General features: G+C 31.6%; 5 protein-coding genes and 1 long non-coding RNA gene across 8 annotated transcripts; 1 reads left to right on the plus strand and 5 right to left on the minus strand.

The window, feature by feature from the left end:
• Positions 1-15,105: 15,105 nt before the first annotated feature.
• Positions 15,106-18,959, minus strand: LOC107928188 (uncharacterized). 3 transcript variants are annotated; one of them, XR_005909620.1, is made up of 4 exons: positions 18,593-18,926; positions 18,385-18,483; positions 16,043-16,128; positions 15,106-15,416 (listed from the first exon to the last, which is right to left on the minus strand). It is a non-coding gene; the product is annotated as an uncharacterized lncRNA (long non-coding RNA). The 3 variants fall into 3 exon arrangements; XR_001692568.2 differs by lacking the exon at positions 16,043-16,128 and having other exon boundaries at positions 15,154-15,416; positions 18,593-18,959; XR_005909619.1 differs by having other exon boundaries at positions 15,154-16,128; positions 18,593-18,914.
• A 1,177-nt stretch (positions 18,960-20,136) lies between these two features.
• On the plus strand, positions 20,137-21,522 carry LOC107928186 (dof zinc finger protein DOF3.5). Its single transcript, XM_016859367.2, has one exon. The coding sequence runs from the start codon at positions 20,669-20,671 to the stop codon at positions 21,404-21,406; it is 738 nt and encodes a 245-aa protein (XP_016714856.1). The 5' UTR covers positions 20,137-20,668; the 3' UTR covers positions 21,407-21,522.
• On the minus strand, positions 21,514-22,792 carry LOC107928185 (E3 ubiquitin-protein ligase PUB23). Its single transcript, XM_016859366.2, has one exon. It carries the CDS (start codon positions 22,790-22,792, stop codon positions 21,584-21,586), a length of 1,209 nt encoding a protein of 402 aa, XP_016714855.2. The 3' UTR covers positions 21,514-21,583.
• A 4,430-nt stretch (positions 22,793-27,222) lies between these two features.
• Positions 27,223-30,731, minus strand: LOC107928182 (BEL1-like homeodomain protein 1). The gene is made up of 5 exons (XM_016859364.2): positions 30,077-30,731; positions 29,873-29,993; positions 28,984-29,768; positions 28,456-28,832; positions 27,223-28,376 (listed from the first exon to the last, which is right to left on the minus strand). Exons 3-5 carry the CDS (start codon positions 29,716-29,718, stop codon positions 27,584-27,586), a joined length of 1,905 nt encoding a protein of 634 aa, XP_016714853.1. The 5' UTR covers positions 29,719-29,768; positions 29,873-29,993; positions 30,077-30,731; the 3' UTR covers positions 27,223-27,583.
• Positions 30,732-53,742: 23,011 nt separating this feature from the next.
• Positions 53,743-60,777, minus strand: LOC107928180 (digalactosyldiacylglycerol synthase 1, chloroplastic). Its single transcript, XM_016859362.2, has 7 exons — positions 59,966-60,777; positions 57,947-57,979; positions 56,751-56,838; positions 55,558-56,042; positions 55,204-55,470; positions 54,672-55,021; positions 53,743-54,561 (listed from the first exon to the last, which is right to left on the minus strand). Exons 1-7 carry the CDS (start codon positions 60,596-60,598, stop codon positions 54,036-54,038), a joined length of 2,382 nt encoding a protein of 793 aa, XP_016714851.2. The 5' UTR covers positions 60,599-60,777; the 3' UTR covers positions 53,743-54,035.
• Positions 60,778-61,277: 500 nt separating this feature from the next.
• LOC107928187 (ribosome biogenesis protein NSA2 homolog) lies at positions 61,278-64,091 on the minus strand. The gene is made up of 9 exons (XM_016859368.2): positions 63,881-64,091; positions 63,656-63,775; positions 63,483-63,550; positions 62,667-62,775; positions 62,520-62,588; positions 62,332-62,389; positions 61,983-62,218; positions 61,841-61,892; positions 61,278-61,759 (listed from the first exon to the last, which is right to left on the minus strand). The coding sequence occupies exons 1-9, from the start codon at positions 63,881-63,883 to the stop codon at positions 61,692-61,694; spliced, it is 783 nt and encodes a 260-aa protein (XP_016714857.1). The 5' UTR covers positions 63,884-64,091; the 3' UTR covers positions 61,278-61,691.
• Between the last annotated feature and the right edge of the window lie 7,998 nt (positions 64,092-72,089).

Below are 72,089 nucleotides of genomic sequence, written 5' to 3' on the forward strand. Positions count from 1 at the left end.
AGTGCAACCCGAATCAGGCAAAGAGTTTGTCATTTATAGTGACGCATCCCTACTCGGGTTGGGTTGCGTATTGATGCAAGAAGGCCGAGTTGTGGCCTATGCGTCGAGACAATTGAAGCCACACGAGAGAAATTATCCAACCCATGATCTCGAACTAGCCGCCATCGTATTCGCTTTGAAAATATGGTGACATTACTTGTTTGGCGAAAAGTGCCATGTATTTTCGGATCACAAAAGTCTCAAATATTTGATGACTCAAAGAGACTTAAATCTGCGACAAAGACGTTGGCTTGAGTTGTTGAAAGATTACGAGCTTGTCATTGATTACCACCCGGGAAAGGCTAATGTGGTTGCGGACGCCTTAAGCCGGAAATCGTTGTTTGCTTTACGAGCGATGAATGTGCACTTGTCTATTCTACCCGACAATGTGTTAGTAGCTGAATTAAAGGCCAAACCATCATTGATTCATCAAATTCGTGAAGCTCAGAAAGTCGACGATGAATTGGTTGCAAAACGGGCTGAATGTATTCCGAATATGGAATCCAAATTTCAAATTGATGATGACGATTGTTTGAGGTTCAGAAGTCGGTTGTGTGTTCCAAGAAATTCAGAACTCATTTCGATGATTCTGAACGAAGCTCATTGTAGCCGAATGTCAATTCACCCGGGGAGTACGAAAATGTACAACGATTTGAAACGACGGTTTTGGTGGCATGGTATGAAACGGGACATCTCCGACTTTGTTTCGAGATGTTTAATATGTCAACAAGTGAAAGCGGAACATCAAGTGCATTCAGGATTACTTCAGCCGATCATGATACCCGAGTGGAAATGGGATCGAGTCACAATGGACTTTGTGTCCGGACTACCATTGTCAACAAGTAAGAAGGATGCGATTTGGGTTGTTGTTGATAGACTGACTAAGTCGGCTCACTTTATCCCCGTGCGTACGGATTTTTCATTGGATAAACTAGCCGAATTGTATGTTTCTCAGATTGTGAGATTACATGGAGTACCTATTTCTACCGTGTCGGATAGAGATCCGAGATTCACCTCGCGATTTTGGAAGAAATTGCAAGAAGCTTTGGGTACCAAGCTGCATTTTAGCACCGCTTTTCATCCCCAAACCGATGGTCAATCCGAGCGGATAATTCAGATACTCGAGGATATGCTGAGATGCTGCATCCTTGAGTTTAGTGGTTCATGGGAACGGTATGTACCTTTGATCGAATTCGCTTACAACAATAGTTTTCAATCAAGTATTAAGATGGCACCTTACGAGGCTTTGTACGGTCGTAAATGCCGTACACCATTGTTTTGGACCGAGCTCGGTGAAAGTAAAATTTTCAGAGTTGATTTGATTAAAGATGCCGAACAGAAAGTAAATGTAATCCGTGAAAGTCTGAAGGCAGCCACAGATCGTCAGAAATCGTATGCGGACTTGAAACGAAAGGACATTGAATATCAGGTGGGAGATAAAGTGTTCCTTAAAGTTTCGCCTTGGAAAAAGGTACTCAGGTTTGGCCGTAAGGGCAAGTTGAGCCCGAGATTCATTGGGTCGTACGAAATCTCCGAACGAGTTGGTCCGGTTGCGTATAGATTGATTTTGCCCCCTGAGCTTGAAAAGATTCACGACGTCTTTCATGTTTCGATGCTTCGACGCTATCGATCTGATCCATCGCATATAATTAGCCCATCAGAGGTTGAAATTCAAGCCGATATGAGTTATGAAGAAAAACCGATACGTATCCTAGCTCGTGAAGTGAAGGAGTTGCGAAACAAAAGGGTTCCGTTAGTGAAGGTGTTATGGCTCAAACATGGGATCGAGGAAGCTACTTGGGAAATCGAGAGCTCGATGAAAGAATGATACCCAAACCTATTTACCGGTAAGATTTTCGGGGACGAAAATTTCTTAAGTGGGGGAGAGTTGTAACAGCCCAAAATTGACCCTAGTCGGGAAGTGGTTTCGGGACCACAAAACCGAGTCATAAAAATAATTAATTTCCATATTCTATGCTTATTATGTGTGTACATGAGTATGTGGAAGTTTCATTCTCCAATTTTGCCAATTGCATGAGAAATTATTAAATAGGGATCGATATGAGACATGGTGAAAATATGATAGGCTAATTTAAAATGGTCTATTAATGCATGTTGTGAAAATGATGGGTTTGCATGTCAAATTACCCAAAATTTGAGCTAGTGGTTGGCCATGCTATGAGTGGAAACATGTTGGGAACATGTTGGCCTAGTGAGGTATGTAGGAAAAAAATAAAATAAGGAGTATGGGTAATAAAGAAAGGAAAAACAAAAAAATGAGTGGTTGTTCCCCCCCCCATTGCCGTGAGCTAAAGAAAGGAAAAGAAAAACTTGTTCATCCTTTTTCATCCTCTTTTGACCGAAAATTCTAAGGGAGGAGGAAGGAGTTCTTGCTTCATGTTTGGTTTGGAAGAGAATTAGGAGGAAGTTTGGCCATGCATGTAACTAGATTGAGGTATGTTTGATATTATTCTTTGAGATTCATGTATATTTTAAGTTGTAAGTTTGAAATCTACCTAGCCATGGTTCAAACTTTGTTAAATGATGGAGATGATATTCGGCCATGCATGTTACATTCTTGGTTGGTATTTTGATGTTTGATGTTGTGGTGATGAGGCATGAAGATGAGTTAAGATTCGGCCTAGGTGGAGTTTGTGTTAATGCCATTGCATGCTAAATATGAAGCTTGTTAATGATGCATGTGATGGTGGATTGATGATTCTTGAATCTTTTTTTTAGCATTTTTGAGTGAGCACATATGTGCATTGGTTGCTAGATGGGGAAGAATCGGCTAGCAAGTTGTGTGCTAAGGCCGAATATAATTTTTGTAGGTTAATGAGTAATGCATGTGCTAAATTGATGGAAAGGGAGAGGATGCTTTACTAGTGTATAAATGATATAAAGATTTTAGAAATTATTTTTGGTTAGGTGTATGAATGATTAGGTATATTCGGCCATATGAGTAAATATATAGATGATGTTAAATTTGATTATGTATAATGGGCCATATAGGGTACACATTGTGATATTAACTTTGATTCTCCATAATTGATCAAGTGGGTGATTAGTAAGGGTGATTGCCGAATATACTAACATACATATGCATGTGTAATTGGATTGTAAATATTTAGCAAGGCGGTTAAACTAGTTGATTTATTGATTAAGCTCAAGGAGTTAAAGGAGGAGAATCGAGCAAAGGCAAAGAAAAGATCATCGAGTAGCCGAGTTGGAACCATCTTACCCAACACAAGTAAGTCATTAAGCATATCTTTGGTATTGATTTAAAGGATCGTAATACCTATACCATTGTGTTTAATGAGATGAAATGTATACAAATGTATATGTAAGTAGAGATGAAATTTGTCGAATGTAAAAAGGAAGTGAAGCCTATTGAGTGGCTGGTTTTCGGCACTAAGTGTGCGGGCAATAAGTGTTCACGGTCATGAGATTGGCACTAAGTGTGCGGGTTTAAATTGTACAGCACTAAGTGTGCGAGTTTAAAGTACATGGCACTAAGTGTGCGTGGTTGATTATTAAGCACTATGTGTGCGAACCCAATATATATTTTCTATAAATTATTTACATTAAGGGTGCGACCTTATCGAGTCGATTTTGGACAACGGAAAAGGTAAGTGTGCGAACTTGAAATGCATGGCACTAAGTGTGTGAGTTTAAAGTACATGGCACTAAGTGTGCGTGGTTGATTATTAAGCACTATGTGTGCGAACCCAATATATATTTTCTATAAATTATTTACATTAAGGGTGCGACCTTATCGAGTCGATTTTGGACAGCGGAAAAGGTAAGTGTGCGAACTTGAAATGCATGGCACTAAGTGTGCGCGGTTGATTATTAAGCACTATGTGTGCGAACCCAATATATATTTTCTATAAATTATTTACATGAAGGGTGCGACTTTACCGAGTCAATTTTGGACAGCGGAAAAGGTAAGTACCTTGAGTTCATGGCTAATAGGCGCTATGTTTATATTTGGAGTTGAGCTTGGTAAGTTTTGAACCTATGTGACGATTATAGTTGAAGTCACGTACATAAGGTTCATTGTGGAATAGGTGAAAGTTCGTTTAATTGTATGATTATAACGAAAATAAAATGATGTATGAAAGGCCAATGTAGGACTTGGTATGAGATTGAACCATAGGGTTTAAGGAACTATGGTATAGTTTGGTATGGATGGAGTACTTAACCTCATTTCATTGTTTCCTGTTGTGATAATTTTATTAATGGATGGTTGTGGAATGCTTATGGCTTACTGAGTTATATACTCATTCGGTGTTTGCTTGTCACCTGTTCTAGGTTTCTTGGACTCGTCTCTTTTTGCGTGATCGTGCCGTCGTCGAAGTCATCACATCGGCTAGCAAGTTTTGGTACTTTCTTCTTAGTCGGCTTAGGAGAACATTTCGGCATGTATAGGCTATTATGTTGTGTTTGAACTTTGGTATGTAAACTTTTAGCCATGCGAAAATGGCATAAATGTTCGGTTGGGTTTGGTTTCATAACGTTAGGTCGTAAATCTTGATAATTCGACCTTTTTATGCCATATGTCATGGTTGATTATTTTGGTGTTAAAATTCATGATATGGCAATAGTGTAGTAGGGGGATGTTTGACAATGATTAGCCTTTGGCATGGCTAGTCATGATCATAATTTGTGACATGTATGACGAATTACTAGTTAGATCAAGGAGAAATCACGAAATGGGCATAGTTGCTTTCGTAACAGATGCTGGCAGCAGCAGTGACGTGAGATTGAAAAATCACTAAAAATAGTAGGAGTGGAATTAATTGATGAATAAATTATTTTTCGAAGCTTGATGAGTCTATTTTCATATAGAAGCAACGAAAGGATCATATGGACAGTATGTTAAGAGATATTCAGGTTCTCGTGAGACAGGGCCAGAACGGTTTCTGGATTCCCTGTTCCGACTTTGGAAATTCATTATAAATTAACCAGAGACAATTAGAAGTCATACCATATATGGATAGATTCCTCTCTGAGTCTAGTTTCTATAGAAACAAACGGCATCAGTATTGAAGCTCTGTGCAGGGAGATATCCAGGTCGTAATGCGCAAAGGTCAGTGTAGTCGATCCCTGTAACATGGGAGACTTTGACTAATAAACTGTACTAATTGGCCCGATCAAAAATTCTAGAAAAAAATATGTAGATGGGCATATGAGTCTAGTTTCAGGGAAAAATCACGAAACTTATTTTCGAGTTGTGAAACTCAAGATATGATTTTTAAAGCGACTAGTACGCAGATTGGCAGTGTCTGAGAAATATTTTTATAAAGGGTTTAAAGTCTGTTAACATCTCGTGTTCGACTCCGGTGTCGGTCTCGGGTTCGGGGTGTTACACCAAAACTGTGGACAAGTCACCAGATAGTGCAGACAAGCTGCCAAAACAGACATATACATGAACAAGCTACCAAAATTGCGGACATACTACTAGAACAGATGTGTAGATATACCACCAGAAAGTGCAAATCATTAAACTGTCATAATCTTCCTCCTTTCAATATCATCCTGATGCGTTTTCACGTAACTAACTAAAAGTACGACAAAGGCAAGTGCACCTATTGATAAATAGTATAACTACGGTGAGTGAAGATATCGTATCCACGAGGACTAAAAGTACTAGTAATTATCATTTTCCTATTATTTAGCTGAAAAATTAGAGTGATTAGTTTAAACTAAAACTGTTAAATTAATTTAACTAAAGAAATCAACAGAGAATAAATCAGGAAATAATTGGACAATAACCAATGAGAGAAACAATACCCAGAAAAAATTCGCCTAGACTTCATCTATAATTATGAATCAAAATTAAACAATTTATTCACTTGATATCTTGATCTGTAGAAATCCCTAAATTATACTAATATAGCTTTCAAGAGTAAGAGCAACTGACTCTAGGTTGATTAATTAAATTTTTTTTCTAATTAAAACCCCTATTGTCGCATTAACTCAATCTATGGATTCCCCTATTAGATTTGACTCTAATCTGGTAGATTTCTGTCGTCCTATTTCTAGGATTGCATGCAACTCCACTCAATTAAGCTAGATCTACTCTTAAACAGGGACTTTTCCTCCTCTGATTTATGCACATTGAACATGAATTAATACCCCAGAAATATTAAAACAAGAGATAAGCACACATAACTAAGAACAAGAATCAAGTATTTACAGCGTAAAATAGAAATCAAATAATAGAATTCATCATATGGTTCATCTTCCCTAGGTATCTAGGGAAGTAGTTCATAATTGTGATAAAGACAGAATAACCACAAGAAATAAAGAAACTCATAAAAACTTCAAGAGAAATTAAAAGGAGGTCTTAAATCTTGATGGAAATCTACTTCAAAGTTGTCTCCAATGGTGTTCTTCGAGTTGTTTTCTTCAATATTCTCTGATGGCTCCCTTCTCTCTTCTTTTATTTGGTATTTATAGATTTTAGAATGCTTAGAAAGCCTAAAAATCGCGTTTTTTCGCGTATTTGAGATGTAAGTCCCGTGTGGCTCCTGAAATCTACTCTATTTGTCTGATTTTCACTCTATTTTACTCCTTTTGCTCCCAAATGCTTCCTAAGTATGGAAACATGAATTCAAAGGATTAGGAGCGTAAAATTCACCAATTTACATAAATAATAATCCAAAAGCGCATTAAGAACATGATTAATTTTTTTTTACTTTTATCACTTATCACATCTCAAACTCATGTTATGTGATATGGCATAAAAAAACAGAATTAGAACAATGGGCATGCTTAACATGCAATCAAATATGGCAATTTTAGAAATTTATCTTGTATTAAGATATTAGATTAACAGAAACAAACTTGTGCTATAATATCACAAAACATGATTGTCAGAACATAACATATTTCATTATCATACAACAAATCAAACATCATAGAATTCGAATTAGAGCATTTACCTTAGGTTCAGAATCAGTAAGCATTTTAGTACTTTCCAATCGTTACTTAATCATGTTTTGGAATATATATTATTCATATATTAAGCATAATTGATTAACATTAAAACAAAAATACTTCATGCACAGATTTTATTTGTTAAAACCCACACCTTATCTCGCAACTCGTACCACTACACTGTAAAAATCCGCACTTTCACACCTTAAACCTTAAATGATTGTTGATCCAAAAACAACATTAAAACATTAATTTAGCACCTAAAACCAACCTTGAAACAACTCCAAGAGTTTGGCCAAAATGACATTACAATTATGAATTTTCATATTTGCTAAAACAAGCAAACTCACATTATTATGACGTCTAACAAGTGTGCGAATGAAACCCAATTTCACTGCTACTTTGGGGTGCTATGATCAGCACCTATGATCGATTCTATACCAAAATGTAGTAATTGAACAATGTTAAAAACCCTAAGAAAAACTCAACGAAAATAACAACTATAAGCAAAAACAATTTGTAACTAGCTTTCCCCAATTTTGACACTTGCACTACCCACTTACTACTTCCGGATTGACGAACGTAGGAAAATCGAACACACCTAAAAAAATCATTTAACACTAATTAGAATAGTTAAATAACAGTATTTAAAAGCTGGAAAAGGGTTGCAAATGCGATATTGATGCAATCGTAAACCAACTAAAAATTTGACTAAGGCAAGTGCACTTACCAATTAATAGTATAGCTACGGTGAGCAAAGATATCATTCCTATAACACCCCTAACCTGTATCCGTCGCTGGATTAGGGTTATGAGGCATTATCGAACAAAACATTGTTAATCACAATCATTTATTACATTTCATGCACAAAGTTATATCCACTTCTTTACAAAATTTTCTAAACTCAATTAGCCTCAATTCTCCTATTCACATAAACCAAATTCGCATATTAGATTCTCATAGCCAACCAAAAATCAATTATGCCTTACTAATCATTTCACATAATCGAAATTTATTTCAATATTTAACCATATCAATAAAACACTTAATTAAAACACATAGCTAATTTAAACAAACATGCTTAACTAATTAAATCACATTTTCAAATCATGCTTCGAAACTCAACCATTTCATTACCATCAAATTCATGTCATTTGAATACTTAAAATATATTCAATCATATATCATTAGATTTCATATACTGAGCATATGCCAAAATATCCATTTGCATACATTTATTTCATTAACAAATTACTAATCATTCTATTTTTAAACCTATGCATATTCGCATACCAAACCATACTAACCCAGCGACACATTATAATCAAAAGATAAATGTTGAAATTTTAACATTCGGACTGTAATGGCCCAATATTGCCCAGCCCGATAATAAAAAAATATAAAAAATAGTCCAAAAAACCATAGTGTCCAGATTACAAAACTAATACCCAAAATACAAAGGCCCGAAATACAAACTAAATATATTAAGCCCAATTTCTAATTACAAGGGCCCAGGTCTGATAGCCCTTGGAACCCTAGCCGCACGCCTTAGCGCCGCAGCAGCTCTCCTCATTCGCGCATGCCATGTAATAGCCCGATTTTAGGCCTAGTCGGAACAGTGGTTTCGGGACCACAAATCCGACGAGAATAAAAAATGTAATGGCTTGAATTTTCAGAGGTATCGGAACGGTGATTTGAGATCACTAAATTCGACAAATGGGTAGAAAATATTATTAATTTAGTAAGTATAAGTTAAATGTGAAGTTAGGAAAATTTTTGAAATAGTGAATAGTGCACTAGAAATAAATATTAAAATAATTAGAATCGAAATGAGGTATCAAGACCTCGGGGATTTTAAACCGAGCCATAAATATTTTTATAAATATTTATGGAGTGTTAAAAAGTTAGTATTAAAGTTTCATTAAGAAATTTTAAAGTTTCAATAATTAATTGAACAAAAAGGACTAAATTGGAACAAATGCAAAATTTTGGGAAATGATTAAATAGCTTAAATGATAAAAGGAAGAGGGCTTAAAAGGAAAATAGACCCAAGGTCTATTTGGGCTGGACGCAAAGGCATGAAATCAGCAAGAAAGTAAGAAGAATTAAGGGCAAAATTGGAATATTGCAAAATTTGCTTAATAAAGTTAGGACCAAAGTGGAATTATCTAGATTTCTCTTCATTTTTCTGAATTCTCATCAGCTAAAACATCATGGAAGGGCTTCTTCAAGCTGTTTCTTCATATTTTTATTACAAGTAAGTTCAATTCTTGACTATTTCTTGAAATTTTTGTATTTTTATGACCTTTACAACTAGGCCCACTTGTTAAATTCATTAGTTTTTGATTTTATGAAAGAAGTTGAAAGTTGATATGAATATGTGCTGGAATTATATGATGATTTATCATGAAATTAGAGCTTTAAATTGTTCATATGCTGATTTTATTGAAAGAATTGAATAGAAAGTGAATGTTTGGGACCTAATAGTAAAAGAGTTTGAAGATAGAGTTATATGTGGAAATTCTGAATTTCAATAGTTGTGTAACAACTTATAATGTCTAGGTAAAGTATTAATTGAGAAAATTAGATTAATTGAGGGGTTAATTGAGAAAGGACCGAATTGTATAAACTGTGAAATTTGGGGCAAAATAGAAATCAACATTTTGCACTAAAGCAGTTTTGGATGGCAGCAGTAGTGTAACTTTGAAAAATCACCAAAAATTGTATAGATTGAATTAGAGAATGAATAAAATATGAAACTAAATCTTATTGAGTCTAGTTTCTTATAAAAGAAACGGTGTGAGCAATGGAATTGTAAATCATGAGATATAATAGATTTTGTGAGACATGGTCAGAATGAATTCGGGTTCCCCTGTTCTGACTTTATAAAATCATTAAAAATTGTACAAAAATTATTATAAGTTATAATTTATATGGTTAGAATCCTTAATGAGACTATTTTTAGAAGAAACAAACGAAAATATCATCCGAATTCTGTACAATGAGATAAGTAATTTTTAGTCAAGAGTGGTCGGAACTGTCAGACAGCGAAACAGGGGAAAATTTAAAGAATAAACTGTACTATTTGACTGAACCAAAAATTCTGAAAATTTTATTGTATGAATATATGTGAGTCTAGTTTCAGGAAAAATTAACGGATCTTAATTTGGAGCTCTGTAGCTCCGGATAAAAATAATTTAGTGACTCTGACTCGGATAAACAATTTTGAATATACATGTGAGTGAATAGTGAAATTATAGCTAATGTTGTTTAAGTGTGTTATACACATTAAGGATGTGGAATGGAGAGGAGGAGGAGGAAAATTGGGAAATATATGAATGATTTGTGTATAATTGGTCATATGCTTGATTTTAATTGATAAACGATGAAATAGAAATGATGCTTATATTTGTGCATTATTGGTCATGGTTTAAGCTCATGTGTGAAAATAAAAGTTTCATAGTATGTGTGTATGGTATATTCGGTATATGATTTGGCATGAAATAATATCATGAATGGTCTATGAATTAACACATGTTGGTAAGCCTGATACATGAATAAATGTTGTGCTCATCCATGCTTATAATGCTTATGCTATACGTGTATTTGGCTAACATATTTGGTGTATATGCTTAGACTTTGGCCAAGTAGTGGCTAGATTATGCCACGTTAAATTTATAAGTTATGCATTGAAAATGGTTTATCGTGTGGTTAGTTCCAAAAAGAGTCATGTTTAAATACACTAGCTTGCAACTATGGTTGAATGATATGCTTATATCTTGTGTGATGTGCATAGAAACAAGTGTGGAAAGATAATGAAATAATAAGTTCATATGGCTGAAATTTAATGATTAAATGTTAATTTCATGAATTATACAATGTATGATGAAATGTATTCATTTTTGAAATGAGAATAAAATAAAAATGTGAAAAAAAATCGAATAAATGATCAAATTAAGCGGAACGCCGGATTTGAGTACTTCTGATCAAGAGATAAAGTGATAAGTGGTAGCTTTAGCTACACTTATCTGATCAAGTGAAAAAGTGATAAATGCTACACTTATCTGATCAATAGACAAAGTGATAAGTGGTAGCTTTAGCTACACTTATCTGATCAAGTGAAAAAGTGATAAGTGCTACACTTATCTGATCAAGAGACAAAGTGATAAGTGGTTGCTTTAGCTACACTTATCTGATCGAGTGAAAAAGTGATAAGTGATATACTTATCTGATCAAGTGAAAAAGTGATAAGTGCTACACTTATCTGATCAAGAGACAAAGTGATAAGTGGTAGCTTTAGCTACACTTATCTGATCAAGTGAAAAAGTGATAAGTGCTATACTTATCTGATCAAGTGAAAAAGTGATAAGTGCTACACTTATCTAATCAAGAGACAAAGTGATAAGTGGTAGCTTTAGCTACACTTATCTGATCAAGAGACAAAGTGATAAGTGGTAGCTTTAGCTACACTTATCTGATCAAGTGAAAAAGTGATAAGTGCTATACTTATCTGATCAAGTGACAAAGTGATAAGTGTTAGCCTTAGCTACACTTATCTGATCAAGTGAGAAAGTGATAAGTGGTAGCCTTAGCTACACTTATCTGATCAAGTGACAAAGTGATAAGTGGTAGCCTAGCTACACTTATCTAATCAGGGACAAGTGATAAGTGATCATACGTAAGACCATAGTTATACTATGACAAAGTGAAAGTGAAGTACTCAATTTTCCGTAACCGTTCCCTAATTTGATTAAGGATGGTAAGTGACAAATGGACCCAAAAAAAAATTAAAGTAAATGGATAAGTGGTAGTGTATTTATATCAGGACGATGTTGTTATTCAAGCTAAAGTGATATTTTCATTGCAAAATTGATAATTTCATAAATGTGTTATTGAATGGTATAATCAATAAACATTGAGTTAAATGGTAAATACGTATTAGTGTTGAACTTGATGTCATTGAATTGTACGTGAATTAAATGGAAATTGCTAGTGATATGATCTAAATCGTGAGAATGAGAAATTGCGAATTGAAGGAAATGGAAATGAAGCATTGAATTGCATGAGTATGTGTCGGGTCTCGTAAGCCCTAATTATTATGATTATAACATTTTGAGGATATATTGTGAAAAGTTATAGAAGCATGTTAATTATTTTGAAAGTTTTAATTTAGATGAAATTTTATAACTCGGTTAAATACGTTTACAAGTGCATGTGTTTCGGTAATGCCTCGTACCCTATTCTGGTATTGAATACGGGTAAGGGGTGTTACATGCCAAGCCTCAACCGCCTTCGAGCCGAGCCGCGCCACCCGCCTCCATATGCACCTGACTCTGCACTCTGTACCTGCAAAAGACGCGCACAAAAGCAGCAAAAACAGACGCAAAACAGAGAAGAGAGAGAAGGAAGAAATACGATTGCGGGGGAAGGATTTTATTTTTTTCTTTTCGTTTTTCTTTTCATTTTTCTGTAAAAGGGCATTATAAAAGCCCAAGAAGGTTGTAAAAGCGGGGACGATTGATAATACAAAAAAAAGCAAAAAAAAGGCGATTTTCCAGACTCATCTTCTTCCTTGTTTTCTCTTCTACATAGTTTTATTTTCTTTTCTTTTTTTCTTCTGTGTGTCTACTAGAAGGAATTAAAAAAAACAGTAAAAGGGAGGACGTACCTCGCGACTGAACCGATCGCCCTTTCTCCGTTGTTATTGGAGTTAGGGGCATGGTTTGAAGAGGCTCTAAATGAGGCGATGAACCGTCGTGTGGCGCCGAGAGAGAGGGAGCTTCAGTTTCTTAAAAAAGAGAAAATGGTTGTTAGGGTTTTTAGGCTTGTTTTAGTTTTATTCGCAGGACCCGAAACGTCGTCGTTTTTTGTTGGTGTGATAGCTTCAAAACGGCGTCGTCTGATCCTCCTGACCCGCGCGGTGACCCGACCCAGGGGAAGGATCCGCGCGTTTTGGGTCTGAGGGGATTTTTGCGCATTTAGTCCCTATATTTTCATGAAGCATTCAAATAAGCTTTTACATTTCGTCTAATCTTGGCCGTGCATTTTGTTTTCGTTCCATTTGGGTCCGCGCAAGGGCGCTGCGTTTTGGGGAGGGGAAATATTTCCCTTTTGGTCCCCATGTCATCTACGTGTCGCGTTTTGGCCCACCATTTTGCTCCATTTTTTATTTAGATTTTGTTTAATTTCTAATCTAATCCCCTTTAATTTGTGTTAACATTTTATAAATAGCCTTCCTGGGATTCATTCCTTAATAATATAAATATTTTATGATCTTATCTTAATTTAATTTATACACCTTCTTGTTGTTTTCACGCATGTTCGTATATATGTATATATAATCAATTCCAAAATTTCTAACAATAATGCTTTATATTCTTATACATATACATATAGTATTTTAATAGTATACTTACACATATAATAGTATATTGTTATTAACTTCAAGTGATAATTTTTATTTTTTACGCAAAAGCTTTGTTCTTTTAAGTTTGTTATTTCATTTTATTTCACTTTTATATATATTATTGTTGGGTATATACTATTAATTCTACTAGGTTTTATTCACATAAATTAAAACGTATACATTAATTTCAAGTTGTTTTGCTTTTATTTTACTGCGTTTTATTTCTTTGGGTTTTTAAAATCCTTCATTATATTTTATATATCCTTACTAAATATCAAATATTTGTGTTATTTGTTGTTATCGTTTTTTTGTTGTCTCATTTTTATCGATTATGAATGCATGAGCTGCTTAAATGTTTATGAATGTTTGTATAATATGATCAAAGTTGATACTGATATTTGCTTTATTAGTTTAATTGTCACTAGCTTAAGTTTAAATTTTTATCATCTTTTACATTACGTATGTCATTGATTAATCATATCCTTTTTGTGAAAGTTTATTTTTTTTAAGCTTTTTAGTCGTTTTATTTTACGATCCTAAAAAAGGGGCTTGGTGTTTATTTTCCCGAGAGAAACGTGCCCTAACTTACTGGGCTTCGATTCTTCTCGATAATATTAGACAACCTAGTGCCTATTTTTATTAAAGCCGTTCAATTATTTAAATAAAATTCATAAGATTTCAGAATGTTAAATCCTAACTTATTAGATATGACATTCTGGTATCTCGATTTCAAAAACAAAGGCAATATTTGATGTTTAAGGGTTTCGAGAAATTGAACCCTAACTTACTGGGTTTAGGTTTCCCAATTGACTTGAAAAATCAACTATCCTTTTTAAAACACATGATTTTTTTTAAAAGAGGACAAACCTAATTTCGAAGAGTGAACTGTCGCGCTCTAACTTACTGAGCGTGGCAATCTATCTCTTTGAAATAGGTGAGTCTTATCACCCAATTCACTTTATTTGAATTTTCTTTTTAAATGATAGTATTTTAAAATATTTACAAAATTTCGATATTAAGACATTAAAACAATCAATTTGGTACCAATTTTGGGCGTTACGAGGGTGCTAACCCTTCCTCGTGCGTAACCGACTCCCGGACCTGTTTTCTTTAAATTCGTAGACCCTAAAAAATTATTTTTTAAGGTGACCCGATCACACCCTAATAAAGGATCGGTGGCGACTCCCCTTTTTTTTTAAAAGAGTCGATCCTTGTTTTTTTTAAATTTAAAAATGGTTTTGACACGGACAATCCCTATTTTTTTTCGAGCGGCACTTAACATTTCACAGTTAATTCAATAAACAACAGCAACAAATAGCATTTAAGTCAATAAGTTTTCCTCCATTTGGATAGCAACTAAATTACACAATATAGCAGCATAACAGCATCACAACTGGTCAGTGAAAATCAACACATTTTAACAGCTTAGTTAGTTAAATAAAACCACATAAATGACAACACATTTGGACAATAAGCATGTACAATAAGACAAAACATAGGTAACCTACCCTGTTTTGGACAGCATTTATACTCCAATTAAACAAGCATTTACACTAGGTAATCATAGGAAACATGTCCTGTTTTGGACAGCTTTGATTTGCAACATTCATATATCATTAATTCACAAATATTTGGACAGCAATAACAACATTCGGACAGTATTAATTTGTACAAAAATGGACAGCATTTAAGCACCAATTTAGACAGCATTAATATACTCAAAAATAGACAGCAATTAATCATCAATTTGGACAGCATTAATATGCTCAAAAATGGATAGCATTTAAGCACTAATTTGGACAGCATCTTATCATCACACAAACCAAATTGCCACCATCCATCACACAAGATATACCATTTCCAAGCCAACTCACATGGCTAGAATTACAATTCAAAACATACCAAAAGTTCATTAGCCTATACATGCCATATGCCATATATACAAAGCTTCAAAAGTACCAACAAAATGATCGATAGTGTGATGACGTTTCCCGACGATCCCCGAGTCTGAACTAGCTTCGATAATCTATAAAATAGTGAAAAATAAACATAGTAAACTTTAAAAGCTTAGTAAGCCATATACAAATAAACTTATAATACATGAAGTAAATATAACCAACTCATCAATGAAAAACCATGGCTAATCACATGTATAAATATCACATTCCTCATCTAACTCACTTGTTAATGATTCATAAGCATCACTTGCCTTAACCTTTCAATTTTCATATAACATCATACATACCTGAATTGATTACTCATTCTCATATTCATCCACTTCTCAACATTGCCCGTTGAACCGTTCGAAATTGATAAGGATACACAGATAGTACATAAAGCTCGTACAATGTCATATCCCAGATATGGTCTTACATGTTATAATATATCGATGCCACTATCCCAGGCAGGGTCTTACACGAAATCATATACGATGCCAATGTCTCAGACATGTTCTTACACGAAATCACACCTCGGAATCCTAATGTCATGACATACATATCCTATACTATTCCTATGGTTTGTACGCGGCTTTCAGACGTCGTAATTCGATTGATACCTTCTCGTATTCAAATATTCAGCATCCAAAGCAATTAAATAACAAATAAAAATATATAAATCAAGTTAAAGGTATTTATTTGCATATGAACTTACCTCGTATATACAATGAACAGATCGGATCGACTACTCGTCGACTTTCGATTTTCCCCGATCTAAATTCGATTTCTTTCTTTCTTGATCTATATGAATTCAAATTTATCTCATTTAATCACCTATTCATTCAATTTCATTCAAAAATATCTATTTTGATAGTTTTCCACTTTAGCCCCTAAAGTTTCGCATTTATTCAATTTAGTCCATATTTCACATGCTTAGTCAGATTTATTAAAGGTCCCTAGCGGCCCAAAATTTGCATTTATTTCACATTTCAACCACTCAATTTACACATTTCTCAATTTAATCCCTATTTGACATTTTTGTCAAAAATTACTTAGTAAAACATGATAATCTAACATCAAATATTTATTTTTCATCATCAAACAACAAAAACATCAAGATATCATCAATGGAAACTTACAAATTCATCAACCAATCCAAAAATTAAGGCATGGGCTAGCTAGAATACGAAGTAACGATCTCAAAAATGTAAAAATTATCAAAAATCGAGCTCAAACCATACCTTAATCAAATTATATGAGTGCCAAACCCTAAAGAGAAAAAATGACTTCTTTTTCTTAACTATTCGGTTGAAGAAGATGGAAAAAGATTATACATTTACTTAATTTTACTTAATTTATCATTTATTTACTAATTTACTTATTTAACCATTAAAAACATTAGTAATTACACAAAATGTCACTCCACTATCATCCACTAACTTAAAAATGGCCTATTTACTACTTAAGGGCCTTTACTTTAATGTTCTATAGCTATTAGACACCTTTAGCTTATAGAACTCAACTTTTAAACTTTATGCGATTTAGTCTTTTTTACCGAATTAAGCATCCAAACAATAAAATTTCTTTACGAAACTTTCACACATATATATTAACATGTTATAAATACCAAAAATAATATTAAAATAATTTTCTAACCTCGAATTTGTGGTTCCGAAACTACTGTTCCAATTTAACGAAAATTGGGTTGTTACAGTTCCCACGAAGACTAAAAGTATTAGTAATTACTATCTTTCTATTATTTAACCGATAAATTTGAGTGATTGATTAAAACTAAAATTAACTAAATTAATAAACTACAAACACGACAAAGAACAAAACAGGAAAATAATCGATTAATAACCAATAAGCTAAACAATACCCAGGAAAGAATTCACCTAGACTTCATTTGTTACTATCAATCTAAATTACGCAGTTTCTTCACTTGGTATCTTGATCGTTAGAAATCTCTAAATTATCCTAATATCTCTCTTCAAGAATAAGAGCAACTGACTCTAGGTTTATTAATTGAAATTTATTTCTAATTAAAACTTCTATTATCGCATTAACTCGATTTATGGATTCCCCATTAGATTTGACTCTAATCCGATAGATTTATGTCTTTCTATTTCTAGTATTGCATGCAACTCCACTCAATTACGCGAGATCTACTCTTAAACAGGCCTATTCCTCCTCTGATTTAAGCACATCAAATATAGATCAATAGTCTAGAAATATTAAACCAAGAATAAAACACACGTAATTGAGAATAAGATTTAAGTATTTATTGCGTAAAATAGAAATCAAACGACAAAATTTATCATAGAGTTCATCTCCCCTAAGCATTTAAAAAAATTAGTTTATACTTGCAAATAAGAACATCTAAAATATAGTATAACCACAAGAAACAAAAAAACTCATAATAATCTCCAAAGAAATTAAAAGGAATATTCAATCTTGATGAAAATCTGCTTCAGAATCTGCTTCAATGGTATTTTTCAAGTTGTTTCCTTGAATATTTTTTGACAGCTCATATATAGGTCTTAAAATATTCGAAAAACCTAAAAATTACATTTTTTTGCATGTTTAGAGTGCAAATCGCGAAATCAACACGGTCTGCCACATGGCCATGTGGCAACCCGTATGGCTTACACGATTGTGTGGTTAAGCCGTGTGGAATGATCCAGCCCATGTGGCCCTTGTACGTTGCTCCAATTTTCTGATTTTCACTCGTTTTTCACTCTTTTTGCTCTCAAATGCTCTCTTAAGTATAGAAACATGAATTTAAAGGATTAGGAGCATAAAATTCACAATTTATATCGAATAATCACCCAAAAATGCATTAAGAACAAGATTAAAACATGTTACTTTTAGCACTTATTATATACAAATAGCAGCCCCTAAATGGTGTTAGATGAGGTGGTGCACCACCAAGGATGGCTCAAAGAGGGGCTATTTGTATCGGCATAGCGAAAGGGGTTTAGGAGCTAACTAGAAATTATTTAGGGCTTGAAAAATAAGGAAAATAAGAGCAGCAAAAAATAGTGTTTTAAAGTTTACCAATCAGCAGCCACAACAGAGACTTTAAGGGCAGCAACACACCCCTACGACGGTGGTTAAAAAGGCTGACTTAGGCGGCTTTTAGAGAACGTTCAAGGGCTGAAAAAATTTGTTTTGATCAACAATTTAATCATCAAAACTCCAGATCCGAATCTGAAATAAATCAGTAGCAAAAAGGAAGGGAAAAAGATAAGAAAACGACACTTACACAAGACAGATGAAGGGGCGGCAATGGTGTTTTCCATTGCAGCAATGGAGGTTATTTTTAAGTGATAAAAATGACAGATTTGAGGCTGGAAAATCAGTGAAAACGGCAGCAAAATGATGGAGAAAACGAACAGTAAATCACTTCCAAAAGATAAGAAGTGAATGTCAAAAAGGGTGTTAGAAAGGGAGGGAGGCAGTTCCAGTGAGGAGAAGAGAAAAGAGAAAAAAAACTATGAACAAAGTGGGAAAGAAGAATGTTGGACGACAGCAACAAAGGAGAGTAATTAGACTCAATAAAATAAAATAAAATAAATGATAATTAACCCTAGGTTAATAAGAGGAGGCGACATAAAGCTTAAACGAGAACAAAGCCTCTAAGTCAATTACATTGTCTTCTTATTTATTACTAAGTCAATTTCTCAATGTTGTTTTAATTTTACAAACTTTTAATTAAAAATTATAGTGCGACAATTCTTGGTTCACAAACTCAATTTCTTCTAACCCTAATTTAAGGATGTGACAATAATCATATAATAATAAGCTTAAAAAGAAAAAGATTCAAACAAAATAAACCTGAGAATTAAAAAAATCCAAAGTTATTGAGGACTTCAATTTGTCACCTTTATCATAGCAAGCAAAATTGAGGACTTCAAACTTTTTCTACACAATTATCTCTTCACCACACCAAAACCCTTTTAACTTGACATGTTCATCAATGATTGAGAATCGCATTCTGTTGATTAGGCCTGATTCTAAATCTTCTACATTAGTATCATGAAAATAATGAACACAATATCTAGATCATAAAGTTCATTTGTGTTTGAATCAAAGCTTGCATCAGAGCATGCATTATTTCTTTCTTCTTCGTTAATTAGAGAATCTAAACAAATTATTTGAACTTTTCCTGACATCAATGTTTTGATTTTGGTTGTAATTTCCTGTTTCTTCAATCTAGGAATGAGCTTTTTCTCCATTAACTCTGGAAATTTCGACTTTCATTTGGATTTTCCATTTGTTGAGCAATAATTTTTCTTCTAAGCTATTCAATCTTGATAGCTTTGGAGGGGAAAACTAAATTGATATAAAATAAGGGAAAGTTTGAATTCTGCAAATTTGAGGCTGTTCATAAATAAAAATTAACGATTACCTTTTGGGAACTTTTCTTTTTTCATTTTTTTATGCAACTTTCAAAGTTAATGATGTATTTTGTTAGTGGAACTTAATTAATTATGAACAGCTACAATAATTGCATTTTGCGAGAGAAATTAGGGACGAAAAAAACTAATATGATAATATGTAATTGTACACATTGTGTACACTTTCTAGCATGATTTTCTAGACGGTTAGCAATGCACTAAATTACCAGATGTCTCGTCTCTTAATAATGTGATTAGAGATTTAATTTTTCTTATTAAATTGAGCATATTTTATAGTTAATTATTTAATTTAACTGCGACGAAAAATTGATTGTGGATATTGTGATTAGGAAAAAAAAGAAAATAATATGTATGTATATATATAAAGCCACATGATCCAAGAAGCGCATGATCCCAGAAATCCTCTCTCAAAGTTAACCAATCTACCGACTAAAGAGACATTCCTTCTTTAAGGAACACACCAGCCATGTGCATCTGTTTTTCTTTTAGTCCTTCTCTCCAGGGCAGGTTTTAACTGAAATGGTGGACATTAAACTCTTTGGGTTTGGAATGAATAAACGGGTTCTTTGTTTTTTTTTATATTAATTTTCATATCTAGGTTGTCGGCTCCTGAACGAAAACCAGATTGTGCCTCTCGAGGCATTTGCTTCCTAAACCTCCTTCATTGCACCGACACAATGGATTAGCCTATGAGACTAATTCCACACCAGCCGTCGCCCTTAACGGCACCCCAACCCCAACCCCTCCCCCTCCCAATCTCATGCACCTTTCCAAGGCCCCATAAACCATACATGTGCCCTTATAACTCTATTGACTTTCTTTGGTTTTCTTCACTTGAAAGTTGAAAGTTGAAACCCTTCTCTCTTTTCTGCGAATTAGCTTTCTTTGATGAAAGCTAATGCAGCTCAAGGTAATTGGTTATGGAGAGAGGATGGAAGCCTAGAATGGAGATATCACCAAATTGTCCAAGATGTGGTTCTTCCAATACCAAATTCTGTTATTACAACAATTATAGCTTAACACAACCGAGGTACTTCTGTAAAGGTTGTAGAAGATATTGGACTAAAGGAGGGTCACTTCGGAACGTGCCGGTCGGTGGTGGTTGCCGGAAAAACAGAAGAGGTAAGTCCTTAAGGTTACCAACCGATGGTGCCCAAACAAAGAGTTTGTCATGTGATTCATTTAGGCATTCTTATGCCTCTACTGAATCTAATAGCTCCTCATCCATGTCTGATGGCTCTCATATTGATCTTGCACTTGTTTATGCAAACTTCTTGAGTAATCAACAACCGGAAAACAAGTCCGGTTTCGAGGTCCCGGAGTTGCGAACAGAGTTCGATCCTTCTCTAGAGTTTTCAAGAATATTGAACACAAACATGGCATCAAGTATTCAGCTGCCAGAAGAAAATGGTCTCGATTTGTCCACGGAAAACCATTTGAGCAACAATGGACAAATATACTGCTCTGGTGGTAACCATGGGTTGCCGCCATTGCCTGGTGATGATTTACCATGGCCGAATTCTCAATCCACCATGAGTCCATCCTTGCAAGCAACACAAGAGCCAGTCCTAGAACCCGAAACTCATGATCCCAATCAACTGTTTGGTAATTGGAATCCATTTGATTTGTATAGTGATGATACTTTCTCCAGGACTTGATCATGGAAAATTTAATGCATGTGCACTAGCCTCAGCTATATATCACTGTTTCTTTCTTATATTTATGTATAGAATCAAAAATATTTGTGATGAAATAATATCATATATTTTATGTTGCTTTTCGTTTCTGATTTATCAATGAACAATTATGTACAAAAATACAATTGGTGATTGAAATCAAGCTGGGTAAGAAGAGAGCAAATAGGTAGGTAAGCAAGGGGAATTCTTCCATACTCTAGCATGCAATTTCAGCACCTCTCTTGCCTTCTCTTTTGTTTTATATCCACAATCCAGTTGAAGTACCAAGCATAGTTTAGTCACAACACCTAATTGCAGCATCTCTTGTAGCACATTAATGGTAGCACAGAACTTTGAAATTGATAGCAAAATCCTCACTGCCCTTTCACTTGCAACCTGAGAGACCCTAAGTATCTTCTTTGAAACAATTGCAAGCCCTGCTCCATGGCTTATCAGTTCCAATCGGCCTTCGGCACATCCGCATACTGCGTCCAACACTGTTAGTATCATCTCACAAGCCCTTTTCTCTGATGAATCAAGAAGCATGTTGATCAAGACCGGTACCACGCCTGCTTCAGCTGCTTTAATCTTGTTTCTTCCCAATGGACAGGTATAGACCAACAATTTTAGAGCAGCTTTCGTGGCCTGCTGAGAAATTTGATCACACAAAACTTTGACTAATTCAACGAATAATTCAGGTCTCAAATTGATGAGTTGCATTGGACCAGCCATCTCCACCATTGATTTCAACAACAATACTGCAAAAACGCGTGATTCATAGCTTCCACCTTGCATTACTCTCGTTAATGACACTATGAAATCACCATTTTTGGCCATAAGCTTCTTCAGAGCAGCTTCTGAGAGTTGGAGACTGTAAAGAATACTTAAAGCCTCATCAATTGTTGATTCTTCAGCTACTGTAGAATCATTATTAATCACAATTGAAACCAAGAACTCAACTGCACCTGAAGATTCCATACATCTTTTGTTTGTAACATTCTGAGAAGCAATCGATCGAAGCCTCTTGAGACACTTGATTTGTTGCTGTGGTGACTTAGCATCATCGAGAAGCTTGATAATCTGAGCTTTGCTAATAGGTGGTTTTGGCGTTGGGATTCTTTCGATTCCATGAGAAGCATTTAACAAGCACCAAGATTGAATCAATCTTCTAAGGGTATGATTCGGGGTAAGTTCACAATCAACAATAACTTGCTTCGTAACAGGGCATGTAGTGTTCTTCCCTGAAAACAACCACTTCTCGATGCTTTCCCTGTCGTACGTAATCCCTGTTGAAACCGTAACAGGATCCTTCATAAACTCGAGAGAAATGGGGCAGATGAAAAATGGAGGAACATCGATTTCATCCATACCAAAAATGAAACCAAGATTTCAAGAACAACCCGGACAAGAAAAAGCTTAGATTTGTACAAAGAAAGGAATTTGAGAATTGGATTCAAAGTAATTGAAGTGAGGCTGATGAAGATTTAATCGTGAATTGGTTTGAACTTGGAAGACAATTTGGGGGATGAGTTTATATACGCGAGATATTCAAAACCAGAGAGAAAAGTCAAAAGTCAAAACACGGAAAAGGGTTGGCTTTCCAAGAGTCTCCAGTATGACAACTATAAGTCTAGAACTACTATTAGTAGACCAACGACTTGCCTGGTCTTACTCAATGCTTGAGATTTTTATGGGTTTTATAGCTTCATAGATTTTTTTTTGGGTCAACTATCAAAATAGCCACTTTTATTTATCTCAAATTATATTTTAGTCACTTATGTTGACATGTTGTAACATTTTAGTCACTAAGCCGTTAATTGTTGTTAACATTTTAACAGTAAACTAACGTGGCACGTTGAATCATCATTTCAAACAAAAAATTTAGGTTAAATTATACAATTGATCTCCATATTTTTTCGTTTTGAGCAATTTAATTTTTTTTCTTTTATGTTCTTTTAACTTTCCTTTTTTTTTCTTTATTTCCAATTCTCTTCTACTTTTCCCTCTGCTTGGTTGATCTTCCTAATTTAAATTGTTCAAAAAAATAAAAGTATAGGGACTAGTTTTAACAAATGGAAAACATAGAAAAACTAAGTTAAAAGAAATGGAAAATGGAGGAAAAAAGAAGGAGAAGGAGAAAAACTAAGTTAACTGCAATTAACACTCGGTGACTAAAATGTTGCAATACGATAACAAAAGTGACTAAAATATAACATTTCAAACTTAAATGACCAAAATGTAACCTAGGACAAACAAAAGTGACTATTTGGTAGTTTGACTTCTTTTATATTTAAAGTTTACCTTTTTTATATTTGGAATTTATCCTTTTTATTTTTATTTCATGAAATTTAATTTATTTATTTTTCAATTTTTAGGTTAAATAATGAACCCTGCTAATTTTTTTTTGTTAAATTTAGATCCATTACAACTGCAATTTATTTGTTACATGGCTACTAAGTAAGGGTAAGTATTCGATCGAATCAAGTCGAATTGAGTCAAAAAATTTCAAGTCAAGTCGAGTCGAGTTAATGAATCATATTATTTATACTCAATGTTGTGTTTACATGAACTAATTATTTAACTAGTAGACGAAGTATAAGATTATATAACTACGTGAACAATATAATGGTTTTGTCTTTTAACTTAATGAGTAAACATTTATCAAAACAACATAGTTTTACTTTTTAACTTAATGATTTTAACTTTGAACTTTAGAATAGTTAAACATTTATCAAAACGACGTAATTTTATCTTTTCTTATTCGGATTTTTGGTTAACTTGAATTGTGTAATTCATATTCGAGTTAAACCGAAAAACTTAATTTTTTATTCGAGTTGATCCGAATAATTTGATTAACTCAAATAACTCAAACTATGTAATTCAAAATTTGAATTTTTTTATAAAGTTTTTAGAATCGAAACGGATTTTGCTCACCCCTACTACCAAGTTAGTATTTCTTTCGTTTCAAAATGTTACAACAATGAATTTAACAAAAAAATTTAATGATATTGAGAGTTAAACCTTCAATTTGATAGTTTACCCTAAAAAAATTCTATATAAATTTGAGATAAATAAAACTATCAATTTGTTTGTCAATTTTATAGAATAACCTAAAAGTAATAGAACATAGAGAAAGAATAAAAAGAACTTTTGTTTGTCAATTTTGATATGTCTTGATATGTGATGTAATTGAAATTTCATTCTTATGTCTCTTTCTAAAAACATAATTACCCCAACATCTTTTAGATAGACACATCTATTAAATAAATCATAATTATTAATATTTAAGTCACATAATTTCTTACCATGAAAAGTGGTAATCCCAATGAATGAATCATACAAACCAAGCATTATTGCAGATTTATAGATCAAAATTTTCTAGCCTGAGGGTGTTGAAGGATACAATTCTTTTGCTGCCATGGACTATAAATTTGACAAACTAGCACTAAATTCTCTAACTTTTTAACAAGAATTTGAATTGTATGTTAGCTTAGAGAGAGAGATGAAGGGGTGAGACAGGATGAGATTTTATTGCATCTGCCATGTCTTCCTCTGTTGAGCTCTCTGTGTGGGAGTATCTTTTTCGCATCGTACCAACCCCATATTCAACTTCATCACAGTGTTCATCAAATTTCCTCCCCATGTTGAAACAAAATAACAACTTGATTCCTTAAAACCTTGAATTTATCCTCTGGAGTAATGCTTGATTTCAACTACTAAGTCCACTCTCCTGTAAAATCTGATATTTCAGGGGAAACAAAAAAAATAAGAGGAAACTTGCCAGCATCTTTCCAAAATTCATATCTTTTTAGTGAGATTGTTATGAAGGATGACAAACAAATGTCCTATATTTAAAACCCAAAAATAAAAATTTGCCCTTATTTTAATAAAACAAATAGTTGCTAATGCAGTTCGAACCTAACCTGTGTATAAGGTGTTGCACAAAGAAGAATTTCACTATATTAAGGATGGGTTTGGATGGGCGGTGTGCTTAATCGTGGTTAATGTAAAAACAGAGGTAACAATGAGATTAGATACTGTAACAACCCATTTTGCTCTTTGTTTGGTTTGATTGTTTGTAAATCAAACAATATTAGATTCGTAGTTAAAGCGATTTAGCATTTTCATTAGAGCCTTGATTGAGTTTTGAGAACTGGGGTGAGACATGTTTCCACTCCATTAGAGCTTTTTTATTTTGTTTTTAGATCAAATTATTTCCTCTATCCGATTTGATAGTTTATAAAAATTATTTTTTTTTCCAAAATTTGTGATTTTTCTTTAAAATTGAAAATGAAAATTTTTCATTATAAATATAATATGTCTTATCATTACACCAATATTTATTGATAATCTTGTTTAAATTTAAAAAAAGAGTTGAGATTTATGTACCAAACAAAAGAGTAAAATAAATTAACAACCCCTAAATAATGTTGTCATTTGATCGGAGTTCATATTTCCAAAATAATGTTAAGATAATACAAGTATATGGGATATAATTTTGTCATTTAACATACATTTTTTTATTCTATAGGTACATAATATAATCACAAAGGCAATTATAAAATAGAATTGAATCAATGCAAATTATAAACAGTTTAAGAATCAAAATAATTTAAACTAAAATCAATCTACACATAACAACAGATGAAACTTGAACTTGAAAATTTAAAGGCGCAAAATCTTGCCAATAATATTAAGACTTCGTTGGTAGCAAATAAGCTACTTAAATTTAAATGAAAGTACCCACTAAATAAAAATATAATATGAATATTCTCAAATTTTTAATTTTTTTTATATATATTGGAGGTGATTAAAGTATCGTAATCAACATAACATTTACCTATTTTTTTAATGATAGTAAGAATTTCATCATACTTGAATATTGAAATCGATTTAATTAAATCCTAATAAAAAAAAAGAGTTGTTTTTGGAAATTTTAAAATGGAAATTAAAAAAACTGACAAATGTATTTATCGTATATCTTTACAAAATATGCCATACACTAAATTTAAAATTTTACTCATAATTATTCAAAAAAAATAGTATTTATAGCTACCTTTTTCATTAAGCATAATCCTCCTTCCACAACTTTGATGTTGATGGACTATAGCTGCATTTTTGTCTTTATTCAAACATAATCTTTGGTGAGCAGTAACAAATTATGTTTTGTAAACTTATGCATTATTTATTCATTTGAAATCTTGACGTTAAACACTTGTTATGATTCAATATAGTTTCAATGTTCGAAGCATTTAATTAATAGTAGAAATAGTAAATCCTGTTAAATTTCTAAATTTTACTCCACGGATATATTTTCATTTTATTCATTAAACTATTTAAAAGTTTTAATCTAAGTTCCTTAACTGTTAAAATTGATGTTATATAACTTTTTTCTTTTCATACCGCCTGCATCAATTGAAATCTCTCTTTCCCTTTTTCTTTTATAGTTCAATTTTTCTTAATAAATCAACTTTGGATATCCCAAATCTACGAACAAAAATTCAAAAAGCTTTTTTATCTGATCTTGGATACTGATTGTCAAATTGACTTGAATCTGAAGTATGTTTTTCTATTCATCGATGGATACTAATCCACCGTACCAACCGCTGAATCGTTACTTAGAGCTCGCGGGTAGAACTTAAAAAAAAAAAAGAAAAGATAATAGTCAATGACTTAAATAAAAAATTTTGATTAGTTCAATGACTAAACTGTAATTTTTTTTAGTTAAATAAACAAAAAAAACTTAAACCATAAATTAGCAAATAATAATATAGTTGAAATAAACAAAGCAAGGAAGCAGCAATAAAATTGTGACACCATCTTATTTATGTTCTTATCAACTGATTAAACATCAGAAAAAGAACTAAATTTATAAATTTGCTAATAAATTCATACCCCGAATGGACTAGAATTTGATTATACCAAGTATACCCCAAGTAACTAATTTTATGATATCAATCCATCTATCCCAATCTCCCATTACAAAATTAATATACAATCCTCAAATATATGCTGAGAATCCTAAACTGTCTAAAGGACTCAAATTGTACTTGGCCCAAAGTATAAAAACCTATACTAGGCTGAAATTCGCTTTCTTCTTTTTTCTTTACACTACCATTCATTTTCCTGGAAAATGTGAAGCTGCCCCTGTAAGTTTAATCAGGCAACAAAGTCGGGTAACAATTGTGCTGCAAACCTTTTCCTGTTCTGAATGTTGATGTTGTCATATGCAGCTGAAGAGTGTGGTGTGGAAGGGTTTATAGACCCAAACTCATTGGGTTCACCAATGTCGACCCTTCTCCCCATTTGCATGGCTTGGTTAGGGAGAAAAGTTTGATGAGGGGTGCCTGATAAAGACAGGTTTTCACAATGGGGAAGTCCCAAAGTGAGTGAAACACCATTGCCTGAAAACCTTGGAGTGAACTGTTCTGTATCAAACCTTGTTATTTCTCCAATGGGGTATTGTCCAAAGCCACCCATGAAATCATTATTAGTTGTTCCTCCCATGAATGTGTACCCATCTTTGTCAAACTTCATTGTAACTTCATTATTGGTTCTCGGTTTCTTTGGACTTCCTTGTGTGATCCCTTCCAATTCAGATGATCCAATGAAGGAAAATCCTGACTGGTTACCGATAAGGGGAGACGCTGAAGCCATTGAAGCCGACATTGAGGAACAACCGTTCTGATTTGGGATATTATTGTCCTGTTTGTTGTCTGTGCTAGTTTTGTCTGGTGCAGTGGATTTGGATGTTGAATCTTCATTGTTATGGCTTTTACTTGTTTTCTCCTCTGAACCATTCTGTTCTTGTTCCTTGATTTCTTCCAAATACATCTCTTCCACCATTGGTTTCCAAAGCCGAACTCGAGCATTTATGAACCAATTAGACACCTGACTCCTAGTAAGCCCCGTTTGTTTAGCAAGCATGACCTTGTCTGAATCTTTAGGGTACCTGAAATACAAATAAACAAATCAGACACTGTAATAAAGTATTGGAATTTTGTTACAAGGTCCAAATTTAGAGTACTTACGGATGAAGAAAGTGTTCAAAGAGCCAAGAACGAAGAACTGAGACTGATCTTTCAGGTAATCCTCTTTGGGGTCTCCAAGCATTGTGTTGGATCATTCCTAACTGTTGAAGTGCTCGCTGTTGTCGAAGATGATGATCCACCAACTTAAGCCTTGACCCTTCTATTTTGCTACCTCCTAGACAATCTTCTTCACCCAAGCTCTGTTTGGCTGCCCGGATTTGACCTGTTATTGCATCTTTCAAACATCGAAACTGCTTTGAGATGGTTTTTAAGGCAAGAGATGTGTATGTTTTAGCAGAGCCGATTCCAGCTGCTTGTTCAAATGATGATATCACTATCTGCATCTGGTGATGGTATTGCCTGTACCTTTGATCCACCTGGAAAAACCAAAAATCATGAACAAACAAAGAATATTGAATGCTCCACCGTATATATTTAGAACAATATTTTCCTTGAAGAACACAACTTTCCCGTATATAATATGCTTTTATATATGGTAAAAAATAAATATCCATATAATGTTCATACCTCATCAAGCATGCTAATTAGCTTTGCCTTCTTCATCTGAATTTCCTGTCTCTCCGCCGTAGTCAGTTCGGGTCCTTGCTTCCCATCTGCATCTCCGGCTGCCGCCGCGGATTCTCCTACAGCCTTACCGATATTGCTATTGTCTCCTCCTCCGCTACCCTTTTTAGCCAATTCGTTCTTGGTAATCCCGGTATTGTTAACATTAACAACCTCATCGAGAAGCTCTTGAGCAGCCTTCAAGAATTTAGAGCTAAACAGCATACTTTGTACACCCGAAACTCCATTAGTCACACCTGAACCCGACGAACCCGACCCACCGGAAACCCTCATGTCCTCACCTGAAACCGCTTGTGCATGTGATCCGTAACCATGATGATGTCGTTGTTGTTGGGAAGAAAGGCTCAAAGAGAGTCCTTGCTGAGCGCGTGGAGTTTCACGCGCTGCTCCAGAAGGGTCAATAGGGTTGTACAAGTTGTAATGGACGCGTTGAACGAGGCCATGCAAGGGGGAGATTTCGTGGGAAGGAGGGTCTTGGATGGCGGTGGAAGTAGCCGTGAGTGGGACACCGACAAATTGTTGAGTGTGGGGAGGTGGTGGAGCGTGAAAAACGAGGTTGTTTGGCTGCGGCGGCGGAGTGGTGTCGGAGTACTGAACATAAGCAGGGTTCATGAGTACGAGGGTTTGAAGACCATCAGGTGCTTGGATTTCAGGGTTCCCATGAAAGTACGTCGCCATCGGATGCAGTTTCTGTTGTGTTTGCTGTTATTTTCTGTGCTTTCACTTCACTGAAAAAAAAAGGACTGAAAGTAATAAATAATACTGTCAATCAAAAACAAAACATACAGAAAAACCAAAACTGAGAAGAAACATGATTTAAAACTTTAAAAACCTTATTCTTCACAATCAATCATCAAACTTTGAATCAACCCATTTAAGAACTTGCTAGTCTGATAAATTATAGCCGCAACGGGAACTAATTAAACGATGATATTGGGATGATCAAGTGGATCCTGTACAAATCAAACAAGTTCAATCAAACACAAAGTAACTTTGAAAAAACAAGACATGTTTATTGGTTAATGATATTCAGTACCTGGTTTGATGTCACTACGAGTGTGCACGTGCTTTATGATCATCTTCACCACTGCAAATCAACTAAAGGGAAAGTAAAGGTGATATAATTATAGTTAAAATACCAGAATTTATGAGAAAGAGATTCTGAATATGATCTATCTATGGAATTTATGGGTTTTTCTTTTAATGAATTCCCAGCTTCACAATATAAAAAGAGAGAAACTCAAAATCTCTGCAACTTCTCCACTGAAAATGGCAAAAAGAAAGAAAGAGAGAAAAGTTGAGATTAAAAAAGGCTGAGAAAAAAGATACCCATCTTTATTCACTTCATTATCCACAGATTTAAGGCAATTTTTCTTCAATCTTTAATTCCCATTTATTTTATTTTATTTTTAAAAAAAATTAAGTGAAAATATATATATATATTTCTCTTTCAGAGAAACTAGGAAGACATATTTATAGGAGTAGTAGTCTATATGACATTCATTTACAAAAATTTATATATTTAAAAAAATGTACAAAATGGTTTCCTTTTATCTTTCAGTAGAAAATGAGAATGACAGACAAATGATTTCTGATATATATAATAATGAAAATTTTATAAATAATAATGAAATATTTCTGTGTCAGAAGATCACAAAACAACTGATAAACGAGGAAATGTCTCCTTCCACGCCAAAGCCTAATGAAGAAAAAATAAATTATTATTATGATTATAATAATTTAAGAAAAAAAATGAATAATTCTTATGATGATGAACATGGAGGGTTGGAGGGTCCTACTCCTCAGATCAACGTTAAATATCTCTTTGTCTTTATCGTTTTTATTACTTTTTTTTTCCTTTTTTTTTTATGTGGTTGGATGCCAAAGTTTGAAGATAAAGCAATTAAATTTCTAAGGATCACAGAACCAACCACCATAACACACCTACTTTAATGCTTCAAAAAGAATATTAAATACAAAATGAAATGAATACTGCTACTATTATGATTTTTACAAATATATAGAAATGTAAAGAAATCCCATTGTTTTCTCTTGCCTGAGAAATATTATAAAACTTGAAACCTACCAAAAAGTGAATAGTTTGATCTTTGAAACTAAACAAAAGCTGGTGGCGTCTTTCAATCAAATGCATGAATGTGTGAATTTGAATAAAAAAAGGGTTCCAACTGTGCATGCCCTACTTCTTATTTCATTTTTTCTTGTACTTTGAAATAAGAAAAAGAAAATTAAATCTGAATTTGGAAACCAAAACCATTTCACAATATCATAATTGTCAATATTTTACATAACAGGGAAAACCCTAAAAAGAGAATGGAACCATGGAAGTGTCCAGTAGCAATAGATTTAGTAAAAAGTATAAGAGAAGTTGTTGACCTTAAAGAGAAGGTTATATAGGAAAAAAAGAATGAACTCAGAGAGGGGGACTGATTAGCTATATCTTAAATAATTAACTCTCTGAACAACAAAATCTACCTATTTATTTATTTATTTATTTGATGAGGCCGCCATAAATAATTTCAACAATACTTTACTATCAACATCAGTAACAATTATAGTAGCAGCAGTATAAAAGTGATGAGCAGTGACAGCCTTTCCAGGCTATGATGTTAATAGGACTATAGTTTATCCTACTACATTCACACTTTATATATTTTATATAAGTACAATGCTTCATTGAATTATATGAATATCAACTATAAAAATAATCACTCCTGTTGTGGGTAATATTTACAATCAACTAAAAAAGTGTCAAACGAGGGCAATCTATGGCATAAACAAGACTACATAGCATATACCATGACAATAACTGACATATGATAAATTCGCACAATCATACAAAACACCATATAGGTCTCCATGCGGCATTACAAAATAATGAGTGACTTACTATATAAGCCTGAATGCACAAGAGAGCAAGTATCCTTCTTCTCTTCCATCACCTCCCTCCCGTTGAAACGTTCTATCAACATAAATAAAAGGACAACTTTAGTCTTTATTTTTTTATCTTCAATCTTTATATTCAATGATTTTCAACATACAAATTTTAATTATTATTAAATTCAATTATAAGTTGCAATATATTCTAGTATAATTATATGTTAAATATATTGTATTTTCAGTTAATATATATGATTTTTTTTAAAGTTGAAGCGCAATCATATTATAATTATAAACAATACATTCGAATAACTATAACCGAAATTAATCATTATAAAGCACAAACAAATTAATAACTAGAATAAAAACTAAGAACCCACATGTAGTTTATAAGAGTAAGATTTGAACTTAAAATTTTAAAGTTCTTAAGACTTTATAGTTGTCATTAAATTAAAGCCTCATTGACTATCAATTTACTTTTTTAAACCCATAATTTGATTACAATTTAAAAAATTTATTGTGTAAAATTATTTGAAACTCTTTATAGAATTTGAGTCATTGTCATTAGCGTATCAACAAGAGACTTTAATCATTACCTTTTGTATGCTCTCGATAATACTTTAAATTATAAAGGTGTATTCAACTTTTCATATAAAAAATTTAAAAATAATTGTTGAATTTTATACTATATTATATTTGTAGTTGACGAAGGATTGTCCAAGGAAGCAAACTTTAGAGTTTAAATTCGTGACGTAGAGTAGAGATCATTAACTCGGAGTTTTTCATTTCAGTACAGCTACTGAAAGGATCCCTAACCCTTTCCATAAAAAGTAAGCTCAAAAACTCACCTGGAACACTACCCCCTCTCCTTCAATCATTGATTCTCAAACTCTACACCTTTACCCCCTTGTCTTTAATGGTGAAGCGAATCATTTGAAGCTATTCATATAATACCATTAACATCCATAATTTGATGGTGCTTCAGCCTTCACGTAGTAAATATTTAAGCATGTTTTGTTCATCGTAGAGATCACTCTCGTACTGATATATTCTTGTTAGGATCGACCCGATTAAGTAACAAGTAAAAAAAATAGTGAAATAAATTAAGAAATTGAACACACAAATTTAACATGGAAAAACTCTCTCCAAAGAGAATAAAAAACTACAGGCAAAGATAATTTTACTATAATAACAAAAGAACGAAGAGTACAAAAGGTAGAAATAAAAAATTAAACCCCGAAAACCCAAAAACAAAGAACCCTCAAAACGTAAACACAAAATTCTCTAAATGTGTTATGAGTTCTAATCTCTAATGGGTGTGTTTTTTAAGGTTATAAAAAAACCTATTTATAGGCTAAATTAATAAGTCAAATAAACTATGCTAAATATATTATACTAATAAATACTAAATCTTCTAGAAAAAAAATATATTTTATTTAATTTAACTTAAAAATAATCTCTTAAAAATTTGAATCACACAACTCTAACAATTCCGTTAATGGAATCCATGAAATTGCAAACACACATGATGAGATGAAAGTGTCAATACATATCACATCAAACATTTTTAAAATAATAATAAACTATTCTTTTTTTTAATTGAATATTCTATCTTCTTCTTCTTTTCCTTACCCCATGGTTGAATATATTTTATTAATTTCTTTTTCTTTTTCTCAGCAATGATGATTATGATGATGAAAGACTATTGTCTCTGAAGATCTTTTTTTTTTAAATAATCCATGCTGTGAGCTGTTGCTGCTTGTCACTTCTCATCCAAATTTCCAATTTCTTTTGGGATAGAAAAACATCGAAAAAGCTAGAAGGTTTCATGATTAAAAAAATTATTTATGTTGCAAAATAATAAAAGAGGAAAATAAAGTAGGCCAAGAGAAATTTTCAAAAAAAAAAAATTCATCCGACATCTTTAAACTATAACTCTTATTTTAAATTAGTCTCGAAATTAAGAACACTCTAATTATATTTTAAAATTTTCAATATTATATATTCAAGTTCTTTTATTATTAAAATATTTTATTTAAACGATGAATAATACCTTAAATTTTATATAACTAAATTTAAAATCAAAATTTTAAATTTAAATTATATAAAAATTAAATTGTACTTATTATTTTAAAATAATAATTTATTAGTCATTATGTCATCATAATAAAACTAATATTAATTAACATAATTATTAATAAATTATTATTTTAATGTCCATTTAATACTAAATGATAAATAATAAAAATATTCAAACAAAAATTTAAACTTTTTTTTCTTTAATTCCAAATTCATCCTTTGTATACGGTATACATACATTATTAAAAATATATGTTCCAATGTGGAAATGTTAGGGTTAAATTAGGAAAATAGGAGGCAAGCCAACTTTTCAATCTTGAGGATGGAGGTCGGTCAACTGCCTCTTAGCCGGACCCCGAAAGAGACAAGCCTAATCCTATATTAAATATATATATATATGTAATTCAATATTATGTTGGAGAAAATACAAGATAGAATTTTAAAAATGATATTATTGAGAAAAATAATTACAAATTTTAAATAAAAGTAGGAAATAAAAAATGTTTAGTTATTTCAAAAAAATTTATATAGATATAAAATATTAAATGGACTTGAATTATTTGATAAATAATCATATGTATAAATATTGTTTTAAAAAAAATTCATGCAAAATAGGAGATAATTTTAGGCCTTGTTTGATAATTCATTGAAAATATTAAATTAATTGAAAATTAATATCTTTAATGATCTAATTTTTTAAGTGCGCTTGATAATTCATGATAAAAATAAATAAATGATAAAAATTTTCAATGAAAAAGTGCAGAAAATAATAAGTAAATAAGAGACTATTATCATTTAATGTTGAATTTTTTTTAAATTCTTATTATTTAATTTTATTTCTTTCAATATCATCCTTTAAATAATTTACCTTCAAAATTTTGAAATGCACATTTATCAAACGGTCTAACTATATTTCATACTTAATTCTAAGAAAAATACCAAATAAATTTTATAAATTGATTCAATACTTTTCAGTTGGGGGAGTTCATGGTGCGACAAGTGGTACGCCTCATTGATCAATACGTCAACATTTTATAACATTGAAATAAAAATTAAGACTCGCTTTAAATTACAATAAATAATATTTTTCTCTATTTTTTAAATTAATTTAATTTTGGAATCCATTCTATTAGATATAGTTTTTATCTTTTACATTATTATAAATAGATGACTACTTGTTTTAGTTGGTAGGTTTTTTATTAGCTTTTTAGTTATATATATTTTTATTTTTTAATCATATCATTTAGAAAATTTTAGAAAATTTTAAAAATAATTTAATTGCCTCGGCTAAAAAACCTAGTATAGATATTATATAATAGAAAAAAGAAAGAAAGGAGTATTAATTTGGATATTAAATATCTAAATATTAATATTCTAATCTAATCAATTTAAATATTATTAAATATTATTTTTTAAGTTTATGGAGTACTAATTCAGTTGGCATTGGTATAGGTGTTGGTGCAAAGGATGTGCGTGTTGAAGCGTATTTAACTTCTTATTTAAAGGTTAGGAGAGATTATGAACAGTTGTAAGCCTTCTATAAGAAAAAAAAAAGGTAGAGTGATAGAATTAGTCACCCAACCACTAACGTATTTTTGTTTTAGTCACCCAATTATGAAAGTTTTCAATTTAGTTACTAATATTTTAGATCATTTCTATTTTGGCCACTCATATTTTATATATTTATTATTTTGTGACCTTTTTTTAACTGTGTACTAGCATATTTAATCCTCAATACTTACACATTCTATTAATTTATACCTCAAACACATATAATTAAATATAAATATAAATATATTTAAACAATATAGTTAAATATAAACACATATAACATTATTTATATTAAATAATTATATTAATATTAATATAAAAAATATTCCTCTCCCTCTCCTCCTATAATTTATTAAATAGGCTTATCGATGGGAAAAAAACGAACAAATTAAAAAAAAAATGAGAGAGAATGGATTTGTATTTGTATTTGTTAGGTTTTTTTACCATCGATGTCTGGCAACTGTTGGCGTCTTTGCTTTAATCGTTCTCTTAGATGATTCACTGTCTCCGTCCCCGTCGTTTGCTTCTCTTTCAACTCTGCAACAGATTTTTTTTTTTGGTCATTTAAAAACTTTTTAACTCAAAAAGAAAAAAAAAAAGCTTTTTTTTCAATAAAAAAAACTTGAGATCGATCAAAAGTCCAGCCTTTTTCTATCTCTCTGCTATCATGGATTCAAAATTGAAAAAGAAGAAAAAAAACCCAAAATAAAAGGAAAGGTTTTTTTAAAATAAAAAATTATAAGAGGGACGGTGGGGAGAAGGAGAGGGACGATCGGAAGAGGGGAGGGGAAGAATTTTTTTTATTTTATATAAATAATATTATATGTGTTTATATTTAATTATATTTATAATATGTTTGAGGATTAAATTGATAGAATGTATAAGTATTGATAATTAAATATGTTATTATACCGATTAGAAAAAAACCACATCATCACTTTAGTTAATAGAATAACCAAAATAAAAACCATTTAAAACAACATTAATGAGTAAATTGAAAATTTTTATAACTAGAAAATCAAAACAAAAATATGCTAATAATTGAATGACTAATTCTAGAATTTACCATAAAATTACTTTTTAAAAATATTTAAAATCACAGCATATATTTTCATCCCTAGATAGATGGACCCATTTTTGAAATAACTTACAAAAATAAGGCAGCTTTTAAAGTGATGAGCCCTACCATTACCATATTAGTCTTTGCTTTGCTTTAATGCCCGTCTCAAGACGCAACTATTATTGGGTGTTTTCTCTATAGACTAAATAAATACGAAAATCATTAAATTTAAATCTCACTCACAAATGTTACGTAATTATCGTAATAATGACGTAGTTTTATATCACTATATAGTAATATATGTTTTACCCATATATATCATGCGTGATAAAGTAAGATATACAAGCTAATTTAGGTAATATTCTTAAGCCCAACCCTTCATATTGTTTTTTATTATTTTTGTGGTTGCAATTATGTGAGCCCCCACTTGTTTTTGGATTGATTTAGTGTTAATTGTAGTGTTGTAATTATTATAAACAAAATTTATCGATAAAATGGTTGGAAGAAATGAAAGTGAATATCTTCTCTACATATTTGGGTCAAATTTGAATTTTGAAGTTGTTATTGTTGTGAGAGCTTTACTTAAGGGCGGCATTAGAGGAGGTTTTATTTATCTTCTATAAGCAATATCAACCGATGGCACATGATATGTACACTTTAACATACTGTTGAATTCTTCATAGCTCATATCAGTGGCTAGTCGATGCTCAACCAATATATGTAGTCAAGTGAACTTCACTTTACCGACCTTGTTATCATCATTGCCGATTGGATAATGGCTTATTAACTACCTCAATTTCGGCTCAAGGTTAAATTTAGCCACACTGATTACAACAACTCCTCCAATCGAAAGGCTCGTGATTAGGGCTAATCTTTCAACATTGGGGAAGTGGAAGGTAAGAATCTCTACTCCACCTTTCCACTAAGGTTGTAAGCAACAACGAGCACATTGGAAATGGGGTACTTTAGCAACCTTCAAAAACCTATCTACAACTAGATCATGTTTTTCATCCAACATTGGATAAATTTGTTCTATTGAATTGGAAGATTTTATTCCTCAACTTAGTATGTACGTGAAAACAAAAATAATCCAATATTTTAAATTCAATATAATAAAAGATTCAAAACTAAAATTGAATATTAAAAAGAAATAAATAAGTACTTGCTTAATAAAAATTTACCATACTAATAACTACTAGGGGTAAGTATTCAGTCGAATTGAGTGAAAAATTTAAATCGAGTCGAGTTGAATTAAATAACTTTATTCGAGTTAAATTTAAACCAGACCTATTAAAATCTTGTTGAGAATATATATTTGAAAACTCTTTTAAAATAAAATAAGAGAAAAAAAACTAGATAATTACCATGATAAACTTGATTTAATAATTACTTATTTAAGACAAAGTACGTATTCATGGAATTTAAATAAAAGTATGGGATAGGTCAAAACCATCTTCCTCTCCTTTTGTTTTTTCTTCTACATTTGATGCATGTATAATGACAATGAAGACTTCTCTTCATTTATCTATGTTTTTTCTTTCTTTTTTATCTATTTATTTATTAAATCAAATTAATATTTAATCTTGAAAATTTGTTCCAATGGAAATAGATAATTCTTTTTCTAATTCAAAATTCAAAATGACCTTTGGTGTAAAAATATCAAAATGCTCTTTAAAATATCTTTCATCATACGAGTTATTTGATCATTTCAATCCTTCTACCATTTAACTTTTTGACGCTTGGCATACTTATAATTGCATATTACTTAATGGTAAAATTTTATTATAAGTCCCTCTATCTTATTTTCCATTTCAATTCTAAATATTAATATATTCCAATGCTACTTTCATGTAAAATGACTAATTATTCTTCCACCTTTTCTTTTTATAGTCGAATAACACTTCGATCCTCAAACTTTTACTAAAATTTACTATTTGTTTTGACTATACTAACTCTCTCCAAAAATTTACTATTGATGTTCCAAAAAGAACTCTTTAATGAAATGTTACAGGTTGCTTATAAGACAATCATATCTCACCATCCTTTTAAGATTTCGAGAGTTTCTCATCCCCCAAATATTGGTGCTAGATTTGTGACTTTGTGACACTTCACTATATCGACCATCTTGTAGCAATTGTTGAAAGTTCTACCCCTTCGTGACTTGTTTGTCTGAGTGGTCTAACACTTCATATCCTTATTTTATGAATTGGACATGAAGATTTTGGCCACAAAGTTTGGTTAATACTGATGAGGAAGTTTCTCCATTGTATTCCATAAACCTACCCATTATAAGGATAGTTGAAAATTTTCAGATTAGAAAAATGATTTTCAGTCACAGCGAAAAATTAAAATTTTGAAAATTAAATCGGTTTGTGATATTTATAGTAATATTTTTTTCTAAAAATGTGTCTGTGTTTTAAGCAAGACGAATTTTAGGCATTTCTGGCTTTCAATCGAATGATCTTCTTTGCTATTATTGTACCATGAATTACTTCGAGTGTAGGCTTAAACAATCACAAACCAAACACAGAACCAAAAATGATTTATTACTTTCGGTAGGAAAGTAATTCTCTCTCAATACAAACCGACAAAATGGTTATTTCTAGAAAATAGAATTTGTACTTAGAAAATAAATTTTATCTACTTTCCAACAAAATAACAATATCTCAAAGTTGTGTGAAACTTATGGAAAACTTTTTTTATTAATAAATTTACTAGTGTCATCTATTTATAGAGAAAGATAAGAAAATCTTGGTTGAATTAGTAAAACACAAATAATATTTATTTAATAGAAAAATTAGTCTTTTAGTAGAGCTAGAAGAAGGGGGCGACACACCCTAGTTAAATCCAGCACTTTATAATTTAATCCAACCTAATACATGTTTCTCTATTTCCCAAAACAAATATTATTTAATTAATTAATTTAATTAGATAAATTAATTTTCCAATTAAATAATTTTCTCAACCTAGTTCTAATTCCGTTAAAGTCAAAGCAATTTTACCGTAAAAGAATCTATGATGAAATATATTTAATTTCCATATTCAACGGATTCACAATGACTAATTAATTTAATTCTATTTTTGAACTTCAATTATTTAATTAATTAAATAATAATTCGAAAACCTTAAATTAATTCTCAAGTCAATTTTATACTCACTGAGAAAACATATTCAGTTGTGAATGCGACCCATTCTCTGACTTCATCATTTCAATTCATTTGGTTCTACATACAATTTATTTTTTATTTCAACGAGCTAGCAAAAGGATCGATTGAACATATATAATTAAGACTCAAATGATTTATAATTAAGTTTCAACTTTTCGCCTATTAATTATAAACTCATTTAGTTACGAAGTCATTCCACTATAGTATTGTGGCAGAGGTCTCTCTAATTACATACCATTACGAAAGCTACTTAATCAATATTTGCCCAATGACCTTGTCATAAGTGTGTTACCCTCATAAAATATTCTTAATCTCTTTGGGATAAATTTGTTTTCCTTATATGGATATTTTATCTCATGGTAACCATTACATCTTCCTTCATGAAAAGTCAATTACTATCAAATAGTAATCAAGTCATTTATCACAAAAACAAACGACCCAAGGTCATGTTTACTTTTCATCTATTATGTAATGTCGATAAGAGGATATCATTTACCCATTAGTTGGACTATGAATTCTACTATTGTGAATGACGCTACATACTGCAGAAGTCAGATACCCAAGGCACCAGCTTTCGGTTCCTTATCTATTTGAACTCAGACTTTTACTTACATCAAAGTATACAAGTCACACATACATAGCCCATCATCCACTCAAGATTAAGGTATGCCACATTATGAATGTCACAAATGAATAAATCTATAAACGAATATAGGATCTATTCTACTTGGGTCTTGTCCAATGTACTGCCAGTCCAGTTAATCACATTTATGTCTCTATCTTCTTGGAGTCATCCACTCTGATGCTCAAGACAAATCATCTCCCCAATTGGACTTGATAGACAACATATTAGTCTTTCAATTAGTTTGCTCATTTCCAATTAGACTAAGGACATGTTTAGGTACATCTACTAATACAAGTTGTCTTTCTATATTACGATCCGACCACATAATACCGCTTAGTATTAGTTAAACATTAGATAACCAGTGAGCCAATATTTGCTTCCATTTTACTTTGAATGGAAAAAAAATCAAGGATAATATACCAAGGGTATTGATGTAATTCATGAATATTTTTATTAAACTCATTTGTTCGCAAAATACAAATGTACATAGAAGAAAATACTACACTTAGGGTACTAGATCCAACAAGGATCTCATCAAGTTTTTCACCCGTTAAGCCCAACATCTTAACATGCTCCTTGTTGCATTCAACTATGTTTCAATAGTTTTCAATTTGGATTCAAGTTTACCAATAAGAACATCATTTTCTTTAACTATTAGTACAAACTTCAGATTTTCTTTGCAAGATCTCGAATTTTTATTCTTAAGGATTCATTCCTATTGCACATTATATTTCATTTCTCTAACATTAATATGTTTCTTGAAACTTCTCATAAGATGCATGTAACAACCCGATTTTCAGCGGTACCGGAAACGGTAGTTTCAAAACTCTATTTTTCGATAATCGAGTTAGTAAATATTATTTATTAATATCTACGAGGTCATTACAATATTATATTGAATTCTAGTCTAATAATTTTGGTTATTTGGAAAGTTAGTCAAGGTATAAGTGGTCGACCCTAAAGTTAGTAATTTTAGAAAGTGAGGTATCAGGACCTCATTTTCGTAAATTGAGCCCGTATATATTTTTATTAAATATTTGCGGAGTTTTTATTTAGGTGGATTAAATTTTGGATAGGTAATTTTGCTGAATTAGTGACTAATTTATAAGGACTAAATCATAAAAATTGAAATAGTTAATCGCTATAGCTTTTTAATTGTTAAAAGGCTTAAATAGAACTGTTCAGAGGCTTAAATGGCAATTTTCATAAAAGAATAGCATGGGCGGTTGTTGATGTTCTTTATAATAATATTAAAATAATTTGTTTTAATTAAATTAAGGTTATATGATAAATAATGTAATCAACATAAATAATAAAACAAAAGCCACCACTATCATCATCTTTTTGGCTTTGTTCACCTAAAAAACAAGAAAGAAGAAGAAAATCATCGTTTAAGCTTCAGTCTTTTGGTCATTGCATGGTGAGCATTTTATAACCCGTTATTCGTAAATTTTATGTTTTTGAGATTGTTGTAGCTCGATTTAGCTAAATCATTTCTCCATTTTCAAAATTTTTAAAGTTTGTAAATATTTCCATTGATGTTTTTTTGATGTTTAATGGTAGGATTTGAAGCTTAGAAATGTAATAGGACTAATTTGTAAAATGAAATTTGTTAATTTTGAGTTTAGGGACTAAAATGAAAATATTTTGAAATTGACGTGAAATTCCTATAATTATTGAAATTAGAGGGTTGTATAGATATGATATTGAAATCAAAATGAAAAATGAAGCTTAAATGTGAAAATTATGATAGTTTCAATTTTAGGGACTAAATTGAATAAAATGCAAAATTTGTAGGAAATTGTATAAAAATAAATTAGGTTGTTATATGTATGTACTAATATGTTGTAAGGCTGTTGGAATTGATCAATTGTAATGAATTATTATAGATATGGGATTAAATCAATCGAAAGTTAATCGAGAAATAAGAGAAATTGCATATTAGTCCTTGACACTTTATGGTTGTCGTTTTCCAGGTAAGTTCATATGGGTCTTACTTTATTAATTCAAGATATGTTTGTATTATTTTTTATTTGCTCTTTAGTTTTAAATTGTTAATTATATATTGTTTTGGACATCGAATGGACTAAATTGTAAATTATGATAAATATGAATAGATGCGGGATAGCGAATGGATGCGAAATTATTATATGATAGGATTATATGTATATGATGATGTTACAAGGTTTAAAATGTATATGAATTGCTATCTAGATTATGAAAAGTGTGTATACACTAATAAGAATTTAAAATAGTACGAATTGTTGAGATTTGTCCCGATGAACCTAATAAATTCTTGCACACAAGGTTACAGGTTGATTCTGATGATTTCTGAGATCCAGCATTTGTTGCAGACTCAATGATACATGTGAGACAGGTTTAGCTCGAACGAGTAACCTGTTGTTGTTTTAAAGGTTTAGCCCGGACAGGTAACCTAACACGAATGTATATTTTCAACTCTGACGACCAATTGATGTATGAAAGATACATGTGATATTGGTCTAGCTCAGACGAGTAACTTGTTATCGTTTTAAAAGGTTTAGCCCAGACGGGTAACCTGACACTACTATACGTTTAGCTCGGACGAGCAATTGATATATCGGAGATACTTGAGACACAGATTTAGCTCAAATGATTAATCTGATGTCGTTTTAAAAGGTTTAGCCTAGATAGGTAGCTTAATGTGTGCTAATAAATACATTCATCTCAGATAACATGAGTAACAATATAATTGTGCATGATATGATTTTAATATTTTAAAGTGGTTAAAAATTGAATTGATTATGCATAAAGTATTGAAAAATTGATATTGATATTTATATTGGATTAGATTGTATTGAATTATTTAAATTGTATTGTTTGAAATGTATTTAAACATGTTTTCTACAGGGTTGGAAGTGTACAAATGCACTAAAGGTGCAAACGGTAGGGAAGAGTGATTATGAACTTGGTTGATATGTGTATAAAATGTAAATGTGTGAATAGCATGAAAATAATTAGTATGGTGGCACATGATGGTGATTTGAATACCTTGATCTTACTATGTCAATATACTAACTTGTGGTTGTTTTGTGAACTTGTACAAGAATGCTTAAAGATGTCGAAGAAGTTTCATATTATGCATTTTTTAAATTTTATTGATTAAATTGTTAGGTAAATTAAGTTAAATTCCGTATGAACTTACGAAGCCTTCGATATGCTTACTGTTTTCTTCCCTTACTTGTAGATTATTGATTGTGGAGCAAGACTATTGGATCATCTCGGAGGTCACACTATTCATCTCCTGATTCGGTAGACTTTAATCATTTAAACTCAATTATATGTTGCATGTATTAGGGTGCGTTAAGTTGATTGAATGGTTTGAAATAGTTCATTTGATCTTGTTTTGTTCGGTGCCAAATGTGGCATATTGGTTAGATGTTTTAAGAGGATATTATATGTTATATTATGTTTTATCAGGGAATGAACAAGTTTTGGACAGGTTTATGTTGGTTAAAAGGTGCATCATTTCTAGGAGTTGGATTGTACCATGCATCAATTGTCATATTTTCGCATTACACAAGCTGACACACTACTGTGTGTTCACTGGAATTTGGGGAAATTTTGTACACACGGTTTCTGTTTTTTCACACAGGCTGACCACACGCCCATGTGAGTACTGTAGATTGGGTCACTTAACTTTTCACACAGCCTTAGTTAGTTGCACGGCCCAGCCACACGACCGTATGACTTTTGTTGAATTTTTGCACTTTGATCCACACGGTCACATTTAGTTACACGACCTAGATACACAGTTATGTTACTCCAATACTTCACAGTTTCAGCCTGTTACACAGCCTGGGCACACCGCCTTGTGACTCCTATCTGGCATTATTGCCCTTACTTTTTGTAAAGTTTCAAAATAGTCCTTGATTGATTCCGGGTTGATTTTAGATGCTTTCGTAAGCTCGATTTAAACCCGGTTTTGTTTGCATAACATGATTTGTGTGAATGTATGAGAATTATCGAATGTTTTAAATATATTCTCGATTAAAATCGCATGTAACTGTTCTGTTATTTGTTGTAGCATCTCCTAACTCGACTCCAATGACGAGGACGGGAGAGGGGTGTTACAATGCATTTCTATCACTATCATTGACTTTCTCTAATCTATTTCTATGGGACAACATCAAAAGTAAAACTCTTTCACTTGGCAGTGGAAGCAACATAGTTGCTTAAATGCTTTGTATCTTTAGCCTCATCACTCTAGTTGACATTGAAGGACCATTTCTTCCTTTTAAAAGTAGTGTTTTTAGCATTTTCAACAAGTTTTTTTAGAATTGAAAGCAATACTCTTCTCAACTTAGGTTTTCTCTATTTTATTCTCCTCGCTAATTTGGGTAGAAATATTCCTAGCTGAAACTAGCGAGGAAAATGCTTAGATCTCTAAGAGAACTTCTTGCTTTGAAAGACTTTGCTATTGAAAGCACCAAACACTCATTATAAATAGTATAATATTGCCAGAAATGCACCAACAAAAAAGAGTCATTTTGAGTAGATTTGATGCTACCTTTTGAAAGGATGTTGTCTCTTTTTATAGGTTCCAACCAATTCATCTCACCAATATAATATGATAAAATTGAAAAAGATAATGCCCTTGATTAAACAAATTTCTAACTATCAAATCTTTATTCATAAATTGACATACAACAAATTCCATTAATTTAAAATTTTTCAATTACAAATAAATTACTTACAATTGTTCAACTATATTTTGTATTAATTAATAATAAGTATATTTAAATTTTAAACTCAACTCTTACAATACTATTCACAATACTACTCGAGATGTTGCAACACTATGCAAAACACTTTATATAACCTAATTTTTCTTTTAAAATATAATTACTTAAAAAAATTGTATTTGCAAACTAGATGTTATGAAATCTAATCTATACTATTATTTAAGTCTTTAGTTGAGTTGGTATCATGAGTCAATTGACCAACAACTTAGTTAGTGAAATTACAAAAATGTTCATTCAATTAAAATAAGTTATATGAATAGAGGGTATTTTAGGTTTTTTTTCTAAAAAATCAATAAAAGTTTTGCATGTATTTAGAATTAATCATGCTATTTACGTCAAAAAAAATATTAATTTTATCACTAAACTAAAATTTTATTTTAATATAATAATTACATTGTTGTATTATGCATAATTTATTATATTTACCAGTTGTATTTATTATTATTTAAACTCGGGTGAAAAAATTACAAAAATGTATTTCCGTAATTAAAATAAATAATTTACGTTTGATTATTTATTATCTATATTTTGAAGTGTAAAAAAGATTGTAGTGTTAATTATTTTTCTTTATCGTTGATGTCTTAAATGTATAATATTGTAAATATAATATTAAAGGAGGGTAAAAGACTGATTTGAAAGGGAAAGTGAGTAAGCGGGGAAAGGAAGCTATCGAAGAGGCTATTTTACTAAAATAGTACCAAAAAAAATATTATATTTACAAAAATAATCCAGGTTTAAAAACAATCACTAAAATAACTCGAAATGAATAGTAAAATGGGGTTGTGGCCTGTCAATGGCCGGAACCACCTCGTATTTTGGACCCATGATTGCCTGATAATTGTGTCAGACTTAAAAAAATTATTTTTTTAGTTTTGACCTGTCAATCGCCGGTACCAGTGTATTTTTTTAAATTGTATAATACTGATATAAAGAAAAGAAAAAAGAGGAAAAAAATTGTAGGTGCTGGCCTGTCAATGACCGGCACCCCCTGTATACGAAAACAAAGAAAATTTCGAGTATTGGTCTATCAATGGCCGGCACCAGAATACAAAAAAAGTAAGAAATTTTTTTTGTGGTGGCCTGCCAATGGCCGGCACCACCTTTATGAATTTTTTTTTACTTTTTTTTCGTGTCAATGGCAGGCACTAATATACGAAAAAAGTTAAAAAAAAATTTGGTGGTGACCTACCAATGGCCGGCAACACCTTTTTCCAATTTTTTTTTACTTTTGGTCTGTCAATGGCCGGCACCAGTATACGAAAAAAGTTTAAAAAATTTTTTGGTAACAACCTCCACCCTCAATATTCGACACGATCGGAATCATCATCCTCATACCACCCGGAGTTCCATCCTGAAGCACGTACACCCACAACTGAGGATATTTTTCCATCGGCACCTCCGGTTACGCAATACCAATTAAGTCCCGATTATGGTGTATATGATTATTCCACCTTTCTAACTACACCGGACGAGACACCGGACGCCGGACCGAGCAATTCTCAAACGCCTCAGCAAGGCGCACGGCATCACCGACGGAGGCATCCGAATCGTTACACGCCAGCGCCGGGGACGTCCCCAGGATCGCGACAATTTTAATTTTTTCTATTAATTTTTTATTTTTTTAAATTATTCTGTAAATATTTTTTTATTTTTAAAGTTTACTTTTTTTAATATTAATTTAATAGATCTAAAATAATTATTTGTTTGAATACATGACTTCCTAATATTTAAAAAACAATAATTCAAATAAGTAATACTACACGACAAAATTAAATTTACATACATAATAAAATACAATCATTCTACAATATTAATACAAAAAATATAAATTTCAAATAAAAATAATATGCACGATATTAAATTTAAACACCCAATGAACTACAAACATATAGGTAAAATTAATACACCAAAATTTAATTTTCAAACTTTATATATTACAGATTAATTTAATTTACATATAAAAAATACAAACATTCTAAAAAATTATTACACGAAAATATAAAAATGAAACCTTAAATCCTAAACAACTATATTAAATTTACAGATATAAAAAAATACAAACATTCTTAAGAAACAATACAATTATTTTTAATACTAGTTTCTTCACAATTAATCGTCTTCTACTTGAATCAGTCTACGTTGCATCGGTACTCGTTTCTTTACAATTAATTGTCTTCTGCTCTAGACCTTTTCTTCCTCCATTGTCCCATGAGGTCCCATGAGATACCTTTGCATGGAGACTCTACCAACCGGTTTCAGTCAGAACCTAGTTGCAGAATTAACACTATTGCACCATAGATAATGTTCATCTGCGTTGGACAACTCGATTAGGCATCTATAGTGCAAATAATCATCCAACCCTTAACAGCATAACCTTTAGGGTGGACATGACAGTATATAATTCAACTCCATTAAAATATGACAGTATATAATTCAACCCCGAAATTTTGTTGTACACTACGAAAAACTCCATACACTATCCGATCCAAAAAAACTCATTTCATGATATACTACAAAACACTATCATTTTGATGGCTCTCAATTTTTTTTCTTATTTCATTTAGACTATCATAACCCAAACCACTCACTATATATAAAGTTTAATGTCGGCCATTGACAGACCACCAACAAATTTTTTTCGTATACTGGTGCTGGCCAATGGCAGCTGAAATTTTAAAAAAATTTATTGTAAAGGTGGTGCCAGCCATTGGTAAGCCACCACCAAAAAAATTTTTTTTATTTTTTTCGTATACTGGTGCCAACCATTGACAGACCAAAAGTAAAAAAAAATTGGAAAAAGGTAGTGCCGGCCATTGGCAGGCCACCACCAAATTTTTTTTTTACTTTTTTCGTATACTGGTGCCGACCATTGACAAATCAAAGGTAAAAAAAATTTGAAAAAAGGTGGTGCCGACCATTGGCAGGGCACCACCAAAAATTTTTTTAAACTTTTTTTGTATACTGGTGTCTGCCATTGACACAAAAAAGTAAAAAAAATTCCCATAAAGGTGGTGCCGGCCATTAGGGGTGTGCAAAATTCGGTTAAAACTGAAAAAATTCGGTTAACCGACCGAATTCGGTTAATCGGTCGGTTAACCGAATATTTTCGGTTGGGGGTCGGTTAAGAATTTTTTAAATTTTCGATTAACGGTTAAATCGGTTCGAAACCGGTCGGTTAACCGAAAAAATTCGGTTTAACCGAATTTTGTAAGGTAATAGGCCTTAAATTAAGCCCAGCCGGCCAGCCCAATATATTTTTCTCCTCCAGGCTCTAAGCCCAAGAACTAAGCCCAAGAACAATTCATGTTTCATGTTTCATGTTTCACGATTTCATGTTTCATACTGCATGTTTCATGTTTTCTTCTGTACATTATAGTGCACGCAAATTTATAATGTAAATACTGCATTATACTGCATGTTTCATGTTTCATGCAATACTGCATGTTTCATTTTTTTTTCCCAAGTTTGTAATGTAAGTTTATTTATTTTTAAATAAAAATTTTATAAATAATCTGAACCCAAATTTATATCCACATCTTCTCTTGAGCAGTAGTACGTGTCTTTCAAAATATGAATTAATTGTAAATTTATATTATGTGTTAAAGACTTATGTAATGTTTTAATTATTTAGTGATTCAAAAATTTATGTAATGTTTTAGTTATGTAGTGATTCAAAGACTTATGTAATTTTTAATTATATAGTGATTTAAATCGGTTAAGTTGGTTAAATCGGTTAAATCGGTTAAATCGGTTAAATCGGTTAAGTCGGTTAATCGGTTAAATAGGTTAAATCGGTTAATTTTTAACCAAAAAAATCATATGATTTTCGGTTAATTCGGTTAACCGACTGGTTTAACCGAAAAAATTCGGTTCGGTTAATTTTTTTTAAAAAAGTTTCGGTTCGGTTAACGGTTAAAAAATTTTGGAGGTCGGTTAATTCGGTTTTAACTAATTCGGGTCGGTTAACCGAATGCACACCCCTACCGGCCATTGGCAGGCCACCACAAAAAAAAAATTAAACTTTTTTCGTATACTAGTGCTTGTCATTGACACGAAAAAAGTAAAAAAAATTCCCATAAAAGTGGTGCCGGCTATTGGCAGGCTACCACCAAAAAAATTTTTTTAACTTTTTTTGTATACTGGTGCCGGCCATTGATAGACCAAAAGTAAAAAAAAATTTGGAAAAAGGTGGTGCCAGCCATTGGCAAGCCACCACAAAAAAAAATTTAACTTTTTTCGTATACTGGTGCCTGCTATTGACAGACCAATACCTGAAATTTTTTTTTCGTATACTGGGGGGTGCCGGCCATTGACAGGCCAGTACCAAAAAAAAATTTTCTTGGTTTTTTCTTTTCTGTATACCAGTATTATACAATTTAAAAAAAATACACTGGTTTCAGCCATTGACAGGCCAAAACTAAAAAAATTATTTTTTAAGTCTGACACAATTATCAAGCAATCATGAGTTCAAAATACGAGGTGATTTTGGCCAGGTTATTTTAATAATTATTTTTAAACTTGAATTATTTTTGTAAATATAATATTTTTTGTACTATTTTGATAAAATAATCTATAAAAGAAGGCCACGGAAGGAAGGGGCAGATTAGTCACGTGACAGAAGTATGCAACATGTGTCAAATGGAGAAACAGAGAGTACAAACTTGACAATGAATATATATATATAAATAAAGGTAGGGCTGTTGCCGCGAGACTCGACTCTCCTCTCATTGGCTGCTTTCTTGACCTTTCTAAACATGTGGGACCCTCTTTTCATGGAATTACATGCGAGAAGGGTTTTGATTAAGTGGTGGGAGCCACGTGGGAAAAAGAGGCTAAAAGGGCGAATCTTGCTTAAAGCAAAAAGGGAATTCCAAAAAAAATGCTAAGTTGATGCATGTACATTGATTTTTAGGATAAGAGAATTAGTGGGGTCCACTTAGTAATTAGATTAAATTTTAATTTAATTTTAAAAAGTAAATAAATAAATTTTAAATTTACCGAATCGAATTATTCAAATCATTCATTTTTTAAATTAATTCTAGTAAGTAAATTAATTTTTTCGAATTTACAACTCATAAAGGTTAAAGATATATATAGTTTTAACTTCAATCTTAAAATTCTTCACTCCTTTAGTACTTAGAGATAAAAGAGTTTACAAATTGGTCAGTAAATTATTGGTTTAATGGTCAATAGTTAAAGCTAACGGTTAAAAGGGTAAAGTTAAAATTTTTTTAGATAGGAGCTGGAATTAATTATATATTTTTATGATAGTAAAAATATAATCTCATCATTTTAATAGCATATATCTTTATAATTTTTAAAAGATTAAATCAATTCTTTTATCATTTTTAGTGGGACAAAGTGCAATTTTACCATTACTAATTTAAAATTTTATAAATTATAAGGGGCCTACATGGAAATTTTTCCATTTTAAGTGGGTCGGGGCCCCTGCCAACCCCCCTAGATTTGCCATTGGCCTTTTTGATGCATTTTGGCAATTCAAATACCCAATTGAGTGCAAAAAAAAAGGGCTTAATTACATTTTTTGAAAAGCTTGAGGATTTTTTTATGCATTTTGACAGTTCAAGTACTCAATTGAGTACAAAAAAAAAGGTAGGGGCTTAATTACTTTTTTAAAAAAAATTTGAGGACTTTTTACACTCTTAAGCCTAATTATTTGTTGAACAGATAAAAAAATCAGATTAAATTCGTTAAAAGTTTGTTTTAGATTTTTTTTAAATTCAAAATTTTTCGTAAATAAGATTATGATGAAGTTAAATTGTAAGATGTGAATTGAATGAGTACAATTTGTTGATGTACGAAAACAACAATATGATTCATAGGTGAAATAAGAAAGGACCCAACTTTTTGTTTTTCATAAATCATTATTTATTGAAGCTGAAACTTCATCTTCAAACTATTTCAATCACACCCCCATAAAATACTGATTATACAAATGCTTTAAATCATTGTTGAAATTTAAGGAATATAGTGAATGAGATTTATATAAAATTTTATGGAAACTTAACTTCAATTTATGTTTATATTTAATTTTTTTTTGTTGAAAATAATTCAATATTGATTAAATTGACACGATATATGTAAAAATAAAATAAAAGTACCATGGAGGCCGTTATACCAGGAATTATATTGCATTTTGCTTCCTTTACTTAAAAAATGGATAAATTAATTCATGTACGTTTACTAGTAGAAATGGATAGAATTTTTAATAGAATGATTAGTTTGCTCTTTGATCTAATGTACATGGACATATTTGCTCAGTTTTTTAGTAGAGGGGCAAAATGCAATCCAACTCTTATTACAAACGCCACCATGATACTTTTACCGTTAAAACAACTACAAAGTGAAACCGAACTAACATAAAGCACAAACAGATGAAAAATTGAAATATTACACAACACATCGGTATGACAATTGCACTGAAACTAAAAATCCACACATAATAATTTCATATGAGAAAACTCCAACCTTAATATTAAAACACCTAAGGCTTTTTTAAGCTAATTACATGAAATACAATGCAAGCATATATCAAAACCTCGACAACCTCTTTCCTAAATTTAATAAGATTAAAAAAAAATACGATATTCACAATACTAGTTGGATTCAATCATCCCTAAATTAAAGCACAGAATTAATATATTATAATGTGGCTTAAGGTGGGGTTGAAATTACACAAATATAGATAAGGTTAATATAGGTGAAGACTCTATAACCCTAAGTTGGCCTACATGTATGAAATTAAATGGGATAATAAGGTTGAAAAATCAGTAAAAATAATTCTAAATTTTCACAACAAATATTTGAAACACCCAATGCCCCCATATGCACACTATAAAGCTACATGATTCATGCTTTTGTAACCCCTACATAAGCATATGGACCACACAGTATGCCCTCAAATGAAAAGATATGTGGCTATAGTTTGATTTCTTTTTCCTTTTTTTTTTCTTTCTGCCAAAATTGGTGCCAAATTAATAATACTATATAATATATTTTTTATATTTTTATCTTATAAAATAACAATTATGTTTCATAAGCATTGCAGAAGTCATCTTTCAGAAAAAAAAATCTTGAAATTATTGATTTAGTGTTTGATTCTCAATATTTAAAAAAAAATGTTAATTCAATGCAAGTATTATTCAATTGAAGGCCCCATGAAAGAGATGTAATATACTACGTGTTCATCAAATTCATTTTTGGAAATAAATATTGACTTTGTTTAGTCTTAAAAGTTTTATTATTCATTACTGGAAACGTGGCTTCTCTACATCCAAATGACCATGGAAGAAGAAGTGGATAGTTAGGCAGACAGTGGCCCCTACACTGCATATTATATAGCAAGCATCAAATACTTCAAATGAATTTATTTAAAAAACTTGGGTATACCTAACTATTCTTGTTGGATTCCAAACTGTGTAACAATCCCATATGAATTTGGAAATGATTACAATAAAAATTTCAGATTATAAACAGAGTGGCAAAGAAATTAATGGTGAAAATTAAAACCTTTCTGTTTAGTATTGTTTTTGACCAGCCAAAGGCAAGCTTCTACTCGCCTCACTTCGATCACGAGGCATTAGCTATTGAAATAAACTAAACCCCATTGTTCGAATGTTTATAATTTGTATAATGTATTAAAATGATGATTCAAGGGTGGCTTCTCTGATTTGGAAAGGGAAAGATAGATTTTTGGAAGTTTTAGTGCTTCGGCAAGTGTAGACAAATCCAATGCCCCATGTATTTGAGTTTGAGTTCACTATCAATGCCAGCCTTTGTATCTTTCACTTAGTATCCCCCTATTATTGTTTCTTTGTGTAGTATATATCAATATTTCTTTTACGAGGTTTATACTACCTCTCTCAATAATTTCATCTCCAAAGTTCGACATACAACATATGTATTCAACTTTATGCAAAATTGTAACGCTCATTATCTTCCTTAAGAAAGCTGTTAGGGCTAAAATTTAAAATATACTAAATACTATCTCTTTAAAGCTGATGAACTTAAATTCAAGTATTTGGAAGTTTTCAGATAATAGTATTGGTTGTATATAATTGAAAGGAAATGACCCAAAAACATTGAGTAGGCAGTGGATAACATTACCCAATATGGTTGGGCCCAATAGTCAACTTGACAATATTGAGAAACAATGAATGATAAAGAGAGAGATGGACCCTAGCTTTTGTGCTTATTCCCAGAGTGTGTTTCCTTCTTGTTCAAATCATAAGATTCCCCCATTTCCAAATTGGCATTTTGTGGTATCCTACATGTTTTTTTCTTTCTTACCTTTCACACTACACATACGTCTATGCTATTTGTATATTAAAGGTGGCATGCCATTTCTAATTACTCAATTTTAGGTCATACCAAATAAAAACCAAATATACTTGATTATAATCCAAACTAAAACTGAACAGGATTCAATAAATATCGAACCCAACACTATGGTTCGATCCGGTTTTCTTGGTTTTCTGCTCAACTCTAGTTTTTAATACATAATAGGTTACAAGAAGATAAAGGAATAACTGCCACCATTTTATTACCAGCTTATGCCGACACCTAAAACATTGTTACTTACAGCAAAGGATTGTTTGGTTTTTCCTATATTAAAAATATTTTGATATCTATTTCTATGCATTAATACAAAGGAGAACAGCAATAAAAACAGAACAAGACAACAAAACTCATAGGATACTGTCTGAATATATCTCACACCTGTCTTCTTAAGCAAAAAAGACTAACAAACATGGTTGGCAGCCTCCTACAACTATTATGCACAGGATTGTCGATACAGTTATTATATTGACTTACCAGCCATAGATAGGATTTTCCACTTGTGGTGGTAAGAGATGAAGGTCTTTACAATGTTGCTTGTCGTAATCCCGTGTACCAGGTATTGCCCCGGTGCAAAGTCTAAGCAACTCGTTTCCTGTAAGACAGTAGTGGGCAAATGCTAAACCCCCATCAACTATCTCTGAAAGGTTTGGCAATGACGACGATTTTGCAATTATTTTCGATCCCACTTTTGCTGGATTATGTCTGTTATTCAAAACTCTGTCAAGCTCTGAATATTCTACGAATCTTTGGGTGGCAGCCTCCCACGACAGGTTGTATATTTGCTCGGGTGTAAGGGGTTGAGGCTCATTTGCCAATGCTTCCTTTACTTTAGCAACAAAATCTTCAGATGATTTGTAAGTCAGACAGTTGGGAAATGACCTAAAGAACTCATTCGAAGGATGGTCTGCACATACTACGAATTTCCCCATAGCAAGTGCCTCCGCAGTAGCTGTGCAAAGCACGTCGCTGACACTGGGGTTGATGAAGATTTTGTACCTTCAGGCAAAGAAAAAATGTTAGGATGTTATAAATCGAGTAACTATACTTGTAAAATGATTATTTTTGCAGAAGCATCATCTCAGCAAATGATTGGATAGTATATATACCCATGAAGAGAATCATCCGCGTGGTCCCTTCCTTTCAGAAAATTAAGGTTCAGATTCAACCTCTTAGCAGTACTCTGAACTTCATGTGCGTCCTCACCATTTCCATACACATCCAACTTGAAACCATCAAGATCATTCTTGTGCTTTGCCAACAAATCTATCAACTCTTTGTATCCTTTTGCCCAGACCATCTTGCCTAAGAAGTATGCTTCTTTAGAAAAGGCTTGCTGCCCAAGCTCCCTTTCTTCAGCAACTTTCTCCCCAATTTTCAAAAACTTTGGATTTACTCCATGAACATTGCAAATCACGGATTTTGGTAGATCCTGAGTTGCAGCAGAAAGACGAAGAACCTGAAGGATGGAAAACAAACACTTAGTTTATGCAATATAAAGGATGACTCTTCAAGTTTACCAATAAGACTTTTAAATGACTTGTAGAATGAGCAGCAGACCAAACCCATGATACAGTTTAGAATAGAAAGAAAAATGATTTTGAGAGATGCGAGGCAAGCATAAACAAAATCGACATACACCTTGTGGCAATACGCTCTGGTGACCCAATTGTTGATGTGTTTCACAAGAAAAGCTTGTAGAGCACCATTCTTCTCCCTCTTAATATATTCCAAGTAATTTGTGTGGACGATACCAACAACATGGTTGAATTTGTCGGTCCAGCGTTTACCATGATGATACCAGTTCAGATGTTCTGGTTCTTCCAAAATACAAATATCAGCATCTTTTGATGGGATAAACTGAGAAGTATCTCCAGCAGGTATTATGCTTCGCCTTTCTTTTGAAAACTAGAAAACAATTAGCAAATATTATCATTTATTATATATGATAAATGACTGAGAAGATGGAACATGATGTAATACATCAGACATTACCTTTCCTGGATAAAAGGAGATTTTAAAATCAGCTTTAAATCCAGTCCTTTCTTCAAGCCAGTTACGTATATAGTTCTCCTGCTCCTCTGGTGAACTAAAAGTGAGATTGTTGGGATAAACAAGTTCTTGATCAGATCTGCAAAGCCACGGAACCAAGAGAGTGACTTTTTGTTTTGCCGATTTGGCCAAGTATGCTGCCCGAAAAAGTGGATTTACAGCAGTTCCTGTCATCCATGGAAGGCTGGCAGTTGTAACAATGGCAACATGTCTTTTCCCGTCTGAGACATCATGCTTTACAAAGTCTGTCCAAAAGCCACCCTCATAACAATGCCCTGTACTTTGAAGAACACTGGCTATCCTTAAATCAAGTTCATCATTTATCTTATCACTATCAACTGTAGGGGGTTCTCCTTCAGCAAGGGAGCGCAAAACAAGTTGGTTCTTCCGTTTGCTACACAAGCTTTCAACTATCTTGTCACATAGATCTGAGAAATCACATTTAAGAAACTTGTAAAAATCACTTGCAGTTAGATTCCTAGTCTTATATATTAAGCAGATACATTAGATAAGCCACAAATGGCAAAATGTAGAATATGTAAATTGCCTCTTACTTTCAAGGTCATTAAATACTTTTTTCCCTAACAGATGTAAAATTGCAAGCAAATGAAACCAGTTCTGACTGCATAAGTAAACGATGTCATACTAAAGAAAGTGACAATAATAGGGAAGAACAGGAACTTTATTGATCAGTGGAAGTAGAAAGCTCTACTTGTGAGTATTTTAAGTTCTTTGAATATTTGAAAGGTGGCATTACTATAATGAAAAAGGAAATTTATTTGAAATTTCATTGTCACATTGAAGGGTGTTTAAAAGTTAAAATCAGCATCAAGAAGACCACTACTTCCTCAACAATCAACTGCCAATGATAGGTGAACTATTAATTATTCAGCTTAACTACTCCCAGAAGAGAAATAACATAATGGATTATTTCAAGCACTGGAGTTCATATTTGCTCCAGAACAATGGCCATTGAAGGTCATGGCCCCAATTTTATCCACAACAAATCAGCTGCATAAGTTGGTGAGGTGATAGAACATTTTACAGATTCCAATAGACAGGACATCAACTCAGATAAAAGTTAACATGGCACTACACATTTTAAAAGAGAAAATAAGAGAGCTATAGCTACTTACCCCTTCTGACGCCAAGTTGATCCAAAAAAGGCCCAGACTGCCTGACCAGATATGCTAAAAGTTCAGGTACATCTAGTGGGGGTACATCCTATGCCAGACAGGAAAAACAAAGAAGCATTAAACAATAACGCAACCATTATTTTACGAAGCATCTTAAAGTTCAATCATGTTTACATATGCCTACAATATCATTAGACCTATACAATGGGCCCATCCTCCAATAAAGATGTTTGTAATGAGATGATCAGTATGAAAGTTGCTAATGCTAGGTGCTAGAAACTACAAATAACTGGTGAATCCTGAGTTATCTCTAATTATTTCTCAAAACGCACAGCAGACTGCAGTTTAGCGCAAGAATTAGCCTCTATGAAGATAAAGGCACAAACTAAAAGGCTAGGATTTACATGTTCGATAACAGTAGATCAGTCTTTTATAGCCTATCGACAGCAATGGCTTGCAACCAATAATGTACAACATTGATAAAAAATATAAATCACATGGAGAGAAGATATCAGGTTAAAACTCCAGATGAGAAATATTTCTATAAATTCAACTCATACGAAATGTTTATTTTTAGAAATGACCACATAAAAGTTGAGGTGAAAAGAATATCTATCTTCGTTCAAAGCAAAAGACTTGTCAATCAGCAAAATTTTCTTTTAGTTCAAAGCTTTTACATGGACTCAATATGCATGCTTTTGGTGCTTCACTTGTCAATATGCATGCTTTTAGTTCAAAGCCCATGCTCTAATTCCTTAAGGCCAAGAGGCATTAAATCTCTTGTAAGGTGGTAAACCTCAGTCAACCCAAGTATTTCGCTATTAAAGGATGAAAAAGTAGAAAGAGTCCAAAAACATAGAGGAATGTCTAAGATACTATGCACAGGATGAGATAGAAGTTTTAGTTCAGGCCACATACAATTCAAGGTGTTATGCCTTTACTCCAATATTGCTGTGTTAGGGAATATCAATATAAGAATAATAGATTATGCTAATCCCAACCAAATAACCACACATCCAAATATATACATGCACGACAGTAGTTAAATAGACCCTGCTCTTGTGTAGAAGCACAGTCTAGTTGCCTATCATTACAAGGGAGTATCACTCTTAGATTCTTTAATACAGAACCATTTATAAGAAACAAAAAATTAGAAATATGTAATTACACTAAAAGCCATAGTTTGAGAAGAGAACCTTTGACTCCTGAGGCTCCTTGATTATTGCTTTCTGCAAAATAAATTAATTAATTAATTTAAAATTGCATGCTTAAAGTATTTTAGTTTAGAGTAATCAAGATAACAAAATCAGAAATGAAAAAAAAAAAAGAATCTGGACTGTACAAACAGGACCTGTACAAGCTAAAATGTACAACATCCAACTATATACCATCAATCTAAGGATGTTCAGCAACAGGTGATAACAGAATTCCTTTTATGGAATACTGTAGAGTGAGCAAACTAAAATGCTTACTCTTCAAGTTACAAAACCTTTTCCATCACAGGAACTTTATGTTAGATAAAAAAGTCCTTACAGGAATGTATGTTTCTGGGTAGTGAGTAATAAACTAAGAATTAAATTTACATCTACATAATTACAGAAGATTCCGAACTCCAATTTTAAACCAACAATTTGCACATGTGCCTATCTCTGATCTTTATCTTTCTGGTGGAAAATCTTAAGATTCCAAATCATGATTAACCATTTGTATATCATGATGATATTATGTTTTAGTTATCCTGACATAACTGATTGGTCAAAGGGAAAGGAATAAATTACATCACAATATCTGATCTTTCCACAAACACTTCAACCTAATTTCTCTTCTCAACAGTGCCTAATCAGTCAGAGTATATGCTTCCTAATAGGGAATTTTAATATCTTAAGATACATCTTAATTCAAAAGTAAAAGAAGGAAAATGTAACTATTCGCCAATATGCTACCCACTATTAGTGGTTGATTAAAGGGCATCTCCTACAAGGAAGCAATAGAACTGAAAGAAGGAAACCAATTTTGCCAGCCTTCAGATATGAATGCATGCTTTTTGCAATGGTACTTCCTGCATCCATATCCAAATATATGAACCAATTGATTAACCAGGCAATTTTAAAGCAGTCATTGTATCATCTTCCCATTAAAAAACAAGGCGTGTCTACATATGCCACAGGATTCGGCCTTTAAATGCCATAACTACCATGTTTATTTTAGAGGTAAATGAGTTATAGAAGGCCCTATTATCTAAAGATTATCAAAATTTTCATCTTATGATTTTAAATCATAAAATATACAATTCAATCTAGCCACCAACATGTTAATTTGAAGCACAACATCCTAGACGCAAAATATGAAAATGAAACCAATAAAAATTCCCAGCCATGGTATGAGAAGCAATCAAACCTTCATTAGTAAGAGCATGACTATTACAAGCCCAATTAAATGCATTTAAAAAATAAAAATTCAAGCATCTTAAAAACTCGAATGAACTCATGAGATTATCTAACATTTTGTTCTAATTTACAATTTCAGTATCCTAAAAATTTCAATTTTCTAACCATTAAAGAATTGTGCTGATAACGCGAAAGTGTCGTACTCTTTAGGTGTCGTTGCACCGAAGCGCTACTGTTGTAGAGCTAAGCACCCTCAAGGTTTTGTCCCCCAGCTCTGAAGCAAGCCTGGATAGACCACTTGCACCTAAACAAGCAAAACCACGGGCTGCTGGAGAGCAAGAGCAGAAGGTGCCATGATCGCTAAAAAGTGAGCGTATTGGGAGACTTGGACCGATTGGGAGACTAGAGGTTATGGATTCAAGTCTCCACATAAGATCGCTTTTTAGCGACCATAGCACCGTGTGCTCTTGCTCTTCATGTCACGGTTTCACTTGTTCATACATCAACAAAGCTAGGGACAACTTTGAGCGAGCATCACTCTCCAACAGTTACCCTTCAGCCCAACAGCACCAAGGAGAACAATACCTTGTTATCAGCAAGATGCTCTAACATTAACTACACCGCGCATTCATCACTGTTTCCTTCTTTCAACCAAAAAGAGAATTCTGGAACTAAAAAGCCCTGTATGAAGGAAATAAACCCAAAAAGAACTGACACACCAATCATAAACATTGAAAAGAAAAACAAGCCAAATAACTGGGAAAGAAAGGTGGCGCTAAGGGTTTAAGTCTCAGTCTAGAAAAAAGCAGGGAAAACAAAAGAACTTACCAAACTGGACTTAACTTTCTCCACAAACTCACTATTCTTAAACCCGCCAAAAATTTCCACCGACGCATTTTTCTTCTCGAACTCCCTTAACCTTGTCTTCAACGCCCGAATTGGTTCCCAATCCCCAAATTGCCCTTCCTCTGTAAACCTCGCCCTCCTACCTTTCTTAAACTTATTAAATTCAACAATTCCATACATATCCTCTTCCTCGGTCTCGTCCACCTCCGCCACAATCGCGCTCCTTATCCTTGACAAGTCTATCCCTAACTTCGCTCTCGGCCCCCATTTCTCCATCACTCTCCTGCTAATCTCCGGCGCCGAGTAAACCCTCCGGAACTCCGATATCTTAGGCTGCAACTTCTTCATGAAGTCAATTTCCGATGATTGCCGGATCGCTGGTACCGAAAAAGTTGGAGTCGCGGATTGTATTAAGTTCTCAATTTCCCTGTCAAAACTCGCCGCGAGATTCTTGAACGTGTTGGCTCGGTCCTTCATAAGCTGCAAATCCGCGTCGGCCGAATCACGGACCTCTCTCCACCCTTTTGAAATGAACGAGAAAGCACTGGAATTCGACGTCGACGTCGTCGTCGTCGCCGCCGCCACCGCTGCCGTAGTTTGAGACCCCTTGTCCATGGCGCTCAAATTCGGCAAGGGTTTTCAATATTCCGTTGACAGAGAATTTTTCTTTAACCTGAATTCTTCTTTTTTGGGGATTCACACTTTGCAGAGGCGAGAAAGGGAGAGAGAGAGAGAGAGACAATGAGGATTTAACGGCTAAGGTTTTGGTGCTCAAAGAACAAGTAGTAGGAACTGACACGTGGAATTCCACATAGGAATAGTGAGATGGTTCAAGAGATTTCCTTGCTTACGTGGTGACTGTCACGTGTAAAGATGAGGTGGCACGTTTTGATTTGTTTGTTAGGATCTTCTTGGAGATGGATAATTAATGGAATATGCTTAGAGGAGCCGATTCCTTGCGGGAATCTGCCTTGAACCCGATTGTGATTTTGTAAACGTGATCCATTTTGGTTGGCTAAGGCCCAAGATTTCCACCTTCCTTGTCCAACTTTCCCTTTATTTTCCTTGCCTTATTGGTGTGACTTGTAAACAACCAATTACTCAGTCAGATTGAAAATGAACCGTAGCTGAATCGATTAAACCAATTTATAATTTTTTTAATATCAATAATCAATTAATCAATTAAAACCAGAGACATTATATTATAACTATAATCTCAAATTTAACCTTCAACATTAAATATTTTATCATTAATAAAAAAATAAATATTAAAGGCTAAATTTAACACTAACTGTAACAGTTGAACAGGTCTATCTGAGATCAATCTGGAAAACTTTAGCGTCTCTAATTCTGAATTACATTTTTCTGAAATTTTAGATTTTAAGAAGCGGACAACTATATAGAAAGCAAGCAACTGGGAAGGGCTATCCCAAATGCCATACGGGAGATGAGTGGCCATCGGAGTCCCGATAGCAATTGTGGGCAGCTGCCAATGTGATCCCACCAAGGTTGTCAGTTTTTGACCTTCATCCACCCATCATGCAAATCACGATCCACATGTTTCTTTACCACTTAAAACATTCCACTTTTCAAATTACCCTTTATGACTACTCAAAATTTGAAACACGTAACATACTAAACAACATGAAATGAAATGACAATCAAGCAAAGTTAGCAGACTCAACCCAACACATGGGGTGTAAACCTCTTAGACAAGCAAAACTGCATTTATACACCCGTCATTTTCTGGGTTATTTGTTACTTGAGCATATTTTCCTGCACGCATATCGGAACCAATTAGAATAAGATCTAGAACAACAAAGAAAAACACGAATATTGGTCAAGGAGGATATTTACCCCAAACAACTTTCCCAGCTGGCGTGACCAAACCCAATTCACTTACATTCACCTGAATTCGACATGACGAAAATGAGTATCGATAATGCTAGGTAAACAGATGTCATACCGAATGATTTTGAATGGGAAACAAATAATTTACCTCGATGATTGTTCCTTTGGTCATGACACCAAGAGATGTATACATTGGACCATTAGGATTTTTCTTTACCCCAATAATGTCGAGATTGAAGGTGCACTTGAGCTCAGGATGTGTAACATGAGCTTTAGTAAATCGCAATCCTGAAGGACGGATGAAACGCTCATATTTTGGAGGTTTTCTTGTAAAACCAGGTCCTACAAATGTGCACTTCGTAACCATTCTCTTCCATTGCTTTGCTGCAAGAGGAGAAAACCATAAATAAATTGGACAACCAAACTCTGGAAACAAAGATTGTGTTTCTTTAATGGTTGACATGACAAACAGAATAAGCTAAATTATATATACTCACTTTTTCTTTTACCAGTTCTGAGCACCTTAAACATCTCATCTTCTGCGACTGGCCTGACCTAAAGAGGTACAAAAGTTCAAAGTCAAACAACTGTAACTATGAGAACCGTTAAGACCAGAATACAAAAGAAAAATCGAGAAAGAACATATTAAGATATAACAAATAGAAAAGTTCGGAAGTCTTATTACCTTGGGAATAGGGACCTCCCATTTTCCGGCTTTCTCTTTCCTCTTTTGCTTTATGGTATTGCTGAGAACCTAGGGCAAAGCATAATGTTATATATATTGATGACATAAATATAGGTACTAAAGAAACAACCTCATTTATAAGCATACCTTAGCACGTGTGGTATTTTCACGATCCATAAGATAGGCAGGAATAGCTCCATCTCGGACTTCATCATCAACCTTACGCCTAGTTGATGATTCCTCATGCATAGCCAATCTGTTCTTGACATGATGAAAATATAATTCTTAGTTATTACATAACTAACAAAGAAGAGACCAGAACTGATGAAGAAATAACAGCTCTTTGAAACAAGGTCACACTTTAAAACAAGAAATTCATGTCTCAAAGGTAGGTTTCAACTCATGTTTCAAATCCTTTGGTGTAAACAAAACAATATAAATTATAGTTGTGTTTTTCTAATTCATTTACATGTTTGAAATAGTCCTAAAAGAAATTTCTCAGGGAAAATCAGAAGGCAATATCTAATACCATTCAATCTCTTATCTAATACCACCATTCATAATTGCATTTTAACCATTCCAAAATACATGCACTGACAACCGGATATGGATTAGCTACTCACGAAAGAAATTTTCAATTTTGAGCAACATGAAAATGGGAAACAATCAAGTTAACTTCCCAGGAATAAGTGGCATGAAAAGGACATAGCTTAACAATAGACAGTATGATCACTATGAATTAACCATCTTACTCAAATTCACCCAACTACGGCGGGTGATCGCATTCGCGATTTCATTTGAAATTTACAGAATTTAACTGTCTGCCAATAAATGTTAAAATAAACAAATAATAATCAAGTCTTTCCAGTGCAAAATGGATCAGCAGTTCTATGAAACCGTAATTGGAGTGTAACCAATACAGATAATAATAACAACAACAATAAATAAATAAATAAAACTTACGTTTTTTTCATGAGGGCCTTTTCAGCATAATTTTTCTTCGCAATCATCTTACCCTTAATACCCAGGGCCTATCATAACAATTCAACAAAAAACAAATCAATTATCTCACAAAATTCCACCCCCCAAAAAAATGAAAAATAACCAAAAACAAAATGGAAAAAAAATTTTAAGACCTTTTGAGCCTTAGCTGAACGCTCGTGTACTTGACGAGCTTCCTTCTTGCGCTTCTTCTCGAAGAAGTCATGGCGGTAACCATGCCTCTTCCTGTGTAGCTCTATGTAATCACCTTGCGGCTAAACAAAAATCAAATAAGAAAAATTAGCAAAAGTTGCGAAATTTAACCATTTGAAATTAGTTCTTGAAAAGGATTGAAAAGATAGAATTCGAAAGAAACCGACCATGGCGGCGACAAAGCTTTTATCTTCACTTTGGGGAAGAAGAGAGAAAAGAAAAGACGAAAACCCTAAGGTTTTATAATTTTGTGGACAAAAAGCAAATCGGGTCAATTTTACCGTTGGCTGGGTATAAAAATGCGGGTCGGTATAATATTTGGGTTGAATTAGTTTTGGGCTTTAATCCAGAATCTTGAGCTCTATAAAAACAAGTGTTAGGCTAATGGCATCGTTGGATAGTTTTTTTTTTTTGTATACCTACTATTTTTTTTATAACCACGGTAGTATTGATCTATTTTATGATTTGAGCCTAATTATATTCGGGTATTCAATAAAACTCTTTTAACCATGATAGATTTTAATATTTTCAAATTCAGTCTAAATATTTGGAGACAAAATTTATTAACACTTCTTTTAACCATTTATTAATTTTATATGCGCATATACTTTTTTTAAGTTACATGTGCATATTTATTTATTTTCAATAACCTTTTGATTCGGTGACATGAATATTTTGTTGTAGGCATGAGAGTATGGGTTCAATCTCAAACAATCTCATTCTCTTCCCTCAATTATTAAAACAAAATATATCCACTAGTTCATAGTTTAACATGCAATTTATGCAGATTTATAATGAATTAGTGAAGAAATCGATTAGACATATATAAATCATTTGTTTATTAGTTATATTGTTATTTAATCATTGAGCGAAACCATTAAAAGTGTCATGATTGAACTCCCGATCATTAATTATACCAGTAATGATTGTGGACATGTTCAATTTGCATAATCCATACAATTTCTTTGAGAATATGTCATTAACTCTTTATTTGAACTATAATTCAACTATCTATAAGTGAATCTGTATCATATATAAGTCATATACCACATGCACCAACCTTTTGCTTACTATTCCGAGACACTTTGTTATCAATACATCAAAGTATATAAACCATTCACTTATTATTAAAGTAACACAATGATTATCATAAGACAATTAATCTATAAATTGACTTAAGATTAATCTATTCTGGGCCTAGTTCAATGTAGTTTTAATCTAACCAATCAAATTTGTGTTTTATGTTAAGATTCAATCCTATTATTATAGATAAGACGAGATATCTCCCAAATTTGACTCACGAAAACATGCCTTTATCTATGTCTTTTCTTTCAACTTGGGTCTGGCTATAGTGCTTAGTGGAATGCAATGAGAAACTTTATTTGCTATTACATGCTGAAAAATGTGGAAGTCAAGGAGCAATCTTGTGTTCAATACCAATGAAATTCTTGACAGCAATGGGAAAGGGCTGCAGGGTTATAGTCAAAGCATAGGGTGCTGCACAATCCTATGACTGAGTTTAAAGTAAGCTAGTGATTATGTTTCACCAACAGACAAGATGATATAACAAAATCTATGTCGGTGAATCTATGAATTTTGGCTAAGAGAAGGAAAATGGAACTTTCAGTCTTTCATTATCCAGGAAATTTCAACTATGATTTCTTTGTCCATTAATTGACCAATCATGTGCATTTCCTCCTTCATTTCCTCTTCATTATTTACCACAAATTAATAATGTTTAATAAGCTAATAATAAAGAAAATTATTGGATACACTAATAGAATTTTTTAGATTTCACAAGTGGGTTAAAGGTTTGACAAATGTATTATAAGGTGTAGTAAAAGAGTATGGATTATATAAAACTGTGATTCCACGCTATTCTTGTCCCTTTTCAGGAGAATGACAAATCAGACTTTTTCTCCTGATTTTTCACTTTTGCCTAATAAAAAAGTTCAAACCCAGTTAAAAAAGCTAAAAGTTAGGAAGAAAAATATAATTTATCATTCTCCTATTAGAAAGTGATACGGATGACGTGGAGATATTTATGTTATATTATGAATAATATAGCAAATATTCATATTTATGTTACATTAATTTCTATCGATGTTAACTCTTTTCTAAATTCTAATCATACGATATTTATGTTATATTATTTTACAGTTTTGAGTAATAAAAATTCATATAATTTTTATATGAATAATCAATTTTATGTAAATTTTAACATATATATATATATGACTCAAAAACTTGAAAAGTGTACATTTGAAGTGGAGAAAGGGTTTTGGATGGAAACAAATTTTATTGTGGTGTTTCACTTTCACTCTAACTAAAACAAAGATGGAAAGAGAACCTTTTCCTGTATTTAGTCAATCTTCTAAATTTCTAAAACTTATTAGATCAAATGTCCTTATCAATTAGCTGAATGGAAATTGAACTCAGGCACTTTCAATCCACACCACCAACCCTAGATTCTATGTATTTAGTTTTAAAATTTATAATTTTAACTACAATATCAATTAGTGGTTTAGATAATAAAGCAAATAATCTTGGTTGTTGTAGCATGAAGATATAATAATTCCTAGAGTTAATTCCACCAACCCTTTTTTAGATTATCTTATCTAATATAATTTAAAATAAAAAATTTTAAAAAATTATTATTTATGAGATAGTATGGTTAAGAGAGATGATATACATCTATTTATTTATTAAATTTTTATCATTATGAGATAGTATGGTTAAGAGAGATGATATACATCTATTTATTTATTAAATTTTTAAATATGTTTTAAAGGACACATGTTAACATCTTAATTATATTTATTAACATATTATTTTTCTAATTTTCATTTGTAGTATACCTAGTGCTATATATAATGTTTTAGATATTTTTCACATATATTTTACGATTTAATTTTTAGTTTTTTAATTAAAATATACATACGTTCAAATATATTTTTATACACATATAAATTTTAAAATGATTAATTATGTTAAAATTAGAAAATATCAAAATTTAGTTTAAAATATTAAAATATTAAAATATTATATAAATCATTACAAGCCGATACATAAATGATATTGATAGAAATGAACCGATATGCACAGGGATGAATCCAAAAATTCTTTTAGAGGATCAGGATTAAATTATAAATTTTTGAGATGTCAAAATATAATTTTATCATGTATTAATTTATGATTTTGTTATTTTCTGAAAATACTAAATATATATTTTCTATTTTTGGGAGATCAAAGTGTAATTTACCTATATGTTAATTTATAATTTAAACATTTTTTAAAGAGCCTGGATAGGGTCAAGACCTTTGCTTGTCCCTTTAAATTTGTCCTTTGATAGATATTAGTTAAACCTTAAATTCCCTTAAATAGGAAGATAAACATGTTTCAACGTGTTCAAATTCATATTCTTTTATGTCAATAATATTATCGATACTAACTAAATTAAAATTGAATCAATTAAATTTATTGCATTAATTATATTTAAACATCTCATATCTTATTTTAATGAAAATTATAAGATATGGTTGGACCCCATTAATCAAAAAGTTGCCTTTGCACCGCCACCGAAATAAAAAGAATCATTCATCTATACGCCCCTACATAAAAAGTATAAAAAATGTTCTAGGCTGCCACTTAAAATAGTGTTTTTAAGGGTTAAATTTTAAAAATTTTGATAAATTATTACAAATCCATATAAATATTGAAAATTTATTGAAATATTGGTAAAATTTTAGACATTTTGGTAAATTCAAAATGTTAATTATTTTGGGTAAAATGAGATATTTTAATAAATCCATATAAAAATTGGTAAAACAAAAAAAAATAGTGTTAGTCTTAAATATTTTGATAAATTCAAAGAAATATTGATAAATTCGTATAAATTTTAGTAGAATTATTAGAAATATCGGTAAAGTCACATAAATTTTAGTAAATAGTTAGAAATTTTTGAAAAGTTACAAAAGTTTTGGTAATTGTTAAGATTTGGTGTAGGGTTAGAAATTTTAGAAATATTGATAAAATTTTAGAAATTTTGGTAAAGTCCCATAAATATTTGTAAATCTATAGAAATTTTGGTAAATCATCAGATATATTAATAAGTCCTTAGAAATATTGGTAAATCGTCGAATGTTTTGGTAAATCCTTTGAAAATTTGGTAATTGTTAAGACTTCGTATAGGGTTTAGAAAATTTAGAAATATTGGTAAAATATTAGAAATTTTGGTAAATTCCAATAAATATTGATAAAATGATAGAAATTTTGGTAAATCCTTAGAAATGTTGATAAATCGTTAGATATATTGGTAAATTCTTAGATATTTTGATAAGGCCTTTAGAAAATTTGAAAATATTGGTAAAATCTTAAAAATTATGGTGAAGTTTCTTAAATATTGGTAAAATTATATAAATTTTGGTAACTCATTAAATATTTTGATAAATCCTTAGTAATTTTAGTAAATCGTTGAATATATTGATAAAACAATAGAAATTTTGGTAATTGTTAAGACTTGGTATGATGTTTAGAAAATTTGGAAATATTGATAAAATCTTATAAATTTTGGTAAAATCTTGTAAATATCGGCAAAACCGATATTTCGTTAAATCATTATATAATTTATTATTAATTTATAGTATAGAGATTTCAAAATGCATTCGTTCATCTTAACAACTTCTTAGCTATTTGGATGGCATCCTGAATGTTGTCTATAACCTCTCAAATTATGATTTGTCATTCTCTTATGGAAAGGAATAAGGATGACATGAAATCATAGTTTCATACAATATATTCTCTATCAAGTAATACCGATTTTCACATTTTTCTTTTTATTTGAACCGAAACTCCTTTACACATAATCTAAAAGTTGTAATTTTTGAGAAATTTTCCTAAGCTCATACTAAAATTTCCCTTCATCCACTTGGATTATTTTTTTTTCATTATTACCTTTAAAATCAAGGTAGGAAAAAAATATAAAAGATGGTCAGTAATGGATATATTGGTCCCACTTTTGTCGGTATAGATTTGTAGAAGTATATGATTAATCCAATAACCCAAAATCATATATTTAAACTAAAAATCATCACAGCACTATATAGGTTTAAAAAAAACTATTCCTTTTTTAAAGTAATTACATTTAAAAGAAAATTAAGATAAATTTAAAAGATATACAAATTATTTAAAATTAATTATATTTTTTTAGTACAACAATTATTCGAAGTCAATCAATAGATTCCAACTTGGCATTCTAAAGTAGTTATTTATATTTTAGTAATTATGTGTTAACATAAATACTAGATTATGACACATTCGGGTGAAAAATATAATTATATAATAAATACATTTATAAAAGTTTATGTTAGGAAAATATTTTTCGTGACAAAAATTCTTTCTGAATATATTTGATTATTTTCATTACAGAAGACTTTTATTAATTTTTTTAATCATAATCTTTTATTAAATTTGGTATTATTTGACTTAGTGAAATTAAATTAATAAAAATATATTTTAAAAATCAAACTATAAAAATATACATATGTATTATTGAAGTTATATTAGTATTTTAATATTTTTATTTAAATAAATTTATTTTTCTTATTTATCCACTCTCCTATTTTTACTTCCATTTTCGCTCCTTTATATTCAATTATTATTCTCTTCTCATTATTTTTTTATTTTTCTATTATAAATATATTACTTTCTTTTTTTATTTTAAATAAACTTTCCAGAGTGTGTTGGGGAGACTAGTTTAGTAATATATGAATAAAAATTTTGAGTCTCGAAATCACATATTTAGATTTTAAATGTGTGTTTAAAAATAACATATAATAAATAACGAACGTATGGTTTGAAACTAAGTAACCATAATGACATGTGAAATATGTACGATATTAAAATTAAAAAAATTAGATTAAATTATGAGTAAAATGAAATTTAAACACATAAATACATTAGATAAATTAAATGCACTATAATTATTTATTATGATTATATCATCAATTGTGAGTTAGTGTCGAGTTAACTTGTGACACCAACTCAATTAACAACATTGTTAATATATACAGTTGGTGGAGATAATAAATTGTATATATTAAAAAAATATATAAATAACATTAAATAAAGTTTTGGTTGAGTGATAATTTTAAAGAATTATATGAATATTTTTCTTGATTTTTACAATAAAAAGATTAAAATACCTTTAAATAATGTAATTTATTTTAATTACAAAATGACATTTTCATAATTCCCTAATCAAGTTGGTACATTAATTTCCTAACCGAGTTGGTACCCGGTTAATCCTTGACTCCAACTCAATTAAGGATTTTATTTTTGTTGAATGGTAAATTTAAGATTTTAATAATCTAATTAATATTAGATTCAAATCTCACAGTAAATATATTTTGTTAAAATAAAAAAATTAAAATACTCTTAAATAATATAATATTTTTTAATTAAAAATTATAAAAATAATTTTTTAATGTAACCCGATTAAGGAATTTAATTAAGATAACCTAAATGAATTGAAAGCGATAACATAACGGTAGACATGGTTGTCAGTCCGATTAGCCAAGTCCTCCACAGTACATTTAATTGTTGGAAATAACAATAAATTACGAAATAATTATTTTATAATCAAAATTAAATAATTTATATTTTTAGTAAATAATAATTAAAGTTCAAAAACCTGGAAAGTGAAAACTGTCTTTTGAGGCCAAGTTTTCAAAGATGCATGCATTAAATAGAGTTACGAGGAGCAATTAAATAAATTATATATTTTATATTTTTTGGTAATATATTATTTGAAATTTGACTTATCTATTTATGCTTTAAAATCTCAAATAGAATAAAGACAGGAGGATTGGGAGTAGAAGTTGTCTTGTAACACATTTTATTCTTTAGAACTAAATTCGACTTATGTGATTTTGGATGGAAGGTATATTTATTTGTAATTAATGTAAAAATAATAATAGAATGAGATTAAATATTGTAGCGTGGGACAAAAAGAAAGCTCAATGCATCACACTGAAAATAAACATTCATACAAGGGACCCTTAACTAAATGTAGTATAAATAAAGTTGGGGTTTTAGGATTTGGATACTTTGAGTTTGGTTTTATAAATGCTTTATGTAGTTTTTTTTATTTATTTAAATTTTATTATTTAGATTTGTTTTAGTTTAGATTTAGAAAAATCTCGATTATAAGTTTATTGTATTTTGTAATGTTTGATTTCGATTATAATTATTTAGATGTATATTATTTATAATTTGTAATTGTAATTTGTTATATAAAAATCTACCCTATCATATAACTACCTTACACATAGTAAAGTATTATTACCTGAGTTCAAAGGCGAATTTATGGGGGAACTGGCAGTAGGGATATCAATGGAGTGCAGTAAAAGTGGATGTTACCAGATTCATTACCGTTCCACAATTGGTACACTTTGTTCTCTACCACTTTCATGGATGTTGGATGCATACATTCCTGTCTCGCCCTGTTGCACTTTGATTTAATTTTTACCAGCTATTTTTAATATTTTCAATCTTTTTAAAGGTAAGTAATATTTAAACAAATTCTTCAAAATAATATTTAAACGTAAAACATATGAGTTTTATAGTAAATTATTACAAATTTACCCTTGTAATAGTTGGGTAAAATGTTAATTTCATATAATGGGGCAAGGTGGAGTGGATCAAGCAATTACCATAATTGCTTCATACCCACAGTTCAAAAAAAATTCATTCCGTCCCGTTCTACATCCACTTTTTACAAAAAAAAAAATATCAGCTCCAATTTGGAATCCATCAGGCGGTTCAAATTTTACCATCTCTATCAAACAGTGAAAATTTGAAATAATATAAACCTCGAAACCCCAAGTTCTATTGAATGCATTTGTTAAGGTTAGATTTATCAAACAATAAAAAAATATTAACGAAAACCTTAGCGCCTTTGATTATCGAAATAAATTCCATTAAATGCATTTGTTAATGTTGAATTTCACGGCTGGCCGTTTACTTCTTCAAAAAAATTCGTGGTAAAAGATTTAGTCACTGCTACTGGCAGAAAATATACTAATTACTACCAAAAACCTATTAAGAAAACCCTTAAAAACAAATGACCCCCAAATGAAATATAAATATAGTGTGATGAGTATGTCGTGCGACCATATGAGAATAGCAATGAAGGGGCTTGTGAAAGACCAGTATTGGTCAATTATGGCACTCTCTTATTTCTTTAATCAAATCAAATCTTCCTAAAATTTTCAATTGGATCTTGTAATTTAAGTATTATTTTTCCTTCTTTTTTTCACCGTCTAAATCCAATCTCAACCTTCAATCTTTCTCTATTGCCACATTGATTAACACTGT

The sequence above is a fragment of the Gossypium hirsutum genome, chromosome D01 (genome assembly GCF_007990345.1).
Source record: "Gossypium hirsutum isolate 1008001.06 chromosome D01, Gossypium_hirsutum_v2.1, whole genome shotgun sequence".
NCBI classification, from domain to species: domain Eukaryota; kingdom Viridiplantae; phylum Streptophyta; class Magnoliopsida; order Malvales; family Malvaceae; genus Gossypium; species Gossypium hirsutum.

Coding starts and splice junctions, on each gene's coding strand:
- LOC107928180 (XM_016859362.2), bottom strand. CDS start 60,598: ATGGACAAGGGGTCTCAAACTACGGCAGCGGTGGCGGCGGCGACGACG. Junction 57,980..59,965: donor AGAAAGTTAAGTCCAGTTTG/GTAAGTTCTTTT, acceptor TTTATTTTGCAG/AAAGCAATAATCAAGGAGCC. Junction 56,043..56,750: donor TCAACTTGGCGTCAGAAGGG/GTAAGTAGCTAT, acceptor GTGATTTCTCAG/ATCTATGTGACAAGATAGTT.
- LOC107928187 (XM_016859368.2), bottom strand. Junction 62,390..62,519: donor GGGAGGTCCCTATTCCCAAG/GTAATAAGACTT, acceptor GTACCTCTTTAG/GTCAGGCCAGTCGCAGAAGA. Junction 62,219..62,331: donor CAGAACTGGTAAAAGAAAAA/GTGAGTATATAT, acceptor CTCCTCTTGCAG/CAAAGCAATGGAAGAGAATG.
- LOC107928185 (XM_016859366.2), bottom strand. CDS start 22,792: ATGGATGAAATCGATGTTCCTCCATTTTTCATCTGCCCCATTTCTCTC.
- LOC107928186 (XM_016859367.2), top strand. CDS start 20,669: ATGGAGAGAGGATGGAAGCCTAGAATGGAGATATCACCAAATTGTCCA.
- LOC107928182 (XM_016859364.2), bottom strand. CDS start 29,718: ATGGCGACGTACTTTCATGGGAACCCTGAAATCCAAGCACCTGATGGT. Junction 28,833..28,983: donor TAATTAGCATGCTTGATGAG/GTATGAACATTA, acceptor TGGTTTTTCCAG/GTGGATCAAAGGTACAGGCA. Junction 28,377..28,455: donor TTTGAACACTTTCTTCATCC/GTAAGTACTCTA, acceptor TTTGTATTTCAG/GTACCCTAAAGATTCAGACA.